Source organism: Haliotis rubra, unplaced genomic scaffold (assembly GCF_003918875.1).
Source record: "Haliotis rubra isolate DU_JTF1 unplaced genomic scaffold, ASM391887v1 Scf391, whole genome shotgun sequence".
Classification (NCBI taxonomy): Eukaryota; Metazoa; Mollusca; class Gastropoda; order Lepetellida; family Haliotidae; genus Haliotis; species Haliotis rubra.
In genome coordinates this window covers 694,403-752,928 of record NW_025767070.1, presented here as the reverse complement: position 1 = coordinate 752,928, position 58,526 = coordinate 694,403, and the positions used below count along the sequence as shown (strand labels likewise).

At 40.9% G+C, this 58,526-nt stretch overlaps 2 protein-coding genes, 1 long non-coding RNA gene and 1 other non-coding gene across 4 annotated transcripts; 2 read left to right on the top strand and 2 right to left on the bottom strand.

Moving 5' to 3' along the window:
• Positions 1 to 4,486: 4,486 nt before the first annotated feature.
• LOC124286798 lies at positions 4,487 to 21,730 on the bottom strand. The gene is made up of 13 exons (XM_046723235.1): positions 21,313 to 21,730; positions 20,349 to 20,540; positions 20,073 to 20,175; positions 19,602 to 19,747; positions 14,371 to 14,529; positions 13,935 to 14,041; positions 13,343 to 13,486; positions 12,586 to 12,602; positions 8,977 to 9,110; positions 7,322 to 7,664; positions 6,736 to 6,987; positions 4,845 to 5,016; positions 4,487 to 4,738 (listed from the first exon to the last, which is right to left on the bottom strand). The coding sequence occupies exons 1-13, from the start codon at positions 21,624 to 21,626 to the stop codon at positions 4,716 to 4,718; spliced, it is 2,106 nt and encodes a 701-aa protein (XP_046579191.1). The 5' UTR covers positions 21,627 to 21,730; the 3' UTR covers positions 4,487 to 4,715.
• Positions 21,731 to 24,026: 2,296 nt separating this feature from the next.
• On the bottom strand, positions 24,027 to 31,854 carry LOC124286800. The gene is made up of 3 exons (XR_006901121.1): positions 31,648 to 31,854; positions 30,137 to 30,142; positions 24,027 to 24,037 (listed from the first exon to the last, which is right to left on the bottom strand). It is a non-coding gene; the product is annotated as an uncharacterized LOC124286800 (long non-coding RNA).
• On the top strand, positions 28,134 to 28,205 carry Trnam-cau. Its single transcript has one exon. It is a non-coding gene; the product is annotated as a tRNA-Met (tRNA).
• Positions 31,855 to 37,039: 5,185 nt separating the features above from the next.
• Positions 37,040 to 49,060, top strand: LOC124286809 (cytochrome P450 3A4-like). The gene is made up of 10 exons (XM_046723243.1): positions 37,040 to 37,181; positions 41,277 to 41,373; positions 41,796 to 41,845; positions 42,137 to 42,233; positions 42,918 to 43,034; positions 45,191 to 45,279; positions 45,832 to 45,983; positions 46,323 to 46,459; positions 47,669 to 47,750; positions 48,840 to 49,060. Exons 1-10 carry the CDS (start codon positions 37,111 to 37,113, stop codon positions 49,046 to 49,048), a joined length of 1,101 nt encoding a protein of 366 aa, XP_046579199.1. The 5' UTR covers positions 37,040 to 37,110; the 3' UTR covers positions 49,049 to 49,060.
• The last annotated feature ends 9,466 nt before the right edge of the window (positions 49,061 to 58,526 follow it).

Here is a 58,526-nt window from a genome sequence, read left to right as displayed (position 1 = left end):
CATCTGTATCACTGGTTTTATTGGATAAGGGTGGATTGACCACAGGAATCATAACAACATATTATCATGTATATATACATTGACTTGTCAGCCAATTAATCACTCTATATGACATTTATAGCGATAATGGGTCATCCCCCTTGTCCGTGTCTGCAATCACATCAACTGGTCAAGGAAGTGCTACTGTTTCTCTATCTGTCCATTGTTGAGTCGTCGCCTGTCCATTGTTGTCAAAAACTGTATATATACACTCACATCTATATTGTAAAGTAGTACGAGTCCGGTATTCCGACTGCCTGTGTAAGACGTCCGCGAGCAGGATAATGCCGCTCGTAGGAAACGCCCTGATGTTGAGCAGGTACTCCGCTCACCTCATTTATATCTTGTATATTTGTTTGTCATGTAACTAAAGAAGTTTGAACTCAACGTACTCCTTCGTCTTGTCAACGTATTGTACGTACACTTCGTCGTAATTCTGAGCTAATTCGCCAGTCGACAACCTTGGCGCAAACCGACTGGACATTCAAAATAATCAGTGAACATATTATTATTACTTCTAACACAAGATTTTACAGATCTATAAATAATAAATTCAGTTGTTAAAGTCAGGGTTTAGGATGTAAAGGTACATCCAGGTGTGTCCTTATTCTCCAATACACTGGAAGGCGAGCATTCTCTTCCCACAGAGGTTACTCAAGTCATATCTTCCCACGTAGGTCCAATATGGCGGCCGCCATGGAGTTAGTTGATCAATATGCGAAGGATAGATTCGGTATTTCATGTTTAACTGAAAATCAGAAACTAGCAATAGAAAGTGGTTCCACAAATATCCCTCCTCTTCCGATGACTTATGTTGATGTGACACACAAGACATTTAATGGCTAGCTTTTCCGTTGTCAACGAGGGCGATGGAGACGCCATTGATCCGGCATTACATGACTGAGTTCTGTTTAGAAGAAACGCGCAGGGGAAGAGGTTCTAGTTTTCCCGAAACATACGGAAATAACCGCGGCTTTGCGAATGATCACTTTTTAAACAACGTCGCTGATTGCACAACTAGATCTGATTGCAACCAATCATGAATCCTAAACACTCGTACCATGAAAGTGTTTGTCAGTCACCCTTGCCGGCTGTTCTTGTTTTTCACATGCCCCTGTTTTACATAGAAAACAGCCAAATTATTTGATAGTAGTGTGTCAGTTTTATGTGATAATATAATGTACTGATGCTTAGACAACTTATTTACCATATTTGATAATGATATATTCCAAGGCAAAATGCTGTGCCAATGGCAAAAGAGCGAAGTTATTGATCTGTGGAGGGTCTTTACTTAAAGGTACTATATCACGCCACGCTTCTCGAAAAATGTATAATGCAGTTCTCTCAATAATACTAACTATCAGTCCTCAGGGACGCTACCATATAATTTATTTCAAAATAATTGCGTATCTAGATTACAATATTAATGGAAAAAAGCTTCATTAAGTCGACTCAAGTGCCTAAACCAGCCGAACATTATTTCATGCGAACCCCATAGAGTTATGTCCCTTGGAGCGCTCTTTACGAATACCCTACGCACAAATTTTGATTGAAATCAGTTCGGCAAACACCCACAACACACGCGTACCACAGTTTTCGATGTACGGAGCATTTGTTTACATTCCATATATGGCAAGTGTCGCTCTGTTTGATAACAGCTGTTCGCCTCTAAGTTTCAGTTTCAGGACAGTCATAAGGGATAATAAGTCTTTTATTGCAACAATCGGAAGATAAAGTGAGTGCATATGCCCCAATATATATAATGTAAATGTTGTCGAAAATGTGTAACATTGTGGCTTTAAAACTATTATGTGAACTTTCTCAGAACTATACCTAGATGTTTGACATAAACTCCTGTGGTTCTGCATATTGCGAAAACACAACCCATTTCAAACGACGGTACCACATCTGCATTCTAACCTATTTCTTTCAGGTAAATAACCTATTTCTTTCAGTGTAACATATGTTATATTTGGGATTACACTTTCTTAGTAAAGTAGAGATTCTAAAGTACTGTCGGAAACAGAAAAAACTGTATTTTCTCATTTATCTCTCCAATTTATGTAGTTGATATGTGAAAGTGTGAAATATCTGTGAAACCAAGTTCGGCCTAACTACAGTCTCAGTGGTAGAGAGATAGTAAGCGGAGAAAATGGACTTTACTGAGGGGAAATTAGTGCAGAAATGAGCAATGCGGGTTTTTTCTAAGTCCAAAAATACTTATTTGGAACAGACCATGGCTTTATGCAAATTAGTGTGCGGGTATATTGTATTACAAAGGACACTTTTTAAATGCCCAATTTGAAATTAAGCGTAGATTCATTATAAACGATAGCTGACGTAAAAAATAATAACTTTTATGCTGAAACTATCAAGGATGTAGCTACCATGGAGTCTCACTGTCACTATAAAAAGAAACAGATAGGAGGCAAAAGCAAAACCTGGGGTCGGGCTGGGGGATAGAGATATCAGCTAAGATAAGATAATCCTTTAGGGCAATTCTACTGGGGAGGTACACGGCACGTCATAACAATTTACAAATAACATCCAGCCGTGTCGATCTTCGGGTGGTCATGCCACCTATATACTACGATGCGTTTCTATGGTTTTCGGGTATCATACTCTTTTACATATCTCAACATAAACTTTATGAAAGAATGATACGTAAGATGTTTAGCAATAGATGAGACATAGTCAACACACATGAAAAAAGCACAAAATATCTTTGAGATGACCCTTTGTGCCTGTAGGCAGCACATGCATTTCATGCCAGGTGAGTCGACTGTCCGTCGTCATACCTGGCTGAGCGACCTAATTGCCATCTATAGTCTGATCTATTGTTTTCAGCGGCTATTCGTACTGTTTCTAAAGTTTTGCCCGATTTTACGAGTAAACATGCTTTTCTGGATATGGTATTACGCATCCCACTGAACGCCCAGTTAGGACGCAGTGGGTTATTTCGACATATACTATTTGCAATTGTGTAAATTTTAGGGATATAGAGTAACAGCCTAAAAACAGGTTTTTTTCTATTTCCGACAGTACTTTAGTACTTTTTTGGTTGAGTCCCATCCAGGATCTGGGTGCCGTTCCACTTACCGATCTTAGCCCTATGCCAATCGTAAACCCCTAAAATCCCAATCTTAGCGTGACGTTACGATCGGCATACCGTTCCACTAACCAATCTTACCTAAGTCAATCGTAAAATTAAGATTCAAAATCTAAGTTGCTCATGACCAACTTAGGATAGCTAAAATCAATCGTAGAGAAACCAAAATGGTGGCTTTCCTATTCTATGTGAAAAATAAGAGCGAGCGTTTCACCGTGAGCGTCCCCTAAAGTCCCTCATGAAATGAATTTGTATATTTCTGTGATGTAAACAAACACTGCACTGAAGCCTTACAAATGTCAGGCCAGTCTGACCACTGTCGTCATGGGAACACAACCGAGCGAGTCGGTGTAACACATTTGTACAACAATATTGCAACGTCATGGTTCAGAATAGGGACAGCCGTGAAGTGAACAATGTTCTGAAGCAAAAAGATACAAATATGTTTGATTTCACTGCGCATACACGTATTTGGTGGGGGATTCTAAAGGCAGGCCGCGTGTTATTCAAGACCACTGACAGATTCTACATACGTTATAGCCTCGTCACGCCTTGTTTATGCTGATTGACAAGGTTCAGGCACATATTAAAAGCTCTGACACAATTGACATTTTTAAAGTCCAGACTTAAAACCTGTTCTCAGTATATTACTTATAATCTCGGCTGTAAATATTCTCGTGTAAATTATCTGTACACAGCGCTTTGAGCATGCCCAAGGATGTGGAATAGGCGCACTATAAATATGCATTTATTATTATTATATTATGCTTGATACCCAGCGTTCTCACGCACTTGCACCTGAAACCAAGGTGCTCACTACCCTAATATTTTGCTCTAGGTTTTTTCTCCACGTTTACACTTGGTTGGAAAAATACCCATGAAGGCCCGGGTTAGAATATTGAACTTCAATAACCCATGCCTGTCGTAAGAGGCCACTAACGGGATCGGGTGGTCAGGCTCGCTGACTTGGTTGACACATGTCATCGGTTCCCAACTGCGCAGATCGATGCGCATGCTGTTGATCACTGGATTGTCTGGTCCAGACTCGATTATTTATAGCTAAGATACATAGCGTTCACTAACATGAACGCTCATGTTAGTGAACGCTATGCATCTTAGCTAAATTATTTACAGACCGCCGCCATATAGCTGGACTATTGCTGAGTGCGGCGTAAATCTAAACTCACTCACTCACTCAGTTGGTTCGTAAACTACTTTCTATCACTTGCTAGACTATCACTTGCTAAGATTGATCTTAGATAAGATCGGTTAGTGGAACGGCACCCTGTACTTTACTAAGAAAGTGTAATCCCAAATATAACATATGTTACATTTGACCACTTTCTAAAAGGGCATTGTGTATTTCATATTTCTTTCAGGTAAATAGTAACAGAGGCAGATTCACAGACGTTCCCGTGGACTGTCCAGGCTTCCCTGTTTTATTTTCTGCCTCAGTAGAACACCCGGCTGCACCCCGAACACCTTACTGTCTTCTGAGATCTACCAAAACTGTCACAAACTGCACCAGGGCTTGACGGGTGAAAAACCAGATTCCGCGCCAATGTCCTCATGTCCCTTTCTCCGGACCACCTTATAAGGATAAAAAAAACTATACTTATGCAAGGCTCATAAGCAGGGCACATGCAATGTAATTAGTAAGTAATTAGCTCCTATGTTACCTTTCCTATATACTTACAAAGAGAACTAAACATTTCAGCCAGGTCTTCCTGGTACTTCAAATCATATAGTTCCTTGTAAGGATATCTCGCTCTCAGGATGGTTCTTGTCATCCATCTTCTGTCCTCGGGCTGATCTTGAATCATTCGGATGGAGTTGACTTCTAGAAGCTTCACCAACAAAGCATATCCCTGTCGATGACAAATACACATTCACAATCAGCATGGACACAAAGGTTATGACGTTTTTGCTAAAAAGTATGGTAATGCCACGTATAAGGCAAGTATGTTAACTGAGTAAGAAATCTGCCTAAACCATTCAAGGATGCTATCTACGTTTGGCTTGACTCTAAAACCTGAAGACAAGTCCATTCCTCTTGTCATGGATTCCCAAACTACATAAAAATCCCTACAAGGAGTGATTTATTGCTGGTTCCAGCAAATGTACCACCAAATCCCTGTCTCAGAGATTAACCATGATCCTTGACGCTATCAACCAAGGACTTTCTCGATGTTCACATAATTTTTTTCAGACAGGCGGAATTAATGCCCTGTGGATTCTCAAAAACTCAAAGGATTTGTTAACATTTTTAGAATCTCAGAAACGGGCCGAGTTCCGTTCTGTCAACACTGTATACCACTATCCCATATAACAAACTTAAGGAAAAACTTCATTCCTTGATTCATGGGGCTTTTCTAAACAAATGTGGTGAACAAAGATATATCCACATATCTATCAGAGGTTCAGGACAATTTGTCAAAGAGCGGAATGCCCCTCTTTCAGAATTTGTTTGATCTAGGTTACTACATTCAAGGCCTCAGTAAAGCTTTCAGGAAGTTCTATGGTAGACATGCGAAGGATATCTCCAAATTTTATCAGTGACAAAAATGATGTCAGATTCAATTCCTTATTTTGACTTACGTTCATAAGTTCCCGAATATATTTCAGGTGAACAAATGACTAGACGGGTGCCACCGGTGGGGCAGGATATGCTCACCTTTTCGCGAACACCTGGTATCATCACTATTTCATGGTGATTCATAAACACATGCTCTGTAATTGTATCGCATGGTGACAATCACTGGATTGTCTGGTTCAGACCCTGTTTGTTTACATACACCATACAGCTGTAAGACTGCTGAACAAATATCTGCTCAGGATATAATCACAATTGTACAATCGACTCTGCTTTTGGCAGAGATTTCTTAAGATTGTGGAAAGGGTTTTGCCGATTCTATTCATGTAATCCAGTCAGTGTTCGCAATAGCCACTGGCCCGCTAGCCCGTGGCTAGTAGAAATCCAGTCGGGTCAGTAAATCTCCATAGTCACTGGCCCGAGTGGCTAGTGAATTTTCATGGGATCATTTTGTAAAAACATGTATATCACTCTCTCCGATTTGTTAAGTTATAATACACTTTTGAATAATGCAAGATTATGGCCTGATAAAAATGTTCATCATAATAGCAGCTTAATGATGAAACCCGTGGTTACATTCAAATTTCGGGCCAGTGAATAATTTTGTGGTCTTGTAACTTTCAGGCAGAGCTAGCCCGTCTGGCTACCAAAATTTGGAAACTATTTCGCACACTGAATCCAGTGTTCCCAGAAAATATAATAGATAAGATTTGTATTGTTACGTATTTTGTCTAATAGCTTTACTGTACAATAAGACAATATGAGCGGTTATTCTGAACACTGATCGATCAGTCACTGGATTGTCTGGTTTAGACGCACTTACCGGCAGCTGGCATATAGCTGAGGGAGCTCAATATTGAGCAACAAGCAAAACATAGGGAGCAGAATAGGTTACCACAAGTTCCGTGTACGTACACAGAACACACGGAGCAGGCCGTCTGATTTAATCAATAATACTGCAATAACTCGTTTTGTTGTTATCTGTTACGCTTACCTTGCTAAGATTTGAAGATGATGATGGGTCCAGCTCCACACAAGTCTTCTTCGTTTGTTTCCATGGTAAGATTTCTTCATCCGTGATTTTCTTTTGGCTAACCAGATTATCAGCTTTGTCAAAATCTAGAAAAGTCAAAAATAGGGTAGGTCTCTTCTCGTGGATCTTTAGATCTTCCACACGTAGCATGTTGTTTGCTCCCTTGCCAGTATTTGTGAGACCTTGACCTCTAATCGTGATGAGTGTTGGCAGCTATGAAGAACATGTCAGTATTTCACTTCATATACATGCAAAAATAACCCCTCTTTTGTAATATTTTACTTTTACTAGGAATTCTATCACTCTTTAGCAACAAGTCCCACAATGAAATCAGCTATTATTTCGAAAGTAACTTGCATAACTATCCAGAAGTTTGAATAATGTGTTTTGTGTATTTCATCAGATTACTGTATACTACAAGTAAGAAACCATACCATTGCTCAGTACAATATTGCAACAAAAGACTAACAAACAAGAAGCTGACATCTGGCACGTCCAAAGCTTCATGTTGTAGCAAGAATTGATATTAGATGCACAAAGCACCTACCCCAAATGAAAACGGGACCGTTATCAAGATGAACACCACAAGTGATCTAAGCTGTTGTATGGGCGACATGCGTTGTGACCGACTCACTGGACACAATAAGCACATGTTTCCAACGTACATCTCTATTGTTTCTTTACCGCTTTCCGAGAGAGGAAAGTTCGGGAGATCAGCAACAGAGCTTGTGTTGAGCTTGTTCCAGGGCAAAACTCGTTCACCGAGAGTCACGTCAGCATCCTTGACAAGACGAGCTTCAATTCTCCCCCTCTTCCTTGACACTTCAAATCTGCTCGTGTTCAAAGCGATTCCACATGAAAGACTGAGCGTTTCTCTAAAGCTTGATTTCCTGAAGCACGAAAAGCACTATATTAAGAAAACCTTGGATAAATAGGAATCATTTAACACCTGCATCATTTCCTTCAACATCCCGCCACCACCATAGCATAAAACAGGTGAAATGGTCAATGCTTTGGAGGACAATAAAGACTGGCTAGTCTGGCGCTGACGTCATACATTTACAGCACATGTGAATATAGTTACGGTTTAGAAATTGCTGATATAAAAAGGCTTGTGAGTCCCCTTTAAACCAGCAAAATAAAACAAAAACATCTCTATAAGGCTCAATTATATATTGAATAAACAAGCTTACAATGAATGTCTCTTGAGTGGTGAAACGTCGATGTTAGCAGACAGATGAGTGCAAGTCCACAGTAGTCCCTCCATAAATCTCAACAACCATCCCTTATATACATATTATAAACTTCTAGACTTTTCTAACCCACGCCACACTACAATCTACTCACAGCCTACAGCATTGTACACAGCGGAAGTAAAGCAATTCAAAGGGCAGGTAACTCCCAAGCCCACTCTCAACAGGAGTAATTCATAGCTTAAGTTAAAGGTGTGAGTTCAAATCCACACTCAGCGCTTTAAACCTTTGTAACCCATAATACCTAAAAGTTGATTAATGTGACATTGCAATTAACAAAGTCACATCTTCATAACAGTAGGCTTACTCAAATGTTTTTCAGCGTCTGAAACCAGTTCCATACCTACGCCCTTCTTGAATATAGTAACGTTTTAACACATCATGGTATGGCATAGTCCACACAGCATAACAATGGAAACCCAATATGGATACTCCAGGCAACTGCTGCAAGATTTACTACTTTCAGTAAGGCAATTGCCAATAGTATGACGAATACAATAGTATCATATTGTTGACCATTTTGGTTTTCGATATATTTGAAGGTTACAGTGGTCCCTTTATATAATTTTCATCACTTAATTATCCTTTATATCCAGATTAATCTGTTTTGTAAGAATGACTATTCTATCATTGACGTTACGTCTGATATCAGGTGGTTTGTCAGTGATTTCGGGAGAAGAAATCAGCTTTTTGTAGCTTTGAAGAAAATATCTATATCGATGTCGAGAGTCTTATCGGTATAAAACTTGGACCGTGCTATTTGTCCTGTTTACTAAGGACAAATACAACAATATTGTCTTCAGCTTGTAATTTGGAAAGGTTAAAATCAACGTCATCAGGTATCTAAGGCAGTTCAAAAGGATGTGAATGAAACAGTGGAAAGTCCACACACACTGCAAGTTGTATGATGTTCATTTTACCAGTGAGTAAACTCAAATAAAAAACTCACCCATTGTGGCTGTTCTGTAGAACTATAACATATGGATCTCCATCTACACAATCCATGCTGAATCTCCCCTTCTTCAGACATTCTGGGTCGGTTTGGATGGTCACAAGATAATGATCTGTGTACTCAACCAGGGTCTGTAAACAATATACACCTTGGTATATGTAGCCTTGACAAACTAGGGTCTGGTTTTCTAACTAACGGCCTGCGATTAGTATGCACTACATAATCGATTATTATATGATGAAGTAGGATAAAATATCAAGCGGACGATTGAAATGCTGTTTCAATGAAAACATATATTCTCGTCATCACTCTGGTGCCAGCAACCGGATCACTTTGGCTTTCTTCACAAATACAGCTGACACACCGTGAGTAAACCGCTTTGTTTGTCGTTGTAAAGCAGAGAAAGTGTTTGTCCGGATTTCGATCATACCACTACTGCAGACCCAAACAGAAGCTTTTGGGTAGGTACAGCAGAGAAGTGTCTGTTTTTGTGAAACCCGATGTTGACGAGTATATGTATAGAGTGCTTGAAGATTGTGTTGTTCTTTTGTTTCACTCCACGAGACTTGGACTTGACAAAGATATTGTGTTAATGTTTGTCTACATATCACCTGAAAACTCCCCTATATATATTGGTAAGGATTTTGATGGCATCCAGCTTTTGGAACAATACGTCGAAACCATAAAGCATAATTTTTATCAGCATCGTATATTACTTGTAGGTAATTTTAATGCAAGAATGAAAACATTTTAGATTATATTCCCTGTGATGATTTCTACTATGTCCAAAACAGCAGTGAGGACTACCCAAGTGATAACTTCCAAACTTCGCGCAATACGAAAGACAACATTAGATATAACAACTATGGAGTATCCCTTGCAGAAATGTGTTGTACACATGGTCTACATGCTTTGAATGGAGGGATGTTTGATGACAAAGAAGGCAATTTCACTTGTGTGACCCATAATGGTGCTAGTGTAGTGGATTACTTTCTAGCAAGTACTGATCTATTCCCCCATTTCAGCTCTTTTGGTATTCATGAAAGAGACGAGTCAAACCATTTCCCTCTATATTGTTCTATTGATCTTCCTGGTGCAGTTTCAACTGAAAGGTGTAATGATGACAACAATTCCAATCAGTCATGTGTTATGGGTCAACGGGATAAAATACAACTGGTCCCCTGAAATGCGCAACATATTTTAAGTTGATTTTCATGAATTGTTTATAATGCAGTATGACACAATACATAAACAGATTGAAGAAAAAGTGGAAGAAAGTGTCAAAGCATTAACTGATCTCTACCAGGCTGCAGCAGAGAAATTCAAGAGAGTTTACAATAATTATCTTTCCATGTATTCCAAGCAGCCCCCCTGGTGGGACTCCGAATTAAAGCATATCAAACAAAAGAAATACTCAGCTCTTAGAGCACATAGATCAAGGGCCTTGGTGAAAACATTGATTCGTATATATGTCAAAAGAAACTTTTCAAATCTACATTTCAACTGAAGAAAGACCTATATCTTCAAGATCAAAGGAGAAAACTTAGTGACTCAAGAAATGACCCTAAACAATTCTGGAGTGTATTAAAATCAAATTCAGTTTCTCGTTCAGAGACTCCTCATATTCCTGTAAACAAATGGCATGATCACTTTCGGAACCTTTTATATTGTCAATCTACCAATGATGTTATTGATGAGGCATTGTGTGAGGATATAAATGACAACATTGCATCACAGTTGAATGATCCCTTTTCAGAACATGAAGTATTTTCTAGTCTTCAAAACATTAAGAGTGGCAAATCAGCAGGAACAGATGGCATAGCCGGGGACTTTTTCAAGGCTTCTAAAAGCTATATTGCACCATTATTAACTAAACTATTCAATAAGTTATTTGAAGATGGCATTTTCCCTGAGGCTTGGGGAAAGAGTATCATCTGCCCCTTGCATAAATCAGGAAGCAAACTGGACCCAAACAATTTCAGACGTATTTCTTTGATCAACTCAATGTGCAAAATTCTTACTTCAATAATCAATAACAGATAACAACAATGGTGCGATGACAACAACATAATCTCAGAGTGTCAAGCCGGCTTTCGACATGGTTATTCAACCACTGATCATATATTCACCTTACAAGCTATGGCAATCAAGTATTTATCAAAGAAGAAGGGGAGATTCTATTGTTTGTACATAGACTTTACGAATGCTTTTGACTGCATTAATCATCAAATATTGTTTAGGAGCCTTATGAGCATTGGTGTGAAGGGGAAATTTATGAAATTTATCATCAAGATGCACTCATCATTATGTGCTTGTGTCAGAACTGATACTGGATTATCATCTTATTTCAACTGTAATGTTGGCACAAGGCAAGGATGTATTTTAACTGTTGATACCACCGCTATTGTATTTACTACCGCTATTGTATATACCACCGCTATTGTATTACCACCGCTATTGTATATACCACCGTTGTTGTACATACCAACGCTATTGTATTTACTACCGATATTGTATATACCACCGCTATTGTATATACCACCGTTGTTGTATATACCACCGCTATTGTATTTACTACCGATATTGTATATACCACCGTTGTTGTATATACCACCGCTATTGTATTTACTACCGCTATTGTACATACCACCGCTATTGTATATACCACCGCTGTTGTATATACCACCGCTATTGTATTTACTACCGATATTGTATATACCACCGTTGTTGTATATACCACCGCTATTGTATTTACTACCGATATTGTATATACCACCGCTATTGTATATACCACCCTTGTTGTATATACCACCGCTATTGTATATACCACCGCTATTGTATATGCCACCGTTGTTGTATATACCACCGCTATTGTATGTTACTACCGCTATTGTATATACCACCGCTATTTATATACCGCTATTGTATATATACCGCTATTGTTGTATATACCACCGTTGTTGTATATATACCGCTGTTGTATATATCGCTATTGTATTTACTACCGATATTGTATATACCACCGCTATTGTATATACCACCGTTATTGTATTTACTACCGATATTGTATATACCACAGCTATTGTATTTACTACCGATATTGTATATACCACCGCTATTGTATATACCACCGCTATTGTATTTACTACCGATATTGTATATACCACCGTTGTTGTATTTACTACCGATATTGTATATACCACCGCTGTTGTATTTACTACCGCTATTGTATATACCACCGTTGTTGTATATACCACCGCTATTGTATTTACTACCGATATTGTATATACCACCGTTGTTGTATATACCACCGCTATTGTATTTACTGCCGATATTGTAAATGTCACTGCTATTGTATTTACTACCACTATTATGTCTACCACCGCTACTACGACACTATTCTGTGCTGGCATTGTAATGACTTGTTATTACTGCAGTGATGTGTATTGATATGTAAACCTAGATATTTTCAAAGTACAATTCTTAATATCATAACATTCGTTGCATTTCCGTGTTTGTTGTTCACTGTTACAGATTTGAGTGCTAACTATTACTTCTATTGAGAAATCAACACGTTACAATCATAATCATGTAAAATGTACTTACATTGCTTTTCGTCGTGGCTGTGGGTTGAGTTCACAGATTGGCATCAGATGTTTGTTTTTAATATAAAAGTATAAACAATACAATTCATTAGACACATACAACTTGTATAATCCGTAGCTCAAAACCTCTGCGAAAACAGCACGAAGTCAGTGATTTCGTTCTTTGCGTAGGTAGTACAGTCCCGCCCATTCTGTGTTGAACTACACTGGAATCAGCAACCCCTCAGTGGGCGTGGCCTACATGTTTTACGGTTCATGATTAAATTATTGGATGGTTAGCCAATCAGATGCCGTGAAATCGCTTGCAATTTATTCACATCATTATATCGCGTTGAATGACATTACAGATATTGTGAGTATTCACGAGAATTCAGAAACTCGAAGACATCCGGTTGAATAAGTGATTAATGACGGCCAATATTATTTCTAACATCTAAGAGTTTGTCACTACTTATTTCATTGAATACAATCTGTGAATAGGAGTGATATTACTGATAGTTATTTTAGTTTGTATATTTAAACTGTTATCTCATGAAATGAAACATATTTTTATCACTTCAAACGTAAACACACTTGAATCTTTACAACACTTATGTGTATGAACTGATTTCTTTACACATATTGTTTTCCTTTACGGATGAGCGTCATGTAACCCTTGGACGACTTTCAGACAACGAGTCATGTCTTGTAAACTTTTGAGCAGAGCATTTAGACAAATAGAAATCAGGTGTTTGTTTCCATAACGACGTTAGAGTTACCTTTAGCAATATTCTGAACCCTTTGCAGAATATTTTCAGTTGCACTTTTGACACACGCCTTTGTGACATGTCCTAAGGGATCTCGACCGTCTAAACCAGGACATGTTTTCACCTTTTCAAGTGCTGCAGATACTGCGTCTGATACTGAAATATATACCAATCAATTTTTACATATTATATGTTCCCGAAAATAATGTATTGTCATGTTTTACATTACGGCAAATAGAGTTATATATTAATACTGCATGTTGTAAAACATCATGCTTTATGGTCCCAGATTTATAAGCCAAATATAGCATAAAACACCATCCTTATCCACGTCGCCCAACACCTTCCCCGAACACTGTCCCCAACAACGACCCCTCCCCTCCCCATCCCCATCCCCATCCCTCTCAAACATCGTCACCCAACATCGCCCCATCCTCAGAAAAATGTGGACCGCAATTGTATGTTCACTCTGGCAAACGTTTTGCCATTGACTATGCCAAGATTTATGTATACATAAGCAGTATCTGGTTCTTTCAAATGTTAGGTCGATGATTGATAGATGTTGACTTAAACGGAGAGATATTTTAGATAAAATGTCACATACCTTTTTCATCAAGAGTAATAGCTGTTAATTGTTTCTGTTCCCGAGCTGTTTTCCATTTCAATGTCAACTTTGTAGGTACGTGGGTAGACTGAGATGGCGGGAGACTCCTGGTCAATGAAGTGACAGGGTACTTAAAGCTTGTTAATGGTCAAGTTGTGTCAAAGTCCTGCACTCACGAATCATAGGCAACAACAGTAACGCCAGTTAACTATAATTCATAGAATCATCACGGCCTTTTAGGATCATATCTCTGCGGATAATTGACATCGGGTATTCTCAGTTTACATTTCAAGTGAAATGGCGTTTGGGATCACCAATGTTCTTTTTGAAATGACATCATGTGTTCGACCGTATGTTCCGGATACCAGTCAAATTGTGCAATCATGATCTGTATTTCCTAAATTTGTGCTGTAACAAAGCAATACCGGGTACTTACTCATGTCCAAGAGAGAGTTCTTCAGCTAGATGAAAACCAAACACTGTCGGATACATCAACAGTGGCACATCAATGCAGCCAGAGAGATACCTTTCCACTGAAACGACGCCTTCTAATCTTGTGAAGTCAAAACTCTCTGTCCTCAGCACTCCGTTAGGCCTGAACAGTAACATATTAAGCAGATTAACATGAGTGATTGAGTTAGTGAATGTAACGCTACTACGAACTGTGCTTATGCTATTGGAGGCGGGTCTGCCAGGGAACCTCCTACAGGTTTTACCCTGCACCACTGAAACGAATGACGAGGGTGATCGGGAAGAAAGGGGTTCGAACCGATGACTTTGTTACACGACTGGGAGACAAAATTCTGCAAAAGGAATTGTGGCCCCATGACATCTTTCGATACATTGCCTCCCCTTGCTTTTCATTGATGGTTGGTACTATAGTGTTCTGACATCACATTTGATTATATAGTTTATCGTTTATTTCCACAATGCATTTGTGGCCATAGGCCCAAATACATGATACAATAATAATATGGGTGATATTAAACAATCATTTTCGCTTCTTAAAAGCAACATGAATGAATGCCATTAATTTTGTAAGCACAGAGTGTGAAGTTGTTGACATAGGTTTTGAGGACATCTATATTGATGGGTTCCTCATCACATAATAGTAGAATAGTTTCTGATGGTGTCAAGGTAGGGGCATATCAAAGTAAAATGATACAGATCTTCGATTTCATATCGATCACAGTATGGACAGATACGTTGCTCACGGGGCATATTTGATATTCGGCCTCTGTCAATCTGTAGACTTGTATGTCCAACTCTTGCAAGAGCAAACTGGCGCGCAAAAGTTCGTAGTGAAGATTCTAATAAGTATTCTTCAGCATCAAGAGTTGTTTTCTATGTTGAGTATGTATCATATCTTGAACTGCTGGTTAAAGGTCATGCCATTGTTGAGAACTGATATATTTTAAACGCTGTTTAAAGTCCAGATTATACAACATGCCATATGCCTTGCGTGGTAGTCGATGAGACGGGAGATGAAGGAGTCTGATCCAGTACTTGATGCATCTGACGGCACTATCCACATACAGAGGGCCATAGTATTTGGTGTGTTTGTACCGGTTCCAATGTAGCGTTTACAAGCTAGATATTGAACTTTCTCAATTGCGCCTACTCGTGTGTGTCCCCATATTTCACTTTCGTATAACAGAATAGGCATTATTTTAGTGTCGAATATTTTGAAACAGGTCTTGAATGGTAACTTTCCATATGTCCACATTATAGTAAAATTACGTAAGATGTTCACTAAGGAACGTTTGCCGTTAGTTGCAAGGTGAAGGACGGATTGACGCAGAGACAGGGTTGGTGTTAGCATGATCCCTAGGTATTTGTAACTTGGGTTCTAAGGGTACCTTATGCTCAAGTCTTTAGATGATAGTGGTAGAACTACATGGGCATCAAAAGTTAAAAATCTTCTGTTTAATTTTGGTTTTGGATATGTTTGGTTGAGCCAAGATGTTGGTGATGTAAAGTTGTTTATAAGCTTATTTAAACACAGATTATCAGATAATTTAAAACAGTCCTGGTACTCTTCCCTGAGTAATTCTTCCAAATGCAACTATTATCAGTATTTTAAATCAGCGTTAAATGTTGAATGTTATTTATCGTTTAACCTTTCTACATTTAAGAGCTGTTTTAGCACAATTTAGGTGTAGTAATTTTAAAATAGCTGTAGAAACTGGGCGTTATAACAACACTGATTATAATCAAAGATTGTGTATATCATGCAAATCTAAAGGTCTTACCTATATTGAAGATGAATTCCATGTACTGTTCATTTGTGAGTCCTATTAACAACCTAAGAGAGAGGTTTATTACAAAATGTGTTAAAAAGCCTTATACTGTATATTCTTTAGCAAATCTTTTCAAGAATACTAATGTAGACACTGTAAAATCTGTTGCCTTGTATCTATTTTATGTTAAGAGGATTATTATAAACACACATGAAAGCACATTGTGCCCCTGAATACACTGAAATTTCCTTTGAATGTATTTTGGGCCTATGGCCTTTTACTGCAAATAAACTCTGTCTCTGTCTCTGTCTCTGTAACTTGATACAGGCTCGATCTCTTTGCCATTGTAAAACCATCTAAAGATTCCTCCTTTTCTAAAGACGACAACATTTGTCTTCTGTAGGTTAACTGACAGGCCCCGTGTTTCACAGAATGTAGACAGGATGTTGAGCTGTTGCTGGAGACCGTTGACCCTGTCGGACATTAGGATTACGTCGTCAGCAAACAACAGTAGAAATAGATCGTATAGATCTGGGTATAGCTGTATTTCGCCTTTGCACTCCTGTAATATCACATCAGCGAGTCCATTTATGAACAGAGAGAAAAGGACCGGTCTAAGAACACATCCTTGTTTGAGACCAACTGGACAATCAAAGACTTGCTTGTACGCCCTCCACTACATCTAACAGAAGCTGACACTCGTGAATACATGGATTCAATAATGTGAAGCATTTTCCCCCTTAGGTTGATGTTTCGAAGTACGTTAATCAGTTTTGTTCTATTGATAGAATCAAATGCTTTCCTAAAGTCAATTAGAGCTACATATAAGCGACCTTTTCTTTTACTGAGATATTTCTGTACGCAGGCAGTTAGTGTGAAGATGTTGTCCGTAGTAGTGTAGCCCTAACGAAATCCTGCTTGTTCTTCACATATCTTGTGATTAATTTCGGTCCACGTCGATAGGCGCTTGTTAAGGATAGATGTGAAAACTTTTCCAAACACACCGTTTAAGGTAATTCCCCGGTAGTTATTCGGGTCTTTGAGGCACCCGCTTTTATGTATAGGAACAATAATGCCACTTCCCCAGCCGTTGGGGAAAACACCTATATCAAGGATTTTGTTGAAGAGTTTTTCTAAGTAAGGCAATACATGTATATACTTGAGTGATGGTTTTAGTAATTCTGGTATTATATAATCCGGACCACTCTTTAATTTATTCACAGCTTCCGTTATTTGTTAAGCTGTAATGGGGACACCAACAGTACAGTCTATATCATGATCCCCTGGAGTAGTCCTTTCCTGGGTATCACCTGCAGAGAAAAGTTCTTTAAAATGGTCAAACCATTCCTGAGGTGGAATGGGGTAATCTTTTCTCACAGTACCATTCATTCACTTGACCTGCTTCCAAAACGCTTTGCTATCGCATACAGATTCTTCCAGTAATGATGTCTGTGCTTGGTTCTAACAGAGGTCTTATATCTGTTACGCAAAACTCTGTATGTATCGAAATGAGATTGGATCTTCGTAGTCCTATATGTTCACAATGCTTTTCTGGCCTCAACTTTGTTACCATGACATTCTCTATTATATCAAGTGTTTTTAAGCCGCTTACAGAAAGGTTTGACATTGATGCATGTTCAAGTATATTTTCCGTGAATAAACCAACAGATTGGTTAATGCTTCTGTCAATTAGGTCTATAGCATTATCTAGAGCAAATAGAAATTCTGGAGACATAAGAGCTATTTCAAATTGTTCACGTAAGCATTCCATCCACACATATCTGTAACTGTGTGTACCCTCTGCCCTGGCTGTGTTGGTGTTCGTTGTCAAACCAGACAGTAATGTCACTTAAATTGCTTGGTGTTGAGACTCGACTCTTGACAAGGACTTGTATATAGAGAACAAGTGTGTAGATATCAGACAATAGTCTATGAGACTAGATCCATTGTGACATGGGTATGTACACACGCCGGTACTGGAGTCACTGCCACATCTGCCGTTCATCATGTGGATGTCCAGCGATATACATAAGTTAATCTAACTTCTTTCAAATGGATTAACTATATGTTCTTCTGACACACGTGGTATATCAAACGGATCTTCATTGTGTCCTGTTATATCATCAGCAGTAGAATCCTGCAGATTTCCGGTCCGAGCATTGTGGTCGCCACCAAGTATGACGACTGGCTGGGAGGTGCAGTCCTGGAGGACGTCCAGGATATCACTTTATAATATGGTTATTCCGTTTTTGTCATCACAGTCTGAATAGAAAGTAGAACTTGCTGGGGGTACATAAACACAGGACCGCCTCCGTGGTGTAGTGGTTAGAGCGTCCGCCCGGAGAGCAGAAGGTCGCGGGTTCGATCCCCGGCCGCGTCATACCAAAAGACGTAAAAATATGGTACTTGTTGGTCCCTGCCTGGCGCTCGGCATTAATGGGTCGGCTCGGAGTCAGTATACTGTGTCTGAGTGTGGTATTCATGCTTCACTGCGGCATGGTATCTCAGTGGGCTAGCACTATAAACCCAGCTTCAGTCTGGGCTAGTACAAGCAACCGCACATACACATACACACGCATGCACGTCGTCATATGAGCGAAATATTCTCAAGCACGACGTTAAACCCAATTTCACCCCACCTCACCTCACATAAAAACAACAATATAAAACATGTCTATCAAATGCAAAAAGTTCATTTTTTATACCCAGCTGTGTATTCATAGTTGAAATCAGCAGTATTCATAGTTGGCCATGTTTCTACCATACCAAAAATGTCATGGCTTTTCACAAAGTTAATAAAGTCTTCATCATGAAGTTTATTTTGAATACACAAATGATAGGCATTCTGATTGGGCCTGGCCTGTTTGCTATAAGACAGGCGACTCTCCGTTGCCTGCCTCGCTCTGTATGTATAGTCCGTAGCTTTGTCACATGGAATCGACAGGCCAACGCTGGTGATTTGTTTCATAATTTAGGCCACCGGAATATAAAAGTTGTTTAACAAACGATCATTATTTTGTTGTCACTTTTCGCTATTTCTTACGAGGGGGGAACACTTGCTGGTAGAACAGCCAGATAATCAAAAAGCGTGTGCAGTGACATTTAAATTTCACACGTGCAACTCGCACACCTGGCTGTCCGACTTTGTTGACGTTTGATATTTCGCCATTTTCCCGATCTGTCTCAAGCCGGGTGGTTGACAGAAACATCCTATTCTGGTTCTCCAAGCTGCTAAATCAGTCATTTTCACACGTAAGGAGTCTCGCGATACAGTTAGATAAAGCAGGTACACTCTGGGGAGGGTAACGTCAAGTTAAAATGTCGTTTTTCATGAATTTACATTCATGCTCAACAAACTGGACTCCCTTACCGGACGCATGCGCAAATATGTGTGATTTGGTCAATTAACACTAATTGGGATACTTGCTGTTTCAGTCTGTCGCGTGAACAACTCAGCACAGAGACCAGACCAATTCTATCTGCCAAATTGGATGTGTCGATGAAGTCAAACCGGAGACTTTCTGGCAGGTCCTTCTTGCACACTTCGGTTGCCTCTCCCAGCCACATGTAGATCTACAAAACAATACACCATGCCGTGAAAATAACAATCTTATTTACAAGACACTATTTACACTATATAGAATACACTAGGAGCTTTTGATCAACGTTTTCAAACATTGGTTTTTACTATGGAATGTGCGTGTGCGTGCGTGTGCGTGTGCGTGTGCGTGTGCGTGTGTGAGGACGGTGGTGGATATATATACTTTTCAATCCGACCTTAAAAGTTTTTCGGAAATCCTCTTTTATTTTATGTTATTTATGAATGACATCGGAATTACTGCCGCTTCCTGTTTCAACCTAAATCTTGTTAACCTTTCATTCAGTATAGCGTCTGTACCTTGAGAACACAGTCATCTTCCATTGCTGCCTGGAAACTTTCCACCCACTTCTTTAGCATCTCCATACAGAGGGAGGCGAGAGTCACCGTATACCCATCGTACCTAGGTGTGACCACAGTTCACGTGAGCATACAAAAATATATAGCAACGACAACTTTGTATGCACGACCGGATAATGAATAGAAATAAGTCTCTCATATTTTCCGTGTTATGTGAAAAGAAAACTCTCTCACGCTTACAAATAAACGCTAGGCACCTTGATGATGTTTCTATACCTGTGGAGTTCCAGGTCGATGTCGTGAGAAAAGTATGGACAGCATTCGTCAGGGACAGCCCATGTATTACATCCAGGTCTCAACAGGGTCATGTTGCCACTGAAGCTATCCACCACCCGTTTAGACGAGAGCGATTGTAAATTGACCCTCGTAACTCCAGTTGTGATATAGTCGCGGATCTCCTGATGGTATCTGCTCATATTAAAGAAGCATATTAAACAGTAAGTGGATGAGTCTAGTTATATACCGCATTTAGGGACATAAGAAATGGGTTTCACACTATGTGACCATGTGGGGAATCGAACCCGAATGAAAGGATCCGCTGAACCACTGGTTTGTCATTTGAAGTTATACTAGCCTATTGATTGGGTAATATTACCCCTTTTTGAGGATTTGGAGAACGATCTATTGAATTACTGTTGATTTATTGATATATGTTTAATACAAGTAATTATGTATATTTTTTTTGCAAATTTGCCTAAATGTTTAGTTATTAGTGCGTGGCAAATGATTATTTTTTCCACATCCAAGAAACTGTCGGAAATGACATATGTAGATAGTCATACTATCTTGCAGACACCATACACCAACTGGACCATCGCAATTATAACATTGAGACGGACTTCTCTTGAACTTTAACGTCCATTTGATTTGCTAGAGGCGTAGTATGTTGTACAAAGATGGCAGAAATATAGAATTAATGCTCTATGTCATTGTTTACTTTGATGTGTTTGATTCATTTTGTACATATTGTTCTCAAGTAATGCATTGATTCAATCAATTACGGAATCAATCAGTACGGAAATAGATAGAATACATTTAATAAATATATAGACATATGATTGGAGCGATGTTCGAAATAACGAAAATCACTGTCGTATGTATATGCTACTCTGATGTCCCACCTGACTGTTAGATGAATATATGGAGACGTGGTTCGTATGCTAATGAGTAGGTGACATACCTGTCCTTGAGTCGCTGTACTTGGTCAAGGCGACCACACTGGGCACTCACATTCTTTGAAACCCAGTCTACTGCTGTCTGGGGTAGGTCAACTTTAGGACGGACCAGTTCTCCTGTTGTCCAGTCCATGATTAACTTTGGCATGTCTGATCTGTACAGCCGATTTAGGAATTCCAATCTTGTATCTGTCATTTGTTTACCATTCATTTCAGCTTTCTCCATACCACGAAGAGCCCTTTTGATGGAGTCTTCACTTTTCATATTTCCAAAATACACCCCATTATTGCCTGACTGGACTAACGACACTTCCATCATCACTTGCTTCAGCCTCTGTAGGTGTTCCTGTGACAACAAGACATCATACCAGACTCCCCAAAGAAACTTCAAATCTTCCGAGTTATCTGGATCAATTGTTCCAGCGAGGTAGAGCAAAATCAGATCGCGTCCCAAGATACTGTCTTCAATGTCATTGAGGTGGATGTTGATTGCCTGATCTTTTACTTTTGTGGTTCCTCTTGTCTGAAGCTCGTGAATGGTGTGTAGGACGTTCCTGACATCTCCACACCCAAGTAACAGCAGGTCACATTCCTTGTCAACCTGACATCCAAGCGTCACATCAACTGACCTCGTGTTTCCAATAGGATAATACAGGAACAGTGGATGGTGGGTAGTCGTCGCCATATTGCTATAACACAAACAGTACAAATCAACAGGGGAAGTTCCTTAACTGACAGTAGTAATTGTTGAGTGAGTGAGATAAAATTTGCACCTTCGCTGTAGTGATTGCCTTGTACAGAGATTACTAGATACTGAAAGCGTCATAAAGATTTTACAACAGTTAGTAAACATTTGGTTACTCAGTAAACAATATGTGACATGATGGATTACTTCATAATAAAGACGTTACGTCTTTGGGAATTTCAAGATAAGAAGTAGAAGACGTAGACATCTCAAAGGGCGCCAACTGTGTTCCCCTTGCGCTGAACCTTTTCTTTATGCAAGAGACTCAATATTGTAAGCATAAAGCTGCACGCAATGTGTCCGCGGTCTGTTCCCTATACGTTACTTACACTAGCGTTGCTAACTCGAAAACTCGATAATTCCGGTTCGATGGTGTATCTTCACTCAGTCACGACACAAGGAGCTACTTTAAGAGTTATTTCAAAACTGCAGAGAAAACTTTTTCTGATTATGGGCCGAAACAGATTCCATGGCACCAGAAAGGCATATGTTATATAATTATATTATTACATACTGCACATTATGTAATGTACATATATTATATAACTATGTAATAATCATGTAGTAATGTGACTTTGAGCCACACCATCTGTGGTCTGTACGATGTTCATATATCGGGGAATGGTACTGCGACAAACCCAAATTTGATTATGCGACAAAACAAAACAAGCTGTGAAGGGCGGAGTATTATGTGGTATATAAACAGGATGACACACGTATTGAGCAGAGGTGAGGTGAAATTGGGTTTAACGTCGTGCTTGAGAATATTTCGCTCATATGACGTATTGAGCAGAAGACTGGTGTAATGTTTACCTTTTGGTAACCCGCTATAGATCTTACCTTTCCCAATGAAAAAACACATACCATTTTACCAGACTGTGTACATGTCTGCCACCCATGACAATAACACTTCTAGGAATGTGCGCGACAGCTTCAGTTTCGTTTTAGATTAAAAGAAAGGGGAAATGAATGCATGCATTAAACGCCCAGTACATTGGCAATAAACTTCACAAGTGAATGAACAATACATTGATCGTTACGCGGCACACAGAGCATATCAACTTTCGTGGAGAGAATGAATAACAGCAGGTGGAGTGTGTGAGAAGCATCTTGATGTGCAGTTTGGATGGTAACATTATTGTGTGTGTGTGTGTGTGTGTGTGTGTGTGTGTGTGTGTGTGTGTGTGTTACATAGATAGATAGACAGACAGACAGATAGATAGATAGATGATGTAATGGTTAATTTGGTTATGATTTTGTCTGCTGACGTGCCAAACCCAGTCACCTTCTCGTTATACAAGAAACCTCAGAAACCTAGTCTTCATGTGACATTTTGCATAAAATATGTTTAAGAAATCGTACTTTCCCTGGCAAAATATGCTTATCTACGTATACCGCTCTTAGCAGTTTCTTTCTATGACGTTTGTGATAGCGTTATTATTTCATTTTAGATGAAGGGAGACAATTCTACAACACCTACGAATGGGTGAAAATGGATTTTCCCGTGGGACCTTGATGTATTCTTTACTGTTACTAACGACTTGGTACGTTTCCTCACTTCGTTTAATGCGATATATTTAGATATATAAGAGTGATATATTATATTTGATATTTCACAGTACAAATTAATTGCATGTTCAGACGTTTATATATGTATGTATGTATGTATGTATGTATGTATGTATGTATGTATGTATGTATGTATGTATGTATGTATGTATGTATGTATGTATGTATGTATGTATGTATGTATGCGTGTGTGTGTGTATGTATGTATGTGTGTGTGTGTGTTTGTGTGTTTGTGTATATTTGTGTGTGTGTGTTTGTGTATATTTGTGTATATTTGTGTGTATATATGTGTGTGAATATTCATTCATATGCTGAACCACAAAAGGAAGGTCTCCTTTCAAAACCAAATGCAAAATTTTGTTCTTACAAGGTGGTGTTTTTATTATGATTGTACCGTTTTCTTAACATGTTTTTCACTCCAAATTGACAGTTATTACCAACATCAGTGCGTTTCTTTTCTGATAAAAAACATGTCGACCAAACACACCTAAAAAGGCAGTGGTAAAAGGTTTCGTATGACATTCGTGAACATGAAAATGCACGTGCATATCGTGACAACCTTACCTATGACAGCGAGTCCCTAACTCGCCTGAAATCATTCTTGTTTTAACCTAATCGTCATGCCACGACTTACGAGTGATTAGAGGAACCAAGCCTTGGGACGACTGCAAATTGGCCAGACTGCATGGAGGGTAGCCATCATTTCAATGTCCATATTAGGACAATCTACCGACAGCAGGAGCGGTACCAGGCCACTAACAGCATCCGAGACCTTCAGTAACATCACAACGTCAAGTCAGACAAATTGTGTCAACTATCTGCAGGGTCGCTTCACCAGAACGACGGAAACAGCACGCCAGACCATTGGGACTCACAACAGACCCATCAGTGTCGATACAGTGCCTTGACGTTTTCGAGGAAGAAACATCTGCTGTCACAGACCATATCGTGGTCCTGTCCTCACCGCTCGTCACGCCACAACCGATTGCGTTATCGACAACGAAGAACTGTGTTTTTTTCAGATGAAAGACGATATTGTGTTTCGACAACCGATGCCAGAGTGAGAGTAGGGCAAAGGCGTGGGAAACGGTTTCCCAATGGGTGTATTGCTGAAAGAGACTCGTGGGGTGGATCAAGCATCATAGTGTGGGGTGCAATCGGTCTGAACCCCTTCATTAAAACTACTCTTTTCGATCTTTAATTCCCTTAAATCGACCTTTTTGACAAAGTGCACAATTCTCACCCGCGTACGAAATTTCAACCAATCAGAGCGGGACGTCTCTGTGACGTCATATGAGGAATAGATATGTACATTTCAGGGGGTATATTATCTCGTTTACAGGTTTGTATAAACCTGAAATCGTGACAACCTTTGTGAACAAATGAAAGCTATATGTTCTCACAATCTACTGTCATTTATGTTTGTCTCCTGCTTTGCCTAGTTTCCGAGTTACAACTTGTTTTCATAGACGATTCTGTCAAAATCGCTTGGTGTCGCTAGGCCTTATTTGTTCGAGCCAGACGCTAGTGATAGTGAAACGATGATCAGCCTCGCTCATCACGGTTACGGTTAATTTCTTCAAGCTAAACAGTGCGACATTAAGAAGGGTGGATGCCCATCAGATGCAGTTATTTGAAAATATCCCCGGTAGTTCTTGTCTGATTGTAATAAAGTATCAAAACAGTGTGGGCTTTTTCAGGTTTTCTAATGCCTGGATGGTACAATGACTGATCCAAATTGATCCCATTTCTGTTTTTTTTTACCTCGATATTTAATCATGTCATGTAAAAATATGACGTCTATTACGTATGATATTAAAATTGACATTTGAATCCGTAAACTAAACAACCCTACTTGGATCGGATTAACCGATAACACGCTGATTGATTCATTACGTTTATCTTGCACAGCAGATTTGTCAAAAGGTAGTGTTTATGTATGTAGATTTACTAATCTATCCTGAATGCACTCTGTCGTGTCTATGTAAAAACAACGTCCTTCTTTCAAAGGATTAACCGCCAATACATTGATTGATTGCTCATTATTGGCTAACGAAATAACTTTTTTTAAAGAATGGCGGACATTATGCAATTAGTTGCCAGGTGTGCTATCTTGGGTGACCAATGAGACTATACACCAATGTGAAAACGCAGTATACAAACCAAAATAGGAACTTGCCTTTTATTGGTTACTGCAGTGGCATTAGTCGTACCTTCGGCCTTTCTAAGGTATACGTTTTCAGGGAAGCACTCGAGGGTACAAATCTCTTCGTCGTGTGACATATTGTTAGTTGTGTGCCTGTCTAATCATAATGTGTAATCTCTACTGTACGGTCAAACGGGTGGGGTTGTTGTGATGCCAGTTTGTGCGAGGCCAAAAGGCTCGTCTCATCAAATTAAAGCACTGAGGAGATGTTGTTCTTCTCGCGTGTAAACCCACATCAAACTTGTGTACTCATCTATTTCCTTATTGGAATAGGGAGTGAAACTCACAACTCTAATCAACTCCGGATAAAAGCTACTGTGAACATAGGGTTGTATCTTTGAACAGTTATTTTCTGCGATTTTACTGCTTGACATCTTGGTCCTGTCCTGCATGACCCTTGTAAAAATCCTCAAGTATGGTGATGATGAACTTATAATTATAGTCATGGCTAATGAAGGATTCGAACCCAATATCATCGGTTTCATAACGGTACGCATCTGCGCGGACAAGTGGACCAGCCTTGCAGCCCCAGCTTTAAGAGGTGATATTTTAACCTCTAAAATAAACTAAACAAATGCAGCAAATGTTGGATATCAAGAAGTTAGTTCCGTTTGCTTTGTCGTGCTCAGTTGACAGTATATACAAAAGCAAACATTACTCACAAAATGGTAGGAGCCAGACTGCCAGAGTCTTGATGGCAACTGAACTATCAACAATTATATATTGATTATAATCATTTCATAATTCGTGCGTGAAGAAATATGCCTCAATAATATTACGGAGACATCTCGACAAGAATAGGTCTCAGATTCGAACCCAGGCTTTGCACGTGATGATTGAAGTGTTATGACCATGGACATACCCCGCAGTTCTCATGATAATCATGATTTCACAAATGTAGCCATCTTTGATCACAGTTTGTATGTTATTTGGGTTCAGTTGCAAAACTTGCATTATAAAACTATGAAATAAACATAATAATTCAGCTGACACTGTTGACATGTGTAAGGGGCGGTGGGGTAGTCTAGTGGTTCAAGCGTTCGCTCGTCACGCCGAACACCCAGGTTCTATTCCTGGTGTTGCCCGCCGTGATATTGCTGGAATATTGTTAAAGTGGCGTAAAACTAAACTCAGTCACTGACAAATTTGGAAACGGCTTGATCTTATTTACAATAAAACCTTTTGAAAACTGTCATGGACCATCAATGCTGTAGGTTAGACCACAAAACCTTTAAAGAGTATGACGCCTACATGTATAACAACAGAGTACCCCAGCATATGACAAACAGGGTTTTAACATAGTATCTGGCAGACAAGGTGTCTACAAACAGGGTATCTGACAAACAGGGTGTCTACAAACAGGCTATCTGACAAACAGGGTATCTACAAACAGGGTATCGGAAAAAACAGAGTATCTACAAACAGGGTATCGAACAAACAGGGTGTCTATAAACAGGGTGTCTGCAAACAGGATATCTACAAACAGGGTATCTGACAAATAGGGTGTCTACAAACAGGGTATCGCACAAACAAGGTATCTACAAACAGGGTATCTACAGACAGGGTATCGGACAAACAGGGTATCTACAAACAGGGTACCCGACAAATAGGGTATCTACAAACAGGATATTTACAAACAGGGTATCTGACAAGTAGGGTATCTACATACAGGGTATCTACAAACAGGGTATCTGAGAAATAGGGTATCGGACAAACAGGGTATCTGACAAATAGGGTATCTACAAACAGGGTATCTGACAAACAGGGTGTCTACAAACAGGGTATCTACAAGCAGAGTATCGGACAAATAGGGTATCTGAGAAATAGGGTGTCTACAAACAGGGTATCTACAAACAGGGTATCGGACAGACAGGGTATCTACAAACAGGGTATCTGCCAAATAGGGTGTCTACAAACAGGGAATCTACAAACAGGGTATCTGACAAATAGGGTATCTACATACAGGGTACTAGTATCTACAAATGTTGTACACAGGTTGAAATAAGCCAAAATCCGCCATTTTGATTTTATGACGTCATCATCGAACACCTGGCTGACCTCATTTCACAGGGGTGTCAATGACCTTGTACCGAGTTGACCTTGGATTAAACCGATTTCCCAGGGGTATTTTTAGACTCAAGTGGGCAATATAAGGCCCCCGAACAGTCCCCATGTCATTCAGACTTCAATGCGATGCTCATTGTACAATACTGTGTGTATTTGTGACTATTTGAGAATAAATCAATTTTGGTTGTCATTGGTTGATGTGGTGTATAAAAGTCCTAACAAAAGGTAGGTGAAGGGAGAGCAGAGTGGCACAGTGGAAGCGCACTGGGCTCATAACCCAGAGGACCGTGGATCGAAACCACGCTCTGCTAACAACATGTTTTTAGAATTAGGGCTAGCAGACATCTATATAAAGGACAGAAACGGTGATTTAGCTTCATTTAGCCGTGGACCCGTGATAGTGACACTTCATCTGAAACCTCTGTGTGAGAGTCAGTATTCATTCTGAACAAGATAATGAACAGACGATACTGGAGACCCTATTTGGACGATCCTAAGAAATGGACCAAATATTACTATTTGCAGGCTAAAGGATATCCCAATCCCTTTACTAACGTGGATGATTATGTGATCTATTATGAGAAACAAGGGGTAAAGATAGACCTAACCCCTTCTACAGAAAAGTTTGCTCTCACGTCTCCAACCCAACAAGTCGTTCAACAGGCCAGAGCACGTATTCAGATGCAGGAGAACGGGGAAACTGAAGCCAAAATAATGACTTCCTCCCAGAGTCGCACAAAGAAACGGAAGACGTATTTTTAGATAAAAGCAGCTAGTAGACAGGTTCTTTGCCATTTAGACTCGGACCACCATGCAGTCAGCGACGTGTCCCGTGTGCTATCAAACGTTTTCCAGAAGGGATGCCATGCTTAGACATCTCAGGAATCAACACAGACGAGCAATGCAGCCACCACCACCACCACCACGAGCACCACCACAACCGCCACCACCACCACCACCACCACGAGCACCACCACAACCGCCACCACCACCACCACCACCACCACCACCACGAGCACCACCACCACCACCACCTATGATGCAACCAGTGCAACCACATGTGGGTGCTTTGGAAGAATGTAGACTGATACACCCCTTCACCATGATTGTCTCAGGGCCCACCTCCTGTGGGAAAACGTACTTAGTGAAACAGATTCTAGAACGCATGAACATTAAACCTTATCCTGAACGTATTATTTGGCTCTACAAACGATGGCAGCCCTTGTATAACACCATTCAAACCCATGTTTATCCCTATGTGGAATTTCATCAAGGCATTCCTTCTGATCTCGAAAAGGATGCGTTTCTGGACCCCATGTGGTGAATGTGGTGATCCTCGACGACTTAATGTCGACAGCGAGCAAAGATCCCGCATTACAGATCTGTTTACGGAAGGAAGTCATCATCGTAATCTCTCAGTGATAGCCTTGAACCGGAATTTGTATTTCAGTAGGATCCCACACAACGAAGAAACTGCCATTATCTGCTTCTGTTCAACAACCCTATCGATCAACAACCCATCATGACTTTGGCGAGGCAAATGTATCCAGGTAACACAGACCGTTTCATGGAGCCGTTTCAAAGGGCTATCCAGAAACCATATGGTTACTTGTTGGTTGATCTAAAACCCCAAACACCTCCCCATTTGCGACTTTGCCCCAATGCATTCAGCTTAAAAGGAGACAACCAAGCTAGGACCATTCAGTCCAAGTTAGACTTTCGGCGTGAGCAGACGTGTGAAGAAACCTCCCAACCATGCCATCTTGTGATGACTGTGGACTCATGTTTCAAGACGTGCATGATTTGCAAAAACACAGAAGAAACTGGTGTCCTGTAAAGTCTTCAGTGTGTCTACCGGGAATACCCCAAGTTAAAAGGAAGAGGGAGGAAGACGACAACTTCTCTCCTGTGAAGGCACCGCGTACACTGTCAGATTGTGACTATTGCGGTCAAGTGTTTAGCAATAACCACAACTTACAAAGACATTTACACGATAAACAATGTCCTGAAATGGAAAATGATGATGATGATGATGAATCATTAAACGAAGTCGCACAAAACAACAGGAAAAAAAGATGGCTGATCTCGAAGAGCAAGGTATAAGACAAATGTATTCACGTACACGTGAGCTGAATAAAGACTTTTTGGATGAGAAACGACAGCTGTACATGAAAAGAGGTTTAAACGAAGACACGATTCAAGCCAAACTGAACAAATACATGTGGAGCACGTATAAAGAGACGTATGCCTGGTTTATTACTTATCTGTTCCATATGCAGTATGGTCCAAAGACACAAGGAATACTGAAACAAGTAGGAGACACAAATAATCTGTATCATGATGTGTTTTCCAATCTGTACCAATATAAGTCTTGGGTCGAAGGCTTGACCGAAGATGATAATGCAGACATAACATCTGATGAAGAGAGTGAAGGCCATGATGATTAGGAACGGTGATAAGACAACAGATGTAAAGTAAACTTCTGGGAGCGCTCCTATCCGTAGTTGTACTCGTTTTGAAACGGAGCTAATAAAAAATGAAAATCAGTTTATCTTGTTTTTTTTTGTGATGTATACCTCGTTGGGAGCCACATTAACTAAGTGCGCCTAGTGGCAGCAAGATGCTCCCCGGGGAGTTGAGAATGGTGATTGACATCCAAGGAAAAAGTTACCAGCCCTTTGAGCATGCATGCGGTATGGACTATAGTGCTATATAAATACCCATATGAAAATAATATACACCTGTGAATTGTCATTTATGATTACTCTTTCATGCTAACACTATACAATTACACCCCTTTCCTGATGGAATTTTAGAAAGTTGAAAGTTGCATTCCTAAATATGATGTACAAAAACCCCATGACCAGAACGCACATTTCAAAGCTGACACGCCCTAGCTAGCGTTCATTCTAACGAGCATTTTTATTTATGGGTGTTTTACACTCACGAGAAATGTCGTCAGGCTATAACTGTCGACAGAAACCTCCCTCCCTCTACCACAGCAGTGCCCCGTCCCTCCCTACCCCTCCCGCCACAGCATAGTCCCACACACGCAAATGTGGGTCACCAGATCGCGTCTCTGCTAGCACTGTGAGAGGGAGAGTATTTTGCACAACACAATCCCAGATATAACATATGTTCTATTTACATGGAAGGTGCAATATTAGTCTCATGTGTTTTGGTGGTTGATTCATTCAATACAATCACAAACATAACATCTCAATATCATCCCTGATTCCTAAATTTATCGCATTACAAGGCAGGATACAATGACAATATGGATTGGATATTCAAATATGGAATGTGAATACCGGTAAGTTTGAAATACATTTGAAATTCTATTGAGTTGGGTTGTTCTGGTGATGGTCAAGACAAACTCAAATCATTTTCATGTGGCAATGAACGCTGATTGCATTGAACAAATGTGTTATAAAACCCGTATAATTTCTTTTACACATATGAGTGCACATGTTTGACTAGACTAATGTTTAGTCTCTGAATGTATTATCTTGATAGTAACAAACAAACCTATTTAAATTGACACAAGGAGCCCAAGGCAGACCTGGGGAAATCTAGACTTCATTTAGAGCCTTAGCTTGGTGCAGGGAGGGAGGGCTAGGCTGTAGGCAAAATAATATGGGTCAGACACGTGAGACAGGCTAATGTTAGACCCACGATTTTGAGTACAACTTGAGGAGGTATCATATTACACCTCGGCTGAGTGAGACGAGGGAAGTGTGTGGAGGCTGCGACTGTTAATTCACCATGCCTCAACGGCGCGCGCTCTGAGATGACAGATTTTCTCCACAGGCCGCAGAAAAGGTTATTGAGTATAGAAAATATAAACATTTTGTAAGAGGACAAAATGATAACTTCAACTGACTGTCAGAGGGTTTTTTTAATAGGTAAAATTGAAACCGGACGAAACTAGTTTGTGGTCAGTGGTCCAGTGAACCCCGATAGTTGTTCTACACTGATTGGTCTAAATTAATGGGATGATGTCATGGTGTGATGCTATGATGTGTTTCCCACGGGACGCGCGGTTATTGACCCCTCGGTCAGGGTGAGTCACACCGGAGTGAGTTTGCACACTCTTACACATGTAAATCTACATGAATACCCTGATGTCATTCTTTTTCGGTTGCTATGCTCCTGATCTAAAAATACCTCTTGGAAAAGTGGTTTAATCCAAGGTCAACTCAGTACAAGGTCATTGACACCCCTGTGAAATGAGGTCAGCCAGGTGTTCGATGATGACGTCATAAAATCAAAATGGCGGATTTTGGCTTATTTCAACCTGTGTACAACATACAAACAGGGTATCTGAGAAATAGGGTATCGGACAAACAGGGTATCTGACAAAAAGGGTATCTACAAACAGGGTATCTGACAAACAGGGTGTCTACAAACAGGGTATCTACAAGCAGAGTATCGGACAAATAGGGTATCTGAGAAATAGAGTGTCTACAAACAGGGTATCGGACAGATAGGGTATCTACAAACAGGGTATCTGAGAAATAGGGTATCTGACAAATAAGGTATCTACAAACAGGGTATCTGACAAACGGGGTGTCTACAAACAGGGTATCTACAAGCAGAGTATCGGACAAATAGGGTATCTGAGAAACAGGGTGTCTACAAACAGGGTATCTGACAAATAGGGTGTCTACAAACAGGGAATCTACAAACAGGGTATCTGACAAATAGGGTGTCTACAGACAGGGTATCTGACAAATAGGGTATCTACAAACACGGTATCGGACAAACAGGGTACCTGACAAACAGGATATCGGACAAACAGGGTATCGGACAAATAGGGTATCTACAAACACGGTATCGGACAAACAGGGTACCTGACAAACAGGGTATCGGACAAACAGGGTATATGACAAATAGGGTATCTTCAGACAGGGTATCGAATCAACAGGGTATCTACAAACAGGGTATCTACAGACAGGGTATCGAACAAACAGGGTATCTACAAACAGGGTATCTGAAAAATAGGGTGTCTACAAAGAGGGTATCGGAAAATAAAGGGTATCGGACAAATAGGGTGTCTACAAACAGTGTATCGGACAAACAGGGTATCTGACAAATAGGGTATGTACAAACTCGGTATCGGACAAACAGGGTACTTGACAAACAGGGTATCGGACAAACAGGGTATCGGACAAACAGGGTATATGACAAATAGGGTATCTGAGAAATAGGGTATCTACAAATAGGGTATCGGACAAACAGGGTATCTGACAAATAGGGTATCTACAAATAGGGTATCAGACAAACAGGGTATCGGACAAATAGGTTATCAGACAAACAGGGTATCTACAAACAGAGTATCGGACAAATAGGGTATCTACACACAGGGTATCGGAAAAACAGGGTATCGGACAAACAGGGTATGTACAAACAGGGTATTGGAAAAATAGGGTATCTACACGCAGAGTATCGGACAAACAGGGTATCGGAAAAATAGGGTATCTGACAAATTGGTATCTGCAGCCATGGTATTGGACAAACAGGGTATCTAACAGATAGGGTATCGGACAAACAGGGTATCGGACAAACAGGGTATCTACGAATAGTGTATGGGACAAACAGGGTATCGGACAAAAAAGATATGGGACAAACAGGGTATCTACGAACAGTGTATGGGACAAAGAGGGTATCTACAAAGAAGGTATCTACAAAGAGGGTATCTACAAACAGGGTATCGGACAAACAGGGTATGTACAAACAGGGTATCTACAAACAGGTTATGGGAGAAACAGGGTATCTACACACACGGTATCTGACAAACAGTGTATCTACAAACAGGGTATCTTCAAACAGGGTATCTGACAAACAGGGGATCTACAAACAGGGTATCTACAAACAGGGTACCTACAAACAGGGTATCGGACAAACAGGGTATCTACAAACAGGGTATCTACAAACAGGGTATCTACAAACAGGGTATCTATAAACAGGGTGTCTACAAACAGGGTATCTACAAACAGGGTATCTATAAACAGGGTGTCTACAAACAGGGTGTCTACAAACAGGGTGTCGGACAAACAGAGTATCGGACAAACAGGGTATCTGACAAACAGGGTATCTATAAACAGGGTGTCTACAAACAGGGTATCTACAAACAGGGTATCGGACAAACAGAGTATCGGACAAAGAGGGTATCTGACAAACAGGTTATCTGACAAACAGGGTATCTACAAACAGGGTATCTGACAAACAGGGTATCTACAAATAGGGTATCGGACAAACAGGGTGTCTACAAACAGGGTATCTACAAACAGGGTATCTACAAACAGGGTATCTGACAAACAGGGTATCTACAAACAGGGTATCGGACAAACAGGGTATCGGACAAACAGGGTATCTAGAAACAGGGTATCGGACAAACAGGGTGTCGGACGAACAGGGGATCTACAAGAAAGGTATCTACACACAGGATATCTACAAATTGGGTATCGAACAAACAGGGTACCTACAAACAAGGTATCGGACAAACATTGTATTTATATTTATAACAACAGAGTATCGGACAAACAGGATATCAACAGAGTATCTGGCAGACAAAGTATCTACAAACAGGGTATCTACAAACAGGGTATCTACAAACAGGGTTTGTGACCAATGGGGCGAGCCCGAACCCACACAGCAGATAAACAAGCCTGACAACATTACAGTTACTCCATGGTTTCCAGGCAACTGACGACAGACCTCACGGCCGAGCGAACACGAGACTATCGTTTACAAGTGACGTATGAACACAAGGGGTTGTCTCAAAACGTTATCTGTGCGTATTATGTCAACACTTTGTAAATAAGTTCGTAAACAAGGACTGTGTTAGTTTGCTGAGATGAAATAGCGCTCTTTGTTTCACTACTATAATGACGTGCATTCACGTGTGTTTGTACAACATTAATTGTGTATAAACTCTTCGAAAATCATGTTTTTCTTCTATGACCATAGACCGCCTCCATGGCGTAGTGGTTATAGCGTCCGCCCGGAGAGCGGAAGGTCGCGGGTTCGATCCCCGGTCGCGTTGATCTCTGTCTGGCGCTCGGCATTAATAGGTACAACAAAGACTGGTCGGCTCGGAGTCAGTATAATGTGTCTGAGTGGGGTATTCATGGTTAACTGCGGCATGGTATGTCAGTGAGCTAGCACTATAAAACCAGCTTAAGTCTGGGCTAGTACAAGCAGCCGCACATACACACGCATGCACGTCGTCATATGAGCGAAATATTCTCAAGTACGACGTAAAACCCCATTTCACCTCACCTCACCTCACCAGTTTTGAGGGGAAATTACGCCACAGTACGTGTGCGTCGGGAAATGTACATACTCCGAGTATTACTGGACAGATAATGCAGATTGTAGACAATATGTGATACAAAAACACCCGTCAGTCAAATATTTCTGCTATAATTATGTCATGACTAATATATATCACATCAAGTTACATTCTAGTTACTTATCCCATTGCATTTGAGAGGAAGAGACTATGTTGACGCGGTTATGATACAAGCGAATAAAACAATAGGCGGATCCAGAGTAGGTTTGGGGGTGGGTGTGGGGGTGTGTGTGCACGGGTGCGCATTCCGAAGGCCCCCCCCCCCCTCCCATCTCCCCCCTTTGTCCTGGTTTATTAAATGACCATTGAAACTCTCATGAAAACGGGTGAAAATAAACTTACACCCACCCCTTCCTCAAAAAGCTGTATCCGCCCCTGATAACTATGTCTCGTAACGACCATTCTCCCCCGCCGTGATATTGCTGGAATATTGCTAAAAGCGGCGTAAAACTAAACTCAGTCAGTCAGTCAGTCGTAACGACCGGCAGTGAGCAAACCCATTTGGTTTGTGAAAGGTAGAGCAGATGTAGGCTAGTGCACGTGCATTACATGACGATGAAATTGATTCCGCGAGTTGCTCATAAGAATCTCACGTCGGAGTAGAAAGTCACACTACACTTGATCCAGGGCAACCTGGGGTCCTTCGCTCACAATGGCAACTTAGCAAGCGCCAGTGGGCGGTACTCATAGATGCTAATACGGGTCAATTGTCAGGTAGATTAGCTCGTACCAATGTTGGTACATCACTGCACTAACATATATTGGCGGATCCACACACGTACGCACGCACGGCTTTCCAAATTCCTGGATCCGCCAATGTATGTGAAGAGTAAGATACCTAGTCTACTTCTTGTCTACAGGATGAAGAGTGCATTGTGAAGGTAACTGATACTATACCAGCTGTGACATCAGTGCAGCCTATACAGATTCTGTCTCACTTATGCATACAGAATTACATAAATGTGCTTTGCCTTAAAACTTTTACAAACCTCTGTGATGTGCAGAATTGCAGTGTCAGTGGGACAAGGTTTGTGTTTCTGAAAAACTGTGGTTACTTTATAAGTTCCAAATTAGAACAAAAGCTCTTCAGCGATCGTATGTTCTGAAAGAAAATGTTTTGATAAATTGCTACGCATATACCATCGTATCAGTTGATTGAGAAGTAGCGTCTCGTCTATAGTTCAAGTGGATGTGGCTACCCCAGCTTATGGCATACCGTAGGTAAGTAAAGCCTTGCTAATGATAGATATAACGGTATCCATTGCACAATGGAGTGTTGTCAACGGATAGGGAGGGTGATTATAGCTTCCTGTGTGTGGATAACACCTCCGTCATTTCCACAAGGTATGTCGTGAGCTCGACAATAACATAGTGACGACGGTCTCCGCAATCGACACCTGTGACCTTGATTATCCAATTACTAAGACAGAGGTCGAAAACGCAGTTGCACGTGATAAACGTGGAAAGGCTGCAGGATTTGACCTACTCCCATCGGACTCACTGAAGAATGCGAGTATGTTCCGAAATTGTATTTAGATTGTTTACATTACGGCTTGAAAACAGCGTTTCCCCTGAGACTTGGCGTACTAGTACATAGGAGGATCCAGAGCGCGTGTGTGTGTGTGTGTGTGCGTGCATGCGCGCAACCCCTCCCTTTTGTCCTGAACGTTTATTAAATGACAACTGAAACTCTCGTGAAAGCGGATGAAAATGAACTGTGCATGTAAATAAAATGTTCTTCTTCCTAACATGACCCAGTTTGAGACGACCCCGAGCTGTTGGTACAGTGAACAGTTCACTGCGCAGGTGACGGCTTGTGAGGGCAGACAGACTGCGAGCCACCACATACTACCCCAGCAATGGAGGTCCTGGGTGTTGATATTACCCTGCCCCTGACTCTACTCGCGGGGTTCCTGGTGTTTGTATACATGTAAGTAATGCATCATTTGATTACAAAGTTGTCACATGATTATCAGTTGTTGTGTATGTTGGAGACAGATCACCGACAGTTGGTCGACTTGGTAAGAATAGTGTCAAGTGGCTGTGTACAATCCAAATGTGTACAGTATCGGACGATTCATGGGCCTCAAGGTTTTTAGAAATCACGTTCAAAGTTTAGTGGTGCTATAGTGGCTTGGGGAGAGAAGTATATTGCAGGTGCAGGTGTACCCGAGGTCGGATTATTGTGACGGGTGTCCAAGGCCGGGTCAGGGGTCTCTCCTCTGCTGACTCCGTCGGGATCTGGCTGGAATATTGCCATGCTATTGATATCCTCAGGTTGTGTAGTGAGATTTAGCTTTGGCAGAGTACAGGTGACACAAGAGGCCATGTTGTCGGACCTATTCAAAGATGATACGGATACAATACGAACTAGAAGCCATGATACAGGCTGAACTATTGAAGGCTGTCTGGTACAGTATATATACTGGACAAAATAAGTTAGGGATTTTTGTATGTTTAAGATTGATATTTTATCAGTGTGTCAATGCATAAATAGATCATTATTCATAATTTCAAAAGTTACATATATCCCTAATTACTTTTGTTCAGTATATTAGAAGCCAGGTCAGAGGCCGACCTATTGAAGGCTGTCGGGTACAGAACATACTAGAAGCCAGGTTAGAGGCCGAACTATTGTAGGCTGTCGGGTACAAGTCTTTGTTTACAAACAATGCTTCGGAACTTACCGGCCCTAAACAGTCACACTTCATTGCTTACATTCTTGCAAAACAGATGCAGTTAGACATAATATGTTTTGTCTCCTTCCAAAGTCAGTCGAAATTCGCGTTTCACTTTTGAGACTTTTAAATCTTGACAGGCTATGGGAAGTACTCGTATATAAGTTGTAGGAGTGATATGGGCGCGCATCTGGACTGTCAACTCAATATCCGGGCTTTATAGAATTGGGGGACTCAAGAATATTGTTATATTTAAATGGGTATGATTTTTCCCTTTCTGTATATAATTATGAAGCACTTGTGTGTATGGATAAATGGTTCATATAATGCCCACGATAGTGCGACGTTATATCCTAACACACGTGATGGCTAAAGTCCGTCGTGTTTTGATCAGATTTAGAAAGACAAACGTGTGTGTTTTTCCATCACGCCAGTACTGTATAGCGCTACGTCATGCACAGGACAAAGGAAGGCGGGCCAGTATTTACTACGCTCTCATCTGTAGCCAGCGAGTGAGTTAGTGGGCAGGTTATTATGTTAGTACTTACACCGAAACGTCGCACTCACTGCAATGAGGAAGCTGACTATCCATAGAAATTGCTTTTCCTTCACGTTTACAACTTCTAAAATGCCTATCAATGAAAAAAACACTTTTATAGGGACAGCATAATTTGTAAACAACAGCCGATAACAGCAAAGGTTACTTTGCTCTGCTCGTCTTTTTCCGCGAGAGAAGTTTCGACCCCAGTATCCACAGTGAAGGTATTTCACTGTTCTAACTTTCCCATTGCTGTTATAAGAGTTGTAAGTGTAAACAGACGGGCCAAATACAAGCCAGACGCTCTGCACATATTGTTTACACTCGGTAGTTAGTTCATGCATGCAACCGTCAACATACTGCCTTTCTAATGATTTCAATAGGACATATATCTCATGAATAGTTCGTCCTATGGCGCTTTACTTTTATTGTATCTGTAATGTACTATAGAGTAAGGATGTATATAGAAATACCTGACAATGTCAACCACCACCCCTCACTTAATCCGGCTTTATCGATACTTGACTGCATGAATGTTAGGTATTAATGGAAATCGGTTGGTCACTCTGTAAATGAACATATACGAACATATATAGAAAGTATGTAGAATCACCAAGAAAACGATATAAATGCAGTTATTTTTGTTTTATTTTTCTACATATTATTTGTCAAGCTCAAGCAATTTGGTTTTGCTATGTTCCAGTCTCACGATCCCCATTTCGTTTTACCTTTTATCTTGGTACCCTCAAAAAACGCAAAAGCTACAATAAATGCATCAAAAACTTCAGGAAACAAAATATGCAAGAAATATATTGTGTGTTTGCGATTGATAGAAGTCCCCTAGAATCACACTTAGATATTAAAGTTCATAAAACAGCAATTTGAAATTACAATCGCTTGTTAAAGAGACTCCCACCTTCATGTTGAGTGAAAGAGCTTGGTTTGGAGACACTATCCATCCCCCTTTCAGATGACGTAACGTAAGGGCATAGCTCATTCAAACTACATACTGACTGGTCACACAAGTGTCAACTCACAATATATTGTAAACAGTGCCAACTTGAATGTCTCGACACAATGTTTTTGAAAGATTAAAATGGGGGTGTCCTTAAAAAATAACCCCCGACTAAATATAAATCAGGCAATCGAAATCATTGACTGTTGATCATGACGCGAAGTCACCCAATACTATACTGAACATATTTTATATGACATTATCTGAGACAATACCATTATCCAAGAGGTACCAAAAGACAAATTGTTTTTCATTTTCTGCAATTTTGTTAGAAATATTATACCCCAATGTGTTGTGATGACAAATATCTGGTTAACCACATTACCCACACATGTGAAATTTTGGATATGGCTTTGCTAACGATTCCTTCAAAATAAAATGGTAGCTTTTCAAACATTGAACATCGAGAATATAGTTAGGCTCCGTACTTTTTGATCGACCCTCGCATATCATAGGCGGATCCAGAGGTAGGTGTGTGTGTGTGTGTGTGTGCGTGTGTGCGTGCGTGCGTGCGTGCGTGTGTGTGTAAGAGTGCGCACTCCCTTTCTGTCCTGAAAGTTTATTACAAGTGACAATATATCTCGGTAAGGCGGCCACATGGCCGAAAGTACATTTAAAGTACAAAGATATTGTGCACAGAGGTACAAGATAAGGTCGAGTTACAGTGCTGTGGAAAATCTATAGTTCATATTGGTAGATTTCTTTTTAGATAAATACTTAAGGATAATATATGTTCCTCATTAGTTGATGATAATAATTGATAATACTTGAAAAAATGATGGGTCCACATGATAGTGAGATGGAATAAACTTCTGACGAGTTTCTGCATAATAAGGACAAATAAGCAGACAATTATACTCATCTTCAATTTGCTGTAACTGACACTTGGAGCAGACTAATGCATTTCTATCAACATTCTTATTAAACCGATACTGCTGAATATTTAACTTATGTGAAAGACAGCGAAATTTACATAACATTCTTCTCAAATCTATTTTGTAAGCAAGGGAAGATATATACATTTCTGGGGTTAACAATGATTTTAACTCTGAATATGCACTGCGGTACCGGTAATGTGAAATGTTAATCTTATAATGCCAATCCTAGAACTTGACATGTTTACAACTTTGTTGAAAGTTTATTAAATGTCCATTGAAACTCTCGTGAAAAAAGGTGCACACACCACACGCACGCACGCACGCACGCACACACACACACGCACACACACCACCTTCTCAGAAGCTGAGTCCGCCCCTGTATATGATCATGTAGTTGACTGATACCTGTGTTCTTTTGGCAACAAACAGAATATAAAATGTTGGTTTTATAGGCAAACAACACATTCAACAGATAATTAAAATTTGGACAATCTACGTTCTCTTTTCTCTGCATATCACCCATACAACTTACATACATTTTGTTTACTTAGCGGAGTGTCTACTTTCTCAGGATCTCAGTATGGATCATTGGTTATAACCATATCTGTGTTTTAATGACTCTATCAAAGATGTAGTTAGTGCTAATACCACTCAGCCGTTTAGATTACCTGACAAAGACTATATACGAGGATTACATACATTTTTAAAGAAAAGTAAGAAACCCACAGGCGCTTTTAGCAGTTCATTTCGATATATTTTGACAGCAATCGTCATTAAGACAATTCCTTTGCTTGAATCCCGTTAATCACGTCGTGGTTAATCACGACTGTAGCACGATTAAATCCGGGCTGGATGACCCAATGGTATATTCCTCATTTCAATAGGAAATGATGCTGATCGCTCTTGTTTTCTCCAGATATGGTAAATGGCGGTTCCGCTTGATGAGGAACGCTGGTATTCCCGGTCCAGAACCCGACATCTACTTAGGGGATCTTCGGCGTACCATGAGAGATGTAGGCAATTAGGAGCCATAGCTCTTCGGTCTATATATTAATATGTATATTTCAACATTTGGTTTGGACGGAATTTTTATTATAGTTCCCAGACATTTACTCTCCCCACCATTCCGTGGAGTGGTCAGTAAATTTTAACGGAAAACTAATGTAACACTGGTCCATGAATTGAAAATTGACGTTTTTATGTGAACATGTATTCCTAAAAGTTAAAAGATGACCAAGTATATTAATGGAAATAATCTCTACGAAATGTAGATGTTTGTGTATCAACATCAACTAAGAGGTTTCCTTTGTTCCTCAGGTGAGATAATTATACCGTTGTCAAGCTTGATCGGCCACTACATTAAACAGTCATCTATAACCTGTGTGTAACCCATTGCTTGTTGTGCTAGTAGGCTTTATCTAAACTAATGTTGCAGGGTTTCGACCTGGAGAACAAACTGGGCAAGCAGTATGGAGACGTATTCGGGTATTGTATAAATCCATAAATAACACGATAATACTCTGTATATTAGCTTCAATCTATACAGTTTCTTTTTTCTACATTGTGAGTTTTGGTGAGGTGGGATGTCCTTTTGGAGGAAGGGTGATTGTGAGAGGGGGCGGGGGTGGGGATAACCTTTTTGGTCAGACATCTGTGTTATCATTTACTACATTTCCTTAATCATTACCCCCGTCTTAAATAGCATAAAATGGGGGATTCAAGCTCATGACTTTGTAGATTTAAAGTCAGCTGAAATGTCATCAAGGTTTTTTTCAGATTCTGGTTAGGAGGCCTTCCCATGGTCAACGTGTTCGACCCCGATATCCTAAAGGAGGTCCTGGTAAAGGACTTTAAGACCTTCACTGACAGATTGGTGAGTGGCAGACAGTCGGTGGTGAAAACAAACTGAACGGGTTCCTAGCAAATAGGCAATTTTGTCAACGGCATCCTCAGATTGAGATGTTGTCGGCATATACAGCAAATGTATGTATATATATCCTAGGAAGCGTTCATAATTTTTGGCTAAGGGGAAATGGTGATAATTGTAAGGGAAGGTGGGGGCACCCATTTTGTTATGGGCAAGTAAGGGATGGGGTGGGTTTCATCAATTTTTGTACACGTCATGGAGTTTCACTAAGAGGAGGTATGGCAAAATCAGTTGTTATTGCTGTCATGTTCATATGCGGTCGTTTGCCGCTTTAAAGGAGCAATGTTCGTAGAACTAGGGCTATAGGTACCATGTGGTCTGTTCTATTTCATGGATGATCCTTGGGTAAGAGCAAACGAACAAAGCGCATTTGGGAAAATATTTTAGTCACATAAATGCATGTTGGCTTGATGTAGGAAAGGTTTGGACAGACCAAGGTGATGCAGGTCTCGGACCTGTGGCTCTTTGATGAAACCCGTGAGCCAGAGTATTTCACGGACAAATATAAAATTAAAATCAGTTTGTATCGGGATGAGATCCCACTTGGTTAGAGGCAAATATGGTAACACGGTGTTCACATGACATGTTCAGGCTGCTGCTACCTTTAATTGTATATTTGAATATTTCCAGTCGTTTGAACTCGATGACTTCCCACTTTCCACTAATCTGTTCAATGTGCAAGGGGAAACATGGAGAAGACTACGCAACATCGTCAGTCCAACATTCAGCGGGGTCAAGCTTCGACGGGTATGTCACAACGCCAAGTCGGCGTCATTGATGTCAGCTGATGACACAGGGGCGTGTCACGCTAAGAAACAGCGTTAGAAAGACATATAGGTACATAGACCCTACCCTAGTAATATATAAAAGGAAAGGGATATAACGACAGGAGCGTGTCACGCTTAGAAACAGCGTTAGAAAGACATATAGGTATATAGACCCTACCCGAGTACTATATAAAAGGAAAGGGGTGTAACGACGGAACCACCCCCTCCTCAATCAAAGTTAGATTTCACCACGTACACTATTTTGGAATTGCGGAGGAAGCTGTTTTCGGTGAGTCGTGACGTATAACTTTTGAAATAATGATCCGATTGTGACCATTGATAGCTCATTTTGTAGGGAAATCATCTCGCTTTCGATCCGTAGGGTCGACGGGGTCTTAAAAATAGTGTTCGTGGTGAAATCTAACTTTGATTGGGGAGGGGGTGGTTCCGTCGTTACACCCCTTTCCTTTTATATAGTACTCGGGTAGGGTCTATATACCTATATGTCTTTCTAACGCTGTTTCTAAGCGTGACACGCCCCTGTGGTTACATCCCTTTCCTTTTATATAGTACTCGGGTAGGGTCTATATACCTATAAGTCTTTCTAACGCTGTTTCTAAGCGTGACACGCCCCTGTGGTTACACCCCTTTCCTTTTATATAGTACTAGGGTAGGGTCTATATACCTATATGTCTTTCTTACGCTGTTTCTTAGCGTGACACGCCCCTGTGGTTACACCCCTTTCCTTTTATATAGTACTAGGGTAGGGTCTATGTACCTATATGTCTTTCTAACGCTGTTTCTAAGTGTGACACGCCCTGTGGTTACACCCCTTTCCTTTTATATAGTACTAGGGTAGGGTCTATGTACCTATATGTCTTTCTAACGCTGTTTCTAAGTGTGACACGCCCCTGTGGTTACACCCCTTTCCTTTTATATAGTACTAGGGTAGGGTCTATGTACCTATATGTCTTTCTAACGCTATTTCTAAGTGTGACACGCCCCTGTGGTTACACCCTTTTCCTTTTATATAGTACTGGGGTAGGGTCTATGTACCTATATGTCTTTCTAACGCTATTTCTAAGCGTGACACGCCCCTGTGGTTACACCCCTTTCCTTTTATATAGTACTAGGGTAGGGTCTATGTACCCATATGTCTTTCTAACGCTATTTCTAAGCGTGACACGCCCCTGTGGTTACACCCCTTTCCTTTTATATAGTACTAGGGTAGGGTCTATGTACCCATATGTCTTTCTAACGCTGTTTCTTAGCGTGACACGCCCCTGTGGTTACACCCCTTTCCTTTTATATAGTACTAGGGTAGGGTCTATGAACCTATATGTCTTTCTAACGCTGTTTCTAAGCGTGACACGCCCCTCTGGTTACACCCCTTCCTTTTATATAGTACTAGGGTAGGGTCTATGAACCTATATGTCTTTCTAACGCTGTTTCTAAGCGTGACACGCCCCTGTGGTTACACCCCTTTCCTTTTATATAGTACTAGGGTAGGGTCTATATACCTATATGTCTTTCTAACGCTGTTTTTTAGCGTGACACGCCCCTGTGGTTTGGTGGTGAATCCAAACTGCGCATCATAATCTTCTTTTACCATGTAGGTTAAGTATACTTTTAAAATATTAGGAAGTCATGTAAAATATGTACTTACAGAAGATGGAACTGGTCTGTATTCGCAGATGCTTATTTCAGGTATTACCTCGCAAAAACTGATTATATTGAATGTACCTTTGACAAAACTTGAGCATGTGTCTTTATGAAAGTGAGTGAGTTTGGTGTAACGCCACCTTTGAACAGCATTTGAGTTACATCACGGAATGGAGAGAAGGGAGGAAGGCTACAAGTGTTGAAGGGTTTGACAAACCTATATTCATGCGTCTCGATCACAGATTTCAGGTACCCCTAACTGTACTACGTTGCACAGATACGAGTAATTGCGGGGTCTCGGCAGACTGACCTACCCTTAAACTGCCTTCTAAAAAAACATTAGATCTCGTTCTCCATGTAACGGCTGAAGATCCTCTTGCCATCCTTAGCCCATATACAAGTAGGTAAAAGGGAAGCGTAATTCGCTAGCTTGTGTATGTGTTCGGCTAATAGTATAAATCTGTTTTGTTACAGATGTGTGCGGGACTTAACACATGCGCTGGAAAACTAACCGATAACTTTGCTGCCGCCGCCGAGTCAGGGGAAACCGTAGACGTGAAAACGTAAGATGTTCATCTAGATATGCTGGATGTCCTATGGTCTGTCAACCTGATGTTTGGCATCCATATTTTAGCGGTGTGTTTAGGCGCAGTATGCTTGTATGTCTGTATGTGATGCAAATGAAATATACCTGTATTTAATTTGTATCCTTCGGCATAACGAAAAAGATATCAGTTTTAGTGTTTGTCAGAGTGTTAAACAACAGGTTTATGGACTATGAAACCAGTGTGTTCTGGGACCCCGATAAGTGGTTCAAAAGGTTCAATCATCACACAACGTCACATTATGAAAATGTAGAGAAAAAACAGTCCTCCCCTACTTCCCAAGTATTAAAGTCGACCATGACCAACAGGTAATGTACTGCTGTCTGTGCTAAACAATGGAAGTAGGTTGTCATTCGTCTTTCATGTCTCCAAGTATTGGTGGAACCACAATTTTCACAATCCTGACTTTCAGGAACCTGGTCAACTAGTTTCACGCAGGCGATTGGTTAAATTACACCATTGCTGTCATGCGCGTCAGTACTGGATTTGCCATTGGGAATATTGTTTCAGTTACTTTGGTGCTTTTTCCATGGATTCCATCGCCAGCACCGCTTTTGGCATCGACACCCAGTCCCAAAATAACCGTGAGAGCGGTTTCATAACAGCAGCCAAGAAAGTATTTGAGACTAATGTTTTCGCAAACCCAGTGCTGTTCATTGCACGTGAGTGTCAATATTTCATTGAAAACAATTCTTGCCTGATTAAATAACGGAAAACGAAGTAATTTTCAAGTTCTAGAATTTCTCGCAATGTATTCTGTGTTTTAGAAAGAAACACATGTAGATTTTTAGTTGTGAGACTAATGTTTTGGTTGCTTCCATAAATTCAATTATTCGTCAATCCTTGATTTGCTTCGATAACCCAATAATTTAAACTGATCCTCAGTTAGCAAAATGGTCAATTTCGTCAACCACGGAAAGTATTCTACAGTCTTGTTCAGCTATTTTTACCAAACTGAAAACCTAGTTGTTGAAACTGACACAGTTTTCACCTAATTTCAGTGATCTTTCCGAGTGTGCAACCACTGCTAGCAAAACTAGGGTTTTCATCGATACCTCGGGCATCTAAGAATATTTTTGAGAAGACTGCGAAAGATATGATCAAGCAAAGGCGGGAAGAACCGGAGGAAGACCGACGTGTAGGTATATTTGATCTTACGGGTCTATAATATAATATTCAGCCAGTGATGGGGACAGTGCATGGGAGTCTCGTTGATCCCTTCAAGCGCGTCACCAATTATACTACCCATCAAAAGTTTAGACTCACTAGTGTAAATGTAGCCATAGTACTTGTCCACTGTTCTAAACTAGCTTTTTGCAAAATATTCCATACTGTTTAAAGGTACTGTTTAGTTATGAACTGGTGTATTGTAAAACATATTCGTAACATTGAAAAGATTATTGTCATGAGTTCAGTAAATGATTAAAATCTGTGAAAATTGGCGAATTCTTAACAAAACTTTACACCAAAACGAATCTGTTCACATGCACGACATTTGCTCATGCCTTTCGCAATTTGAAGCATCATCCTTGTGCAATTCATCTGCATAAGGTTTTCAGTTGGTTCCCCCAAGTTGGTGGAGAAATTCATCTTCGATGTAACCACATACATATACATAACATATAGTGAGTGCTTTCAGTGAGTCTAAACTTTTGATGGGTAGTATAGATTACTTTAAAAGAGTCATAGTGTGGATGTCTGGCACACATAAACATCTAGCCAGGATAAAATTAGAGTAAGTCTGTTCACACTCTATCGGGTAGTTACAACTTGATGATGGTGATTTAGATAATATGCCAAGCACACAGGGCACAAGGGCAGCCAGACCTTCCCGAACAATGTAGAGTTTTCATTAGCGTTTGAACACGTGGCATGTACAAAGCAGACACGTGTGATATTAGCTTAGTGTTGTTATAAATAAACTACATACAAAGAAATCATTTTGCAATGCTTTTGATAGTTCAAAATTGAGTTCATGCGTGTTTAAATCAAACTCAGTGAAACACTGATGCATTAGATGTTCCCCGAACAGTGGAAGACTATGCTTTCCGAAATCCTTCTCCGCTCCCTGAGGAGTATACAACTCAAACTGCCTAAGCACGCTAGTTATATATTTGAAAATAAGGAATGCTTCCTGTCTATATTTGCATACACTGACAAATGTGACCGTTTCGTGTAATGTTTTCAGCAAATTAAAGAACCAGTTGCTTACTTACAAATATATATACAGAAATTCTGCTCGGATCCGTCTTTAATTATCGAAAGCAGTGTCATTTTCCATCTAATGTAATATACCCGTGTTTGTTACTTACAGTCAGCTTAACAGCTGTTTGTCTTCCTCTTACAGCGGAGGGGTGACTTCCTCCAGCTGATGCTGAATGCTGAGAGTGACGTCACAGAAAACGGGAACAATGACAAATCACATAAGAGTATGTTCATGACGTACAGTCAGTACATATTTAGTATGTAAGGATTGGTTTAAATGGTACAGACGTGTAACGAAGACCCTCGATTGTTAAAAAAGGTTGGCGAACGAAACAGAAGGATGTTATTTACTGACAGCTAATTCGGAAGTAACAAGACATCTATCAATTGGCCATTAGCCATTGGACAGAGGGTTAGGGACCGTTCATAATTTATGTGGTGTGTGTGTGTGTGTGTGTGTGTGTGTGTGTGTGTGTGTGTGTGTGTGTGTGTGTGTGTGTGTGTGTGTGTGTTTGTGTGTGTGTTTGTGTGTTTTGTGTGTGTGTTTTTGTGATGTTGATTTTAAGGGGGGGCACCCATTTTGTTTTGGGGAGGTAGGGGGGTCATCAATTTTGTACACGTTTCTAGAGGGGTCAGCAATTTTGTACATAAAAATATTTAACTTTGTACATGACATGCAGGAGGGGTCACTTACTTTGTACATAAATTTAGGGGGGTCATTCACATTGTACATGATTCTCCATAAAAATCATCACACACACACACACACACACACACACACACACACACACACACACACACTATAAATTATGAACGGTCCCTTAGGCAGCTGATTGTGCTCTGGCGATTAAATGCCTGATTCTGAGGATATGGGTTCGAATCCCGCATGGGACTCAACTCAACAAAAGTACTAGAATCTGTACTTTACTGAGAAAGTGTAAATTGTGTAATCTCAAATATAACATGTTATAATCTGGCAAATTGAAATCAAACAAGTGAGCGGAATCCAGGTCATGCATATTTGTATTCATTTTACCCGTGAAAGGTTCAAAGTGCACAAAGAAAGACAAGTCGTTTTGTTTCTGTGTAATTCTTCTCACAATATGCGCATGCTTTATAACTTCACATGCTTCAAGTTCATTCTCTAAAGGCCACAGGGTGCCCCAGCGTATTTTACTGACTTGACAGTGGTAGCATTGGTTCTATCTCCGTGACATGTATGGAGAAATAGTTCAAACATTTACTGCTGCCTACTCAGAATGGCATTTTGAACTATATTTCCGTACTCTACTCATTTCTTAATTTTATGTCAGAAATGTCAACCGATGAAATGATTGGCCAAGCATTCATGTTCTTTCTCGCTGGATACGAAACTACGGCGAGCACTCTCCAGTACGTGGCGTACATTTTGGCAACTCACCCCGACGTTCAACAGAAGATGTCAGAAGAGATAGATTCAGTCCTCGGAGATGTAAGTCCCACCTCTGTGTGTTGTTCGATCATTTGTCTCCCTGTGATGTAAGTCTCACCTCTGTGTGTTGTGTCATCATTTGTCTCACGGAGATGTAAGTCTCACCTCTGTGTGTTGTATCATCATTTGTCTCTCGGAGATAAAAGTCTCACCTCTGTGTGTTGTATCATCATTTGTCTCTCGGAGATGTAAGTCTCACCTCTGTGTGTTGTATCATCATTTGTCTCTCGGAGATAAAAGTCTCATCTCTGTGTGTTGTATCATCATTTGTCTCTCGGAGATGTAAGTCTCATCTCTGTGTGTTGTGTCATCATTTGTCTCTCGGAGTTGTAAGTCTCACCTCTGTGTGTTGTGTCATCATTTGTATCTCGGAGATGTAAGTCTCATCTATATGTGTTGAGTCATCTTTTGTCTCTCGGAGATGTAAGTCTCATCTCTGTGTGTTGTGTCATCATTTGTCTCTCGGAGATGTAAGTCTCACCTCTGTGTGTTGTGTCATCATTTGTCTCTCGGAGATGTAAGTCTCATCTCTGTGTGTTGTGTCATCATTTGTCTCTCGGAGATGTAAGTCTCATCTCTGTGTGTTGTGTCATCATTTGTCTCTCGGAGATGTAAGTCTCACCTCTGTGTGTTGTGTCATCATTTGTCTCTCGGAGATGTAAGTCTCATCTCTGTGTGTTGTGTCATCATTTGTCTCTCGGAGTTGTAAGTCTCACCTCTGTGTGTTGTGTCATCATTTGTATCTCGGACATGTAAGTCTCATCTCTGTGTGTTGTGTCATCATTTGTCTCTCGGAGATGTAAGTCTCACCTCTGTGTGTTGTGTCATCATTTGTCTCTCGGAGATGTAAGTCTCATCTCTGTGTGTTGTGTCATCATTTGTCTCTCGGAGATGTAAGTCTCATCTCTGTGTGTTGTGTCATCATTTGTCTCTCGGAGATGTAAGTCTCACCTCTGTGTGTTGTGTCATCATTTGTCTCTCGGAGATGTAAGTCTCATCTCTGTGTGTTGTGTCATCATTTGTCTCTCGGAGTTGTAAGTCTCACCTCTGTGTGTTGTGTCATCATTTGTATCTCGGAGATGTAAGTCTCATCTCTGTGTGTTGTAAGTCTTACCTCTGTGTGTTGTGTCATCATTTGTCTCTCGGAGATGTAAGTCTCATCTATGTGTGTTGAGTCATCATTTGTCTCTCGGAGATGTAAGTCTCATCTCTGTGTGTTGTCTCATCATTTGTCTCTCGGAGATGTAAGTCTCACCTCTGTGTGTTGAGTCATCATTTGTCTCTCGGAGATGTAAGTCTCATCTATGTGTGTTGAGTCATCATTTGTCTCTCGGAGATGTAAGTCTCATCTCTGTGTGTTGTATCATCATTTGTCTCTCGGAGATGTAAGTCTCATCTCTGTGTGTTGAGTCATCTTTTGTCTCTCGGAGATGTAAGTCTCATCTCTGTGTGTTCTGTCATCATTTGTCACTCGGAGATGTAAGTCTCACCTCTGTGTGTTGTGTCATCATTTGTCTCTCGGAGATGTAAGTCTCATCTCTGTGTGTTGTGTCATCATTTGTCTCTTGGAGATGTAAGTCTCATCTCTGTGTGTTGTAAGTCTCACCTCTGTGTGTTGTGTCATCATTTGTCTCTCGGAGTTGTAAGTCTCATCTATGTGTGTTGAGTCATCATTTGTCTCTCGGAGATGTAAGTCTCACCTCTGTGTGTTGTGTCATCCTTGGTCTCTCGAAGATGTAGGTCTCACCTCTGTGTGTTTAGTCATCATTTGTCTCTCGGAGATGTAAGTCTCATCTCTGTGTGTTGAGTCATCATTTGTCCCTCGGAGATGTAAGTCTCACCTCTGTGTGTTGTGTCATCATTTATCTCTCGGAGATGTAAGTCTCACCTATGTGTGTTGTGTCACCATTTGTCTCTCGGAGATGTAAGTTTCACCTCTGTGTGTTGAGTCATCCTTTGTCTCTCGGAGATGTAAGTCTCATCTCTGTGTGTTCTGTCATCATTTGTCTCTCGGAGATGTAAGTCTCACCTCTGTGTGTTGTGTCACCATTTGTCTCCCTGTGATGTAAGTCTCACCTCATTGTGTTGTGTCATCATTTGTCTCCCTGTGATGTAAGTCTCACCTCTGTGTGTTCTGTCATCATTTGTCTCTCGGAGATGTAAGTCTCACCTCTGTGTGTTCTGTCATCCTTTGTCTCTCGGAGATGTAAGTCTCACCTCTGTGTGTTCTGTCATCCTTTGTCTCTCAGAGATGTACGTCTCACCTCTGTGTGTTCTGTCATGCTTTATCTCTCGGAGATGTAAGTCGCACCTCTGTGTGTTGTGTCATCATTTGTCTCTCGGAGATGTAAGTCTCACCTCTGTGTGTTGTGTCATCATTTGTCTCTCGGAGATGTAAGTCTCACCTCTGTGTGTTCTGTCATCCTTTGTCTCTCGAAGATGTAAGTCTCACCTCTGTGTGTTCTGTCATCCTTTGTATCTCGGAGATGTAAGTCTCACCTCTGTGTGTTCTGTCATCCTTTGTCTCTCGGTGATGTAAGTCTCACCTCTGTGTGTTGTAAGTCTCACCTCTGTGTGACTCCCTGTGATGTAAGTCTCACCTCTGTGTGTTGTGTCATCATTTGTATCTCGGAGATGTAAGTCTCATCTCTGTGTGTTGTATCATCATTTGTCTCTCGGAGATGTAAGTCTCATCTCTGTGTGTTGTATCATCATTTGTCTCTCGGAGATGTAAGTCTCATCTATATGTGTTGAGTCATCTTTTGTCTCTCGGAGATGTAAGTCTCACCTCTGTGTATCTCCCTGTGATGTAAGTCTCACCTCTGTGTGTTGTGTCATCATTTGTATCTCGGAGATGTAAGTCTCATCTCTGTGTGTTGTGTCATCATTTGTCTCTCGGAGATGTAAGTCTCATCTCTGTGTGTTGTGTCATCATTTGTCTCTCGGAGTTGTAAGTCTCATCTCTGTGTGTTGTGTCATCATTTGTCTCTCGGAGATGTAAGTCTCATCTCTGTGTGTTGTGTCATCATTTGTCTCTCGGAGATGTAAGTCTCATCTCTGTGTGTTCTGTCATCATTTGTCTCTCGGAGATGTAAGTCTCATCTCTGTGTGTTGTAAGTCTCACCTCTGTGTGTTGTGTCATCATTTGTCTCTGGGAGATGTAAGTCTCATCTATGTGTGTTGTGTCATCATTTGTCTCTCGGAGATGTAAGTCTCACCTCTGTGTGTTGTGTCATCCTTTGTCTCTCGAAGATGTAAGTCTCACCTCTGTGTGTTTAGTCATCATTTGTTTCTCGGAGATGTAAGTCTCATCTCTGTGTGTTGAGTCATCATTTGTCTCTCGGAGATGTAAGTCTCACCTCTGTGTGTTGTGTCATCATTTATCTCTCGGAGATGTAAGTCTCACCTATGTGTGTTGTGTCATCATTTGTCTCTCGGAGATGCAAGTCTCACTTCTGTGTGTTGTGTCATCATTTGTCTCTCGGAGATGTAAGTCTCACCACTGTGTGTTGTGCCATCATTTGTCTCTCGGAGATGTAAGTCTCATCTCTGTGTGTTGTGTCATCATTTGTCTCTCGGAGATGTAAGTTTCACCTCTGTGTGTTGAGTCATCATTTGTCTCTCGGAGATGTAAGTCTCATCTCTGTGTGTTCTGTCATCATTTGTCTCTCGGAGATGTAAGTCTCACCTCTGTGTGTTGTGTCACCATTTGTCTCCCTGTGATGTAAGTCTCACCTCTGTGTGTTGTGTCATCATTTGTCTCCCTGTGATGTAAGTCTCACCTCTGTGTGTTCTGTCATCATTTGTCTCTCGGAGATGTTAGTCTCACCTCTGTGTGTTCTGTCATCCTTTGTCTCTCGGAGATGTAAGTCTCACCTCTGTGTGTTCTGTCATCCTTTGTCTCTCAGAGATGTAACGTCTCACCTCTGTGTGTTCTGTCATGCTTTGTCTCTCGGAGATGTAAGTCTCACCTCTGTGTGTTGTGTCATCATTTGTCTCTCGGAGATGTAAGTCTCACCTCTGTGTGTTGTGTCATCATTTGTCTCTCGGAGATGTAAGTCTCACCTCTGTGTGTTCTGTCATCCTTTGTCTCTCGAAGATGTAAGTCTCACCTCTGTGTGTTGTGTCATCCTTTGTATCTCGGAGATGTAAGTCTCACCTCTGTGTGTTCTGTCATCCTTTGTCTCTCGGTGATGTAAGTCTCACCTCTGTGTGTCTCCCTGTGATGTAAGTCTCACCTCAGTGTGTTGTGTCATCATTTGTATCTCGAAGATGTAAGTCTCATCTCTGTGTGTTGTATCATCATTTGTCTCTCGGAGATGTAAGTCTCATCTCTGTGTGTTGTATCATCATTTGTCTCTCGGAGATGTAAGTCTCATCTATATGTGTTGAGTCATCTTTTGTCTCTCGGAGATGTAAGTCTCACCTCTGTGTATCTCCCAGTGATGTAAGTCTCACCTCTGTGTGTTGTGTCATCATTTGTATCTCGGAGATGTAAGTCTCATCTCTGTGTGTTGTATCATCATTTGTCTCTCGGAGATGTAAGTCTCATCTCTGTGTGTTGTGTCATCATTTGTCTCTCGGAGTTGTAAGTCTCATCTCTGTGTGTTGTGTCATCATTTGTCTCTCGGAGTTGTAAGTCTCATCTCTGTGTGTTGTAAGTCTCACCTCTGTGTGTCTCCCTGTGATGTAAGTCTCACCTCTGTGTGTTGTGTCATCATTTGTATCTCGGAGATGTAAGTCTCATCTCTGTGTGTTGTGTCATCATTTGTCTCTCGGAGATGTAAGTCTCATCTCTGTGTGTTGTATCATCATTTGTCTCTCGGAGATGTAAGTCTCATCTCTGTGTGTTATATCATGATTTGTCTCTCGGAGATGTAAGTCTCATCTCTGTGTGTTGTGTCATCATTTGTCTCTCGGAGATGTAAGTCTCACCTCTGTGTGTTGTGTCATCATTTGTCTCTCGGAGATGTAAGTCTCATCTCTGTGTGTTGTATCATCATTTGTCTCTCGGAGATGTAAGTCTCATCTCTGTGTGTTGTATCATCATTTGTCTCTCGAAGATGTAAGTCTCATCTCTGTGTGTTGTGTCATCATTTGTCTCTCGGAGATGTAAGTCTCATCTCTGTGTGTTGTGTCATCATTTGTCTCTCGGAGTTGTAAGTCTCATCTCTGTGTGTTGTGTCATCATTTGTCTCTCGGAGATGTAAGTCTCATCTCTGTGTGTTGTGTCATCATTTGTCTCTCGGAGATGTAAGTCTCATCTCTGTGTGTTCTGTCATCATTTGTCTCTCGGAGATGTAAGTCTCATCTCTGTGTGTTGTAAGTCTCACCTCTGTGTGTTGTGTCATCATTTGTCTCTGGGAGATGTAAGTCTCATCTATGTGTGTTGTGTCATCATTTGTCTCTCGGAGATGTAAGTCTCACCTCTGTGTGTTGTGTCATCCTTTGTCTCTCGAAGATGTAAGTCTCACCTCTGTGTGTTTAGTCATCATTTGTTTCTCGGAGATGTAAGTCTCATCTCTGTGTGTTGAGTCATCATTTGTCTCTCGGAAATGTAAGTCTCACCTCTGTGTGTTGTGTCATCATTTATCTCTCGGAGATGTAAGTCTCACCTATGTGTGTTGTGTCATCATTTGTCTCTCGGAGATGCAAGTCTCACTTCTGTGTGTTGTGTCATCATTTGTCTCTCGGAGATGTAAGTCTCACCACTGTGTGTTGTGCCATCATTTGTCTCTCGGAGATGTAAGTCTCATCTCTGTGTGTTGTGTCATCATTTGTCTCTCGGAGATGTAAGTTTCACCTCTGTGTGTTGAGTCATCATTTGTCTCTCGGAGATGTAAGTCTCATCTCTGTGTGTTCTGTCATCATTTGTCTCTCGGAGATGTAAGTCTCACCTCTGTGTGTTGTGTCACCATTTGTCTCCCTGTGATGTAAGTCTCACCTCTGTGTGTTGTGTCATCATTTGTCTCCCTGTGATGTAAGTCTCACCTCTGTGTGTTCTGTCATCATTTGTCTCTCGGAGATGTTAGTCTCACCTCTGTGTGTTCTGTCATCCTTTGTCTCTCGGAGATGTAAGTCTCACCTCTGTGTGTTCTGTCATCCTTTGTCTCTCAGAGATGTACGCCTCACCTCTGTGTGTTCTGTCATGCTTTGTCTCTCGGAGATGTAAGTCTCACCTCTGTGTGTTGTGTCATCATTTGTCTCTCGGAGATGTAAGTCTCACCTCTGTGTGTTGTGTCATCATTTGTCTCTCGGAGATGTAAGTCTCACCTCTGTGTGTTCTGTCATCCTTTGTCTCTCGAAGATGTAAGTCTCACCTCTGTGTGTTGTGTCATCCTTTGTATCTCGGAGATGTAAGTCTCACCTCTGTGTGTTCTGTCATCCTTTGTCTCTCGGTGATGTAAGTCTCACCTCTGTGTGTCTCCCTGTGATGTAAGTCTCACCTCAGTGTGTTGTGTCATCATTTGTATCTCGAAGATGTAAGTCTCATCTCTGTGTGTTGTATCATCATTTGTCTCTCGGAGATGTAAGTCTCATCTCTGTGTGTTGTATCATCATTTGTCTCTCGGAGATGTAAGTCCCATCTATATGTGTTGAGTCATCTTTGTCTCTCTGAGATGTAAGTCTCACCTCTGTGCATCTCCCAGTGATGTAAGTCTCACCTCTGTGTGTTGTGTCATCATTTGTATCTCGGAGATGTAAGTCTCATCTCTGTGTGTTGTATCATCATTTGTCTCTCGGAGATGTAAGTCTCATCTCTGTGTGTTGTGTCATCATTTGTCTCTCGGAGTTGTAAGTCTCATCTCTGTGTGTTGTGTCATCATTTGTCTCTCGGAGTTGTAAGTCCATCTCTGTGTGTTGTAAGTCCCACCTCTGTGTGTCTCCCCTGTGATGTAAGTCCTCACTCTGTGTGTTGTGTCATCATTTGTATCTCTGAGATGTAAGTCTCTCTCTCTGTGTTGTGTCATCATTTGTCTCTCGGAGATGTAAGTCTCATCTCTGTGTGTTGTATCATCATTTGTCTCTCGGAGATGTAAGTCTCATCTCTGTGTGTTATATCATGATTTGTCTCCCTTGAGATGTAAGCCCCATCTCTGTGTGTTGGGTCATCATTTGTCCTCGGAGATGTAAGTCCTCACCTCTGTGTGTTGTGTCATCATTTGTCTCCTCGGAGATGTAAGTCTCATCTCTGTGTGTTGTATCATCATTTGTCTCCTCGGAGATGTAAGTCCCATCCTGTGTGTTGTATCATCATTTGTCTCTCGAAGATGTAAGTCCCATCTCTGTGTGTTGTGTCATCATTTGTCTCCTCGGAGATGTAAGTCTCATCTCTGTGTGTTGTGTCATCATTTGTCCTCGGAGTTGTAAGTCCCATCTCTGTGTGTTGTGTCATCATTTGTCTCTCGGAGATGTAAGTCTCATCTCTGTGTGTTGTGTCATCATTTGTCTCTCTGAGATGTAAGTCCCATCTCTGTGTGGGTTCTGTCATCATTTGTCTCCGGAGATGTAAGCCCCATCTCTGTGTGTTGTGTCTCACCTCTGTGTGTTGTGTCATCATTTGTCTCTGGGAGATGTAAGTCTCCATCTATGTGTGTTGTGTCATCATTTGTCTCTCGGAGATGTAAGTCTCACCTCTGTGTGTTGTGTCATCCTTTGTCTCTCGAAGATGTAAGTCTCACCTCTGTGTGTTTAGTCATCATTTGTTTCTCTGAGATGTAAGTCCCATCTCTGTGTGTTGAGTCATTTGTCTCTCGGAAATGTAAGTCTCACCTCTGTGTGTTAGGCCATCATTTATCTCTCTGAGATGTAAGTCTCACCTATGTGTGTTGTGTCATCATTTGTCTCGGAGATGCAAGTCTCACTTCTGTGTGTTGTGTCATCATTTGTCTCGAGATGTAAGTCTCACCACTGTGTGTTGTGCCACTATTTGTCTCTCGGAGATGTAAGTCTCATCTCTGTGTGTTGTGTCATCATTTGTCTCCGGAGATGTAAGTTTCCACCTCTGTGTGTTGAGTCATCATTTGTCTCTCGGAGATGTAAGTCTCCATCTCTGTGTGTTCTGTCATCATTTGTCTCGAGAGATGTAAGTCTCACCTCTGTGTGTTGTGTCACCATTTGTCTCCCCTGTGATGTAAGTCTCACCTCTGTGTGTTGTGGTCATCATTTGTCTCCTGTGATGTAAGTCTCAATTCTCTGTGTGTCTCTGTCATCATTTGTCTCCCTGAGATGTTAGTCTCACTCTGTGTGTTCTGTCATCCTTTGTCTCTCGGAGATGTAAGTCTCACCTCTGTGTGTTCTGTCTATCCTTTTGTCTCTCAGAGATGTACGCCTCAGCTCTGTGTGTTCTGTCATGCTTGTCTCCTCGGAGATGTAAGTCTCACCTCTGTGTGTTGTGTCACTCATTTGTCTCTCGGAGATGTAAGTCTCACCCCTGTGTGTTGTGTCATCATTTGTCTCCTCGGAGATGCAAGTCTCACCTCTGTGTGTTCTCTGTCATCCTTTGTCTCGAAGATGCAAGTCTCACCTCTGTGTGTTGTGTCATCCTTGTATCTCGGAGATGTAAGTCCCAACCTCTGTGTGTTCTGTCATCCTTTGTCTCTCGGGTGATGTAAGTCTCACCTCTGTGTGTCTCCCCTGTGATGTAAGTCTCACCCCAGTGTGTGTTGTGGCCAGGTCATCATTTGTATCTCGGAGATGTAAGTCTCATCTCTGTGTGTTGTATCATCATTTGTCTCTCTGAGATGTAAGTCTCATCCTGTGTGTTGTATCATCATTTGTCTCTCGGAGATGTAAGTCTCCATCTATATGTGTTGAGTCATCTTTGTCTCTTGGAGATGTAAGTCTCACCTCGTGCTGCATCTCCCAGTGATGTAAGTCTCAATCTCTGTGTGGGCCACTATTTGTCCTCGAGATGTAAGTCCCACCTCTGTGTGTTGTGCCATCCTTGTCTCTCAAGATGTAAGTCTCACCTGTGTTTAGCTCAGTCATTTGTGTTCTCGGAGATGTAAGTCTCCATCTCTGTGTGTTGAGTCATCATTTGTCTCCTTTGAGATGTGGGGTCTCACCCTGTGTGTGTTGTGTCATCATTTTATCTCGGAGATGTAAGTCTCACCTATGTGTGTTGTGTCATCATTTGTCTCGGAGATGCAAGCCCCACTCTGTGTGTGTTGTGTCATCATTTTGTCTCGGAGATGTAAGTCTCACCACTGTAAGGTTGTGCCATCATTTGTCTCTGGAGATGTAAGTCTCCATCTGTGTGTGTTAGTCATCATTTGTCTCTCGGAGATGTAAGTTTCTTAATTCCTCTGTGTGTTGAGTCAACATTTGTCTCTCGAGATGTAAGTCTCATCTCTGTGTGTTCTGTCATCATTTGTCTCCTCGGAGATGTGGGGTCTCACCTCTGTGTGTTGTGTCACCATTTGTCTCCCCTGTGATGTAAGTCTCCACCTCTGTGTAAGTTGTGTCATCATTTGTCCCCCCAGATGTAAGTCTCACTCCTCTGTGTGTTCTTGTCACCATTTGTCTC

Bases quoted from the DNA above. Each gene is read 5' to 3' on its own strand.
- LOC124286798 (XM_046723235.1), bottom strand. From the start codon at position 21,626: ATGATGGAAGTGTCGTTAGTCCAGTCAGGCAATAATGGGGTGTATTTT. The intron at 14,530-19,601 runs GCAAGTATCCCA...GTTACTGTTCAG, and splicing joins TCACGCGACAGACTGAAACA to GCCTAACGGAGTGCTGAGGA. The intron at 6,988-7,321 runs GTAGGTGCTTTG...TGTTCTTCATAG, and splicing joins CGGTCCCGTTTTCATTTGGG to CTGCCAACACTCATCACGAT.
- LOC124286809 (XM_046723243.1), top strand. From the start codon at position 37,111: ATGGAGGTCCTGGGTGTTGATATTACCCTGCCCCTGACTCTACTCGCG. The intron at 41,846-42,136 runs GTATTGTATAAA...GGTTTTTTTCAG, and splicing joins CAGTATGGAGACGTATTCGG to ATTCTGGTTAGGAGGCCTTC. The intron at 45,984-46,322 runs GTGAGTGTCAAT...ACCTAATTTCAG, and splicing joins CCCAGTGCTGTTCATTGCAC to TGATCTTTCCGAGTGTGCAA.